This window comes from Natrix helvetica (genome assembly GCF_964273705.1).
Source record: "Natrix helvetica genome assembly, chromosome: 4".
NCBI lineage: Eukaryota > Metazoa > Chordata > Lepidosauria > Squamata > Natricidae > Natrix > Natrix helvetica.
Genome location: NC_138550.1, coordinates 97,739,451 through 97,811,539, shown reverse-complemented (window position 1 = coordinate 97,811,539; position 72,089 = coordinate 97,739,451). Strand labels below are relative to the sequence as shown.

General features: G+C 41.5%; 2 protein-coding genes across 2 annotated transcripts; one reads left to right on the top strand and one right to left on the bottom strand.

Moving 5' to 3' along the window:
• Positions 1 to 18,562: 18,562 nt before the first annotated feature.
• RIOK1 (RIO kinase 1) lies at positions 18,563 to 58,097 on the bottom strand. The gene is made up of 18 exons (XM_081952534.1): positions 57,893 to 58,097; positions 55,590 to 55,737; positions 54,237 to 54,432; positions 52,841 to 52,931; positions 51,895 to 51,964; positions 50,630 to 50,672; positions 44,019 to 44,111; positions 40,435 to 40,547; positions 40,260 to 40,340; positions 31,827 to 31,913; positions 29,876 to 30,013; positions 28,232 to 28,335; positions 27,454 to 27,560; positions 25,332 to 25,397; positions 24,526 to 24,645; positions 21,464 to 21,517; positions 20,149 to 20,301; positions 18,563 to 19,989 (listed from the first exon to the last, which is right to left on the bottom strand). Exons 2-18 carry the CDS (start codon positions 55,658 to 55,660, stop codon positions 19,879 to 19,881), a joined length of 1,698 nt encoding a protein of 565 aa, XP_081808660.1. The 5' UTR covers positions 55,661 to 55,737; positions 57,893 to 58,097; the 3' UTR covers positions 18,563 to 19,878.
• An 8,635-nt stretch (positions 58,098 to 66,732) lies between these two features.
• Positions 66,733 to 67,964, top strand: LOC309392106 (hemoglobin subunit alpha-A). Its single transcript, XM_081953089.1, has 3 exons — positions 66,733 to 66,891; positions 67,039 to 67,243; positions 67,434 to 67,964. Exons 1-3 carry the CDS (start codon positions 66,797 to 66,799, stop codon positions 67,560 to 67,562), a joined length of 429 nt encoding a protein of 142 aa, XP_081809215.1. The 5' UTR covers positions 66,733 to 66,796; the 3' UTR covers positions 67,563 to 67,964.
• The last annotated feature ends 4,125 nt before the right edge of the window (positions 67,965 to 72,089 follow it).

Sequence of the window (72,089 nt, the reverse complement as noted above, 5' to 3'; positions counted from 1 at the left end):
TAACCTCTTCTATAGAAGAGGTTCCACAAATCTACAGTGCCGTTTAGAACCGGTTCCAACTCCCTCCCCCCGTCTGTCCGCACATCATCAGGATGAAGAGCGAGAGGAGGAATTCTGGGAGTTGAAGTCCACAAGCCTTAAAGCTGTCAAGTTTGAACACCCCTGGAGGGTTTTTTTCTAAAGGGTTAAGGGTGCAAGGGTCTTGTAACTTGACAGCTCTAAGACTTGCGTGCTTCAAATGCCGCAGAGTTTCTGAGCCAACATTTTGGTTGCTAAGCAAGAGCATTGTTAAGTGAGTTTCACCACATTTTACAAGTTGGCCATGCCCACCCAGTCACATGACTGCCAAGCCACTCCCACTTGGCCACATGGCTGGCAAGCCACTCCCACAAAGCACGCCACACCTACAGAAGAGGTTCTAAAAAAATTTGAAACCCACCACTTTGTTTTAGGATAATACTAAGTGGCCTTGAAATGGAGTGGCCTTGAAATGGAGATATAGCACCACTCCCAACAGTCAGCAATGGCTAGTGGAATAAAATCCACAGAGACTCTTTTATTTTTTTATATTTATTAAATTTATACGTCACCCATCTTTGTCAAGCAACTCTGGGCAGCTTGCAGCATTAAAACGTTAAATATTAAAATCAACCAAGATTAAATCAATTAAAAACCAAGACCATAGGGTGGAGCATGGAACATGGAAAACATGTTTATGGAAAAATATGAACATTTTTTTATTGAAGCATGGAAAGTCACACTTGAATTAAAAGCCCCATAAGGTGCTCTGCTAGATATGAATGTATGACAGGCCATGTATTCAAGTCAGTAGCATTAAGCTGGCTTCAGACCATGCATTCTGGAAGGATACTCGCAAAACAGGATGTGAAATGGCACATTTATTAAAGAACCTTCTAACTGAGATGAGCTTCTTTTTGTCTTTATTCTGCCCTATAATTTGTAGCAAAAGGAATCCTGCAGTAAAGGATGAAGAGGGTGAATGTACAATTAAATAGTATATATTTAACAGATCTAAAATCAGCAATACAATACAATACAATAGTAGAGTTGGAAGGGACCTTGGAGGTCTTCTAGTCCAACCCCCTGCCTAGGCAGGAAACCCTATACCATTTCAGACAAATAGCTATCTAACATCATCTTAAAGACTTCCAGTGTTGGGGCATTCACAACTTCTGGAGGCACCTATTGTCTTCTTCCCATTACTGAAGGGTGTCTGAATAATCATATTACCTTTGTGGATAAGACGATTAGAACTACTGTACCTTTGAATAATGGTTTAAATTCAAACCTAGCATATTAAAGTGTGTCATTTCATGGATGTCTACAGGTTGCGGTAAAAAAAATAAAGACTGGCTGCAACTTTTGCATCTCATTTGGAAACCAAGGACCCAGAGTATGGAGGAAGAATGGAGAGGCCAATCAAACACAGTAATCCCACAGTCATTGAACCAGGTTTTAGTGCTTTTGGCAAAAGTTGCTCTCATTAGAAAAGAGGACTTTGGACCACTGAGCAACAGGACTTTGGACCACTGTGCTTCATTAAGACCAGGGTCAACGCAGCCCTCTACCAGGAGACTTTGGAGCACTTCATGCTTCCTTCTGCAGACGAGCTTTATGGGGATGCTGACTTCATTTTCCAGCTGCCCACACTGCCAAAAGCATCAAAACCTGGTTCAATGACTGTGGGTTACTGCGCTTGATTGGCCAGCAAACTAGCCTGATCTGAACCCCATAGAGAATCTATGGGGCATTGCCAAGAGAAATGGGGGAAGGATACTGTAAAATCTCCATTTCCACCCCACTTCAGGGGAAGGATACTGTAAAATCCCCATTCCTTCCCCACCCCACTAACTTGCTTTCCAGTTCCGTTCTCCTGTGCAGGGCAACAAAAGAAGACCCAGCCAACCAGCTGGGACTCTGATAAGTTGGGACTTCAGAAGCAGCAAATAGATGGGGGTGGGGCTAGTCAGAGGTGGTATTTGCCAGTTCTCCAAACTACTCAAAATTTCCGCTACCAGTCCACCAGAACCAGAACTGGCTGAATTCCATCTCTGTCTGTAAGGCAGTTGAAAATAATTGCAAACCAATGAAGACTACTTTGTGTACATTGCTTATCTCTAACTATTGGCAACTGTGAAACAGGTTATACATTATGCTAATCCATATATGTATAAATGAGGGATTATGGCTTCATTCTGTTTATTCAGTAAACCATTAAGCAATGGCTGAGCTAGGGTTACCTGATCTGGGCTACCAAAATCCAGGTGGCGTAAGTTGTTTAACCATGGTTTATTAAATAAACAAAACTAAGTCATAATCATGACTTTTAAATATATGAATTACCATGATACAATAGACAAAACCGAAACAAATAATACTTTTCTGTGATATGTGAACTCAGCGTGACTAAAGACAGCATCAGGAAATTTAAGTGTATTGCTATGGGTATTAATTCAATGCAGTAGCCTCCAGATATCTTGGATTGCAGCTCCAATATTTCCCAGTCGGTGGTGTCATATAGTTATTCCATCTGAAGAAGGTATCAGCTTCCAAACTGAATTGCTTCAGTGTACTTGGTTCATTCCATAGGCTTGCAAGGATCATCAGAGAGAGAATAACAGAATAATAATAGACTTATACGCCACTTCACAGTGCTTTATAACTCTAAGCGGTTTACAGAGTCAGCAGTTTATTGCCCCCAACAATCTGGGTCCTCCTTTTACTGACCTCTGGAGGATGGAAGGGTTGAGCTGGTGAGGATTGAACTCCCGAAAGACAATAGAATTAGCCTGCAATACTGAATTCTAACCACTGTGCCACCATGGCTAACAGAGTTGGAAGGAACCTTGGAGGTCTTCTAGTCAAACCCCAAGAAGGAACAGATCTGATAACCAGTTCGTTCCATGCTTGGTGGGGAGCAAATGGTCAGGAGTCAGGATCATTCATAATAAGATCCAAGGAGAGCACAGACTGGTGATCTCAGTGTCTTGCAATCCCTGCCCCTGGCACTGGACTCCTTCCAGGACCACACCCTCATTCCAAAGAAAGAGCAGCTCCCAGCCCTTCTCTTTGCTGTTGTAGCTTTCAGCAGCTTCTTATCTCTGCCGTTCCCACAGCTGAGCTACATACCTAGAGATACAGAGAATGCAGACAACTTCTGGGCTCTTTCTTCCAACACAAAATGTGGACATTTTTTCCCCTCCCAGGTTGCAATTTGTTGTGGTCTGCCTGTTCTCAAGTTCCACATTGTTTGAAGGCAGTTAGTGATAATTATTGAAACAGAGCACACATGCGGTTCAATCTGCACATGGTTATCTAACTCATTGCCGTAACAAAAAAAATCACATTTTTTCACATTAGTTGAGAACTATTATTTTTGAATGGATTTGATTTAAATTATCTCATTGCACCTTATCATATGTCATCACATTCGCCTATTTGGTTGGCTTGTTGTTTGTTTCAGGCAATGTGTAAACCTAGACATGGTGGCTTGTTCAAGCCATTATGAAAACCAACCAGGGCTTAACATAATGCATGGACTGAACCACAAACTACAGAGAATTCTCTTCAATGCTTTCATCTGAACAGAGGTTGAGGATGGATGAATGTCCTCACCGGAAGACTGTATTGGTGAGCAAAACCAGATGGCGTTGCCCATCTGTACATGCTTTCAACAATCATCCAGACTGCCTGGTCCCCACTATCTGCTTTCGCTCCCTTGAGTTGTCTATGCTGGTCAATCAGCATCCAAGCTGCACTTCCGAGTCTTCACATTTCCTGAAATGAAGCAAACCGGAACAAAAACATGCCTTTATTGCTGATCCAACGTGTGGAATCTCTTCTTTTCAATACCAAGCATACCATCTTACCAATATGTCCCAAGAATACTTTTTTCCAAAAGGCAATGGAACTTTCTTGTTTTCCTTGTTTCACTTTTCATTCAAGAAGTTTCTTCTACAATGAGAAGCGAAACGTTTTCAAAGTAAAAAAACAAAGCCCAGTTGCCTTTCGGATGAAAGCATCTTTGGAGACAAACATGAGCTGGATCAGAGGTGGTATTCAGCAGGTTCTGACCAGTTCTGGAGAACCGGTAGCAGAAATTTTGAGTAGTTCGGAGAACCGGTAAATACCACCTCTGACAGGCTCTGCCCCCATCTGTACTGTGCCTCCCGAGTCCCAGCTGATCGGAAGGGAATGGGGATTTTGCAGTAACCTTCCCTTGGAGTGGGGAGGAAATTGAGATTTTACTGTATTCTTTCCCTGCCATGCCCACCAAGCCTCGCCCACCAAGCCATGTCACGCCCACCAAGCCATGCCCACAGATCCGGTAGTAAAATTTCTTGAATCCCACCACAGACTTGGATGATTGAGAATGTCCATAGACCTCTTACTAATGTATTACACGAACTATTTTTAGAGAATGAATCTGCTGATTCTTTATTTCTTGATTATGTGATGTTGGCTTCTAAGAGTTAAATGCTAGATTCGGTAGCATTTAATGTACTTAATTACATTGCTTTGGGTGAGCCAGCCTGTGTTTGTTTTAACTGAAGGGCAGTACAGCTGCATTTTCAAAGTAAAGTGAACTTCTTTAAACCAAGTGAGTAATCTGTCAGATTGCAAAAAAAAAAAACTGTGTAGGAGTATCCTGGGATTCACTCATAAATGAGGCTGCTTTATCTCGTTAGCCCACTCTCTTTGACCTTTACTACATAAACGAAGAAGAGCAGGCATTGCACATAGTAAGTTAAGTGGCCCATTCAAAATACATGAATGCAAATATGCCTGAGCTTCTGAGCTTTACTTTAAAATTAGTCCCAGTTTTAATTAAATACCAGTATGACAAAATGTTAATTTTGATCACAGGTTGCCAGAGAGACAAACAAGAGAAAATGCCAACAGGAAAACTCTTATTTGTTGTCACTTGCAATTTTATCCGGTGCCACCTTACGTTTTAAAAATAGTTTACTGCTGTATGAAAGGAAATGGTTTGCCTTGGTTTGAAAAAAAAAATGAAATCATTCAAATGATTTGTTTCAAATATTGGTATAATTTTGTTTGTACGAATCTAGCTCTTGTGTATTGTAAACAATTGTTTATGTCAGTGTATTGTGTGAATGAAATCAGTGTTATTTCTTTAAGAAATTATGGCTATGTAAGTTATGGTTTAGGTACAATGTGTAAACATAGCCAGAATTTTCTGATTAAAAACAGCTGTTTTCTGATACCTTTTGTGATGAACACAATTGTCACTGGAGAAGTTTGTCTGGATTTGAGTTATTTGCATAGAATTATGGCATACATTCTTTAGCCTTTAACATACTAAATGTAATTTTTACTACCGAAATTGTTTTTTTTTTATTTAAAATTAAATTAAAATTTTATTTTATTTTAAATTTGTTTCTTCTGAAAGGTTTGTATGGTTTTGTGTTCCTGCCTACCTATTGGCTAAGCTTTTTTAATACTTGTTTTTCTCACCTCACTTGTATCTGATGGATATATACATATGGAAGAAGGTAGTTTGTGAGGGAACCTTCGCTCAGAAAAATGTCTTGATGTGTCTACATTTGAAAATAATTTCCTGGACTTGTTGGTGTTGATGGCATGTAGCATCTACTTGTCAATATTTACTGTAATAACAAAGTTTTCTCAATACCAATCAAGGCCTTATTGTGTCAGCCTATACAAACAAGGTACAAAATCTACAGTAGCCAAAGCTGCAGACTCAAGAAACAGTGGCCTTCTACATTAGGTGACGCAGTAGCCTTCTACAGTGTGAAATTATCCACAAATATTTCACATAAAATTTACATTAAGCCATAATGTATTAGATTATTGTTTCTTTTGGAGGAATCAAAAGGCAAATGGAGGCGCTTATTATTGATTTTCCATCTTACAAATCAAGAATCAATATTATTATTCCATTTTTAATACCAAGAAGAAAAAGATTGCCTATGAGAGTTTCCTGCTTCAGGTCCCAAAACACTTTGATCAGACTTAAGTATTAATCTACTTTTAGAGTAGATGAATTTTGCTTCTTCCCTTCAGGCAGTAAAATGCCTTGGGCCAGCCTTGTCTCAGTGAATTATAAGCTTCCTTTCTAGACAAAGCTGTCAGGTAATAATAGGGAAGAGGTAAAGATGTCTCACCAGAACATTTATGACAATAACTCAACATGATTCAGATATAAATATCAACAGCAGACCAGAGGTGGGTTTCACATAATTTTACCACTGGCTCACTATGCACCGAAACTGTGAGAGCGTGTGCGCCTTCCACGCATACGCTTTGCTCGCACACAGGCTTGCATGCATGCACGCAGCTTAAAAAACATAGCTAAACAGGACAACATAGAGCCCAGGCGGCACAGGCCACCACTAACAGTTCGCATGAACCGTTCTGAACCGGCTGAATATCACCACTGCAGCAGACCAGGGGTGGGTTTCTGCCGGTTCTAACCGGTTTGGTAGAAGAGCTTCCACAAATCTACCATACTGGTTAGAAGAGGTTCCACCGGTAGACCCGGAAGTCGCCCGCTCACTCGCCCCACCCATTCCGTCGCAGCTCGCTTGCTCCCCCGCCCGTCCACACTAAACTAGCCCAGCCTGCCGCTCACTGATTGGCTGGAGTCCAGCCAATCAGTGAGCGGGCTGGAGTCAACCTGCCCGCCTCTAACAGCTGCTTAGAAGCGGGGCGCCAACAGTCAACATTCCTCCTAGTTCCCAAGCAGCTGTCGCATCGCGCTTGCTGATCGGGTCCTCCCTTCCCTTTGCTTCGTCTTCCAGCAGCTTGCTGCTTCCCTCAGATAAGCAAGAAAGCGCGAGGGGGGCAGCGCGAGGATAGGGTACGCCAGCCAGCGGCTTTCACGAGGGAAAGGTCTTCAGGCCACAGGCTGGCATATACTGCATGGCCGAAAGGGGCACGATGGCGGCGGTGGGAGGCTAGCGAAAGCCGCAGGCTGCCATATGCCGCATGACCGAAAGGGGTATGGTGGTGGGGGCAGTGGCAGGAAGCTAGCTTAGGCCAGCCCACAGCTTTCACGTGGGAAGGCCTTCAGGTCTTCCCTCGCGAAAGCCGCAGGCTGCATACGCCACATGGCCGAAAAGGGGTGGGCGGCAGTGCGAGTTGGGGGCTGTCAGGCTGGAAGCCAAGCCCCAAAAGCCGCTTGTGGACGTGTGAGGAGCGCGCGGAGAAAAGTGTAAAGTCCAGCGGAGGGAGGAAGGTTCTCGGTACTCTAGGAAGCCTGGGGAGTGCCAAGAATTTTCCTGTCTCTGCTGGACTTTGCGCTCTTCTTCGCACTTCCCGGCAATCAAGCAAGCGAGGGAGGATCAGACTGCCTGATTCTCCATCGCTCGCTTGCTCTTTCGCCCACCCGGACCACCTTGGCGCTGCTCTGGCTACCTCTGTCCGTCTGCGCCTGGCAGCTGCAGCGACAGCATCAAGATGAAGAGGGAGAGGGAGAGGGAAGAGCCCGGCTGGGAGAGGACCCCGCCGCCACTTCGCCGGAACTGAAAGTTTTCTTTGGGGCAGCAAGTGCGAAAACCTCGGGGAGAATGGGAGTGGATGGGAGTTGAAAGTGCCTGGGGGTAGGTGCGGCTTTTCCTTCTGGCTCGCTTGGGCGCAGCCTCCTGGAAGTTAGGTGGAAGTTACGGGCTGCGTGGATGTGTGAATAACGAGGGTCAAGCCGAAAGAGTTGATTTCCTATCTTTAGGACACCCCCTTGGCGTTGCTTGATGGAAGCCCCTTGAGGGCTGAGAAGAAAAGATGAACGGCAACTAAGAAGCCTTTTCTTTTGTTTATAACCCTCCCCACCTTCCCCATTTCTCAGTTCTGGTGGCTGCGCCTTCTCGCTGCCTTCATTAACTCCGCTCCTTCTTGTTTACCTGCGTACGTGGCTTCTTTCTTCAGGCTCCACAATTAGTGTGTTCACTCTTAAGCAACAGGGAAATGACCTTGGCTTTGGCTCTTTCAAAGTAGATGTATACTTTCTCTTGAGAGCAAACAACACCATTTCATTTTTAATAGATGCCAGTCAGTGTGCTCACCATAAAGGCATGACAACAAAGGTTATCTTAACCTGGAGGCTTTTGTAAGAGTAGATTGAGGGGATAGCAGAGGAATTATCTCTCCTAATCCCTCCCATCTCCAAACATTCTCAGTTAAAGTGGCTATCTCTAGAGCAGTGTTTCTCAACCTTGGCAACTTTAAGATGTACAGACTTCAACTCCCAGAATTCCCCAACCAGCCATGCTAGTTGAGGAACTCTGGGAGTTGAAGTCCACAAGTCTTAAAGCTGTCAAGTTTGAACACCACCAACCCTTTATAAAAAAAAAAAACCAGGGGTGTTCAAACTTGACAGCTTTAAGACTTGTGGACTTCAAATGCCAGAGTTTCTGAACCAACATTTTGGTTGCTAAGCAAGAATGCTGTTAAGTGAGTTTCACCACATTTTGCAAATTGGCCACACCCACCCAGTCACATGACTGCAAGTCATTCCCACCCAGTCACATGACTGGCAAGCCACTCCTGCCCGGTTGCATGGCCTGCAAGCCACTCCCACAAAAGAGGCCACACCTAAAGAAAAAGTTCTAAAAAAAATTGAAACCCACCACTGCAGCAGACCCTCCAGGCTGGATGGTAGCCTGCAAGTTTCCAGAGAAGAGCAAGTAGTCAAGATTTTTATGATGTTGTTGGAGGAAGGCCTTCAGGAAGCCCAACAATTGATAGTACCCATGACAAAAGACATTGCCTACATTGTACAAAGTTACATCAAATTGGAACATTTGAATATTAGAGACTTGTCTATTGGGAAACTCGAAATTGTAAAAAGAAAAAGAATTAGAGCCAACATAGAGATCCTTGACATCACTGGGTTACACTGGGCAGGAAGTGGTCAATTCAAATCAGACGAGTTTATGATTTATTTTTCTGGAAATGCTATCAGAGGAAAAGGAGTTGCATTCTGCCTAAACAGCGGTGGCTAAATGTGTTGAGAGTCACAGATATTTCATAATATCTATCCAAATTAGAGGCAAGCCATTCAACATCACCATACTACAAACCTATACTCCCAACTGTAGTTTCAGATGATGAGGAAATTGAACTTTCAAGGAGCCCTCATTTCCACCCTGAGCTACAAATATTCTCCTAAATTGAACTTTTTACAATGAGCTTCAGTGTGCTCTCAAATAAGTACCAAAAAGATATTTTGTATATTATGGGTGATTTCAACGTAGAGGTAGGCCAAGGAGAAGTTACAAGCAAGCAGGCAAGTTTGGACTAGGTGAATGGAATGAAGCTGATGATCACCTAGTGCAATTTTGCCAGGAAACTCATCTCAGTATAGTGAATTCAACACAAGCAATGTTTATACACATGGACAGCACCAAATGGACAATATCAAAATCAGATGGACTTTATTTTATGGTGGGAAGGTTCAGGATTGCCTTAGGCTGCACTGCGATTAACGTAAGATCTGGGAAAGCAGAGATATTGATATATACATACAAAAAGCAGGCAGCTTAGAGCAATAGTCTTCCTTATAATGATGTATGGGTGTGGGAGTTGGATACTAAGAGTGGCTAATTGAAGAATTGATGCCTTCAAACTGTGGTGCTGGCATAAATTATTGCATATACCATGGACAGTCAGAACAACCAGCAAAGAGGTGCTGAATCATATAAAACCAGAAACATCATTAGAAGCCAAAATAACAGGACTACGTCTGATTTATTTTGGCCCTGTCTTGTGTGCAAATTCAGTGGAGAAGCCAATGACGCTAGGAATTGTTAGTGAAACAAGAAGAAGGGGCAAGCTAAGAACTCACTGGCTTGATACCATCAAAGCTGATTCAAAGATGAACATCCCACTGAAAGAAGCTTGAGAGGGTAGCATGGGGAGCACTTGCCTCTAAAACTGTCAAGAGGTGGGCTTGCTTGAATGGGGGAGAATGAAGAAAGAAAGTCTGATGAAAGCCTACTTTTTAAAGCTCTGTTCTTAGTACCCTTCACCTGCTATTTGACCACCTGCAGTTTGATCAGTGGGCATATTGGTTTATTTATTGCAGTAGGGAAACAAAACCAAATTGTGACTCAAGTACCACTAAGTCTGGAACAGACTAGGCTAGTGATGGCAAACCTTTTAGGCACCCAGTGCCAAAAAGGGAGCGTGCACACAAGCGTGTCTGGACTGCAACCCAGAGGAGGAGCTGTCCAGGGCGCATGCGCATGCCTGAAAACGAACTTCGGTTCCCAGCGCATGTATGCACGCCAGCCAGCTAGTCTTCTGGGTTTCTGTTACGCAGGCACACACAACAATCAGCTGGCCAGTGCGCATGCTCATGCAGGAAAATGGAACACCAGATCTTAAGAGTTTCTGGCATTGCCGCATGCACGAAGACCAGCTGATTGTCACACACAAATGCATGCCAGAAACCCAGAAGAGGAATGGGTGACGCTGTGCATGCCGGCCGACATGGCTGTGTGGGCCACTTTGGGTACGTGTGCCATAGGTCCGCCATCACGGGACTAGGCAAAATGGTATGATCCCTCCTACCTTAGGCAAGATACTTAAGTAAGTAACCACAATTCATGGCGATGGCTTGGTTAACCAGTCAAGGTAGCAGTTGCAGTGCTCATGATTCTCCAGAAGTAATAAAAGTAATGAAGAAAGTTTCTTTAAAAATCTGCATAAAATACAGCAGAAAACCTAGGAAATTGTAATGTAACCAATGGTGACAGAATTAGCAACATGCAGCTGGCACAATCCCTTCGCCTTTCCTGGTGAGAACCAATCTTCTAGGCAACCCAGGACTAGCACTCTTTCCTGATTTAAAAAGACATGTCTATTGCTGTTCCAGAAGAGTGCTAAAACTGTGTTGTTGTTTTTACAAAAACAGATAGAGTGTTCTAACCTGGGTTTATAAGAAGCTTGGCTAGAACTAGCAAATGCTTTGGAAAGTGCCAGTCAGGTGTCCTGCAGGCAGATGCCTCTGTGGAAGCCAAGGGTCCAATCCCTCCTGCAGTCCATGCTAAACTGAACATGTGGCCACTCCTTCTCAGCAGGGAAGATTGTGTGAATAGCAACCACAGGATCTTAGCAGATTCTAATCTCTTGTCAGTATATCAGGTTTCTATCCATAGTAAATATTGTGTTGGGAGAAAAGGGCATTGCAATTTCTAAGGTCACTTTTATAAGCTCCTCACAGATAAAACTAGGGATGAGCAAAAAACATTACCAAGTACTGTATGTGAGGGGCCTATTTAGGAAAAGTGAACCTTTAACGGTTTTGTTTCCAAGAAGATTTCTATTACAATATTACCTGGATTTTCAAAGTTATTCCCAGCCAGCTCTGATGCAGTAGAATGCTTTTCATGAATCAGAATCTTCACAGGCCATAGGATAAGCATGATACAGGGCACACCTTGTCCAGAGCTGTTGTACCAGCTCATCTGGTGTTGCCCAAAACTACTTAGGCAGCAATTTTAATTCAAGCAATTAACATAGCTTGGGGCACACCTACACCTGGTGTTCTGATGAAACTGTGAGTGAAACATTGCAGATGGGGAAAGCTATTAGTAAAAGAATTGCATGCAGTCCTCAGCACAGCTGCTTGTGCAAGCAAGGAGATTAAAAGAAAATGAGCAGTGGGGCTATAGAAGGGTTCTCCGATTCTGCACCGCTCCAGAATCACCTCCAGACCTCTAGGTTTTGGTGTCTTCTGTATTCAGCAGCCACCTTGATTTAATCTCTCGGGTGTAATGTATCCCAAACTGCAAGAAAGCTACCTTGCCATTTGCAGCTGTGAAGTTCTGCAAAGCTTGTGAAGTTCGGTTTTCCTATTGGGGTGGTCGCTTCTCACTTCATTTCTTAGGCCCCCAGGTCTTCACAGGGGGAAAGTGGCTTAAACTATTTTGCAGCCAATCGGCACATCACTGATTCTACTTTGGAATGCAATCACAGTGGATCTGAGCTGTTTGGTAGCAAGTACCTACAGTTATGCCTGCAGCCACATTAGTCCTTACGAAGGGACCTGGCAAGAATTCAGACAGCTTTCTCTTTCTCATCACAGGGAACCTGCCCACTAAAGAACTGGGCTGTTGTTGGGAGGATTTGTTTGGGTTTTTGTAAATGACTCCTTTGTGGATTGGGGAGGTGTATTAGTAACTATTTATTTTCCACCTTTTGTACAGAGATATTTTTGCTGCTGCAGGATGTTTCTATCCCCTACCCATGAGTCACCTTCAGTATCTCATTCCTGGCGTGTATCTGGAGGTTTCCAAAGCTCTCTTTTTCTTTATTTTGGCAACCTTAATATCATTGCAAAATGGCCAGTGTGCAATCGTTTCATCATCGGAGCTTGCAATAGGCGATTAAATGCAACCGAGGAATGATGGCATGACAAGCAACCCTTTTCTATCCATTTCCTGTTTTGATTTTTTCCACATTGCCAGACAAATGTACACAGTACATTTTGGAAATAAGTGTGTACGTCTGTAGGAGAGTGCTAGCAGTTTTGTCTTGTTTTTGAATACTTTAAAATTAATAAGTGGCAGATATCAACTTCAAAAATGGAGGTAATGACAGATTTTATTTTCCTGGGCTCCAAGATCACTGCAGATGGAGACTGCAGCCAAGAAATTAAAAGATGCTTGTTCCTGGGGAGGAGAGCTATGGCAAATCTAGACAGCATACTAAAAAGCAGAGACATCACCCTGTCAACAAAAGTGTATATAGGCAAGGCTATGATTTTCCCAGTTGCAATGTATGGCTGTGAAAGTTGGACCAAAAGAAAGGCTGAGAGCCAAAGAATTGTGGCCTTTGAACTATGGTGATGGAGAAGACTCCTGCGAGTCCCTTGGACTGCAAGGCGATCAAACTGGTCAGTCCTAGAGGAGATGAACCCTGACTGCTCTTTAGGTCATCAGATCCTGAAGATGAAACTCAAGTACTTTGGCCACCTAATGAGAAGGAAGGACTCACTGGAGAGCCTGATGCTGGGAAAGATTGAGAACAAAAGAATGGGATGACAGAGAATGAGGTGGCTGGATGGAGTCACTGAAGCAGTTAGCCTGAGCTTAAATGGACTCCAGGGGATGGTAGAAGACAGGAAGGCCCGGAGGAACATTGTCCATTGGGTCGCAATGGGTCAGACATGACTTCGCAACTAACAACAACAAGCAATTTCATTCAGTTGTTCATTCATTCATTTGCAAATTAGCCCTTCGCTTTAAAATTATTTCTGATCTTTAACCATCCACCTATTTATATGACTTGATACTTGAAATTGTCATTATTTATTTTTTATTTATTTATTTATTCTTCGTATTTCTAAACCGCCCCCTCTCCCAAAAAGGGACTCGGGGCGGTGTTAGCCAATAATCATTCTAAACAGCCAGGTTTTCTAATCTGATCATATTTAGGCACCAAAATAAGGTATCTTTGTACTTAATACACTCAGGGCTCTTCCCCATTTCTTTCAAACTATCTTTTATTTTGTTATTTTGCTTTATGATTAATCCTTATTCTGACATGTCCTATGGCTACGCTATCACAGGGGAATAGGAAACACAAACTCTCCAAATGCGAATGACACATTGGCTCTTTCTGTTTGCTCCATTACCAGTAGAGGCTGCCCACATTTTCTTGAGGGCAGGAATGGAGTCTCCACATCCTAGCCAATTACAAATGTAATTATGGCTGCATTTTGAAGCTCCAATTCAAAAGTGGGCTCCTGTGGTTAGGAAGCTGGGGTGGAGGTTAGCAAGCCCGCATGTCAAATCTGATTCAACTCTATAGTTGCACCTGCTGTTGCTCCGCAGTTTGTCAAACAGCAACAGGGGTGAATGAGAGAATTCTTAAGGAGGGAGAGAAGCTCCGGAATGCAGAAGACTTCTGTTGCCAGTGAGACATTCAGATACCAAGGTCAAGTTATGAAATATTTGAGCAGCACTGACACTCTTTGCCTAAAACGAAAGAACTGCACCCAACTTTGTTTTATTTTTAAAAGTCTTTTAAGACAGGATCTTATTTTTTTTTTACCACCACCACCACCCCAAAAAATAAGCACTTGGGCCTTATTTTCAGGGACGTCTTATTATTTTTGAGGTGCAGGAAGCAGCGAGCAGCCTCACGGCTGCTGCTGCATTGCAATATTTTCAGGGTGCGCTTATTTTGGGGGGAGGGCTTATTTTAGTGCATGCGCTCAAAAGCCCGATTTGGCTTATTATCCGGGGAGGTCTTATTTTCAGGGAAACAGGGTACATGTTTTGCATGTTTATGAGGTAAATTTCAACATCAGGCTTGCATTTAAATTTAAGCAAGGACTTTCTCACATGTGATTCCAAATTCATGGCATAATTTGACTTCTATAGAAATATTGGAGTTGAATAGGAATACAGTGTTAAGATTTTTTTCCCTCCTCTGCAATCCAACAATGGGAACAACTATATGTGCTAAAAATATTCTATTTATCCTTTTTTGGAAAGAAGAGCTATGAACAAATGAAAACAATAACTGCTCTTTTCTATCTTCAGCAATGTAAAATGCATTTAACAATTTACTCGGATTCATTATTTTCTATATTTTACCCTTATAAGTGATAGTTTAGCAAACATAATGCTAAAGTAAGATTGGGAAAATTTGTATTCCAGTGTCCATAATTTATATTTCTTAGCTAATCTAGATATAGCTAATCTTCCCTGGATATTGTGAGATAAAATGGAGGAGAACAACATCTCTATGTCCTTGTGTTTTTTAGAGAAAGACAGAAAGCATATGCAATAAATTAATGTCATTATAGATAGTATTAACTATCTATTAATTAGTTTTAAACAGAAAACTGCATTTTGGTGTTTTTTTTTTAATGTAGTTTTCTGTTTAAAAAATACTGAACCCAACTGGTGAACTATGAACTATAAGTGGCCCAGAGAGAAGAAAGGGTTTTTTACCTATGTGGGTTTTCATGTCAAAATCCCAGAACTGGCTCTGCTTCTGCTATATCTAGATCACAGGTGTCAAACTCACCATGTCACATTGCCATCACGTGATGTCTTGTGGCATTTTCCCCATTCGCGGAGCTGGGGTGGGCGTGGCCTTCGTGTGATACATCCATCCGGTGGGCCGCCATTTTGACATCTTTGATCTAGATGGATCTTTCAATAAAGCCACACTCTTGGTACTTAAAAAATTGGTCTAGGGGTTAAGGCACCAGGCTAAGAAAGCAAGGGATTATGAGTTCAAGTCCTGTCTTAGCCATGAAAGCCAGCTGGGTGGGCTGGTCACTCTCTTTCAGCCCAACTCACTTCATACGGTTGTTGTTGTGGGGAGATAGGAGGAAGTTGTGTTGGATATGTTCAGCTTGCCTTTTTTTCTTCCACCAGAGATTGCCTTTCTTCAGAACTAGCTCCATGTAAAACAAATAAGGGAATAATAAATAAGCTATCTCTGAAGGTGATGTTGCTAGTTCAGACAAGATTGTGAAGCAATCTCTGCCTCTTGATTCTAAATCTTCTGATTCTGATCCAATTTCCTTTTTCGCCCAACACAGACATAATATGATGATTCTTTAGTTTCTCACATGGAAGAAAATCATTCGCTGGTTTTCCCAGGGCGTTTTCTGGAAAGTAATATGAGAAAACATTTGTTAAAAAAATATCATCAGCCCAACCTTGTGCGTGGCTTCCAAAAGGTACGTTTCCATGAGTTACCTCCAGTTAAGTGCACATAAGGTTCCTTTGTTCATTGCTTCCACAAAACCCGTCCTTGGCCTGTTGGCTGTGGATGGGAAAAGGGAGGCAGATTGTAGAACCACTAATAGCCTAAGAAAATGTTCTCCAGTTAAAGAAGACATCAGACACTGTTAGTTCGGTCTCAATTCTTTGAGAGTTCAGTCAGTAGCAGCCTAATAAAAACAAGACAAAGGCTCCACCTGCTGTGTTTCTGAAGATCACCAGCTTGCTAATAAGAGTATTAGATCAGGTTAAAAAATATGCGTATGGCTAGGAAATAATACAAGCATATTCATTCAGGTAGCCTTGAAACAGAGGGACAATCTGTGCCTCAGGAAAGATAAAAATCATCGTTGGTGGGTTAATTAATGTTCTCTATACCCCATGGTGGCTCAGTGACTAAGATACTGAGCTTGTTGATCAGAAAAGTCGGCAGCTTGGTGGTTCGAATCCCTAGCGCCGTGTAACAGAGTGAGCTCCCATTACTTGTCCCAGCTTCCGCCAACCTAGCAGTTCGAAAGCATGTAAAAATGCAAGTAGAAAAATAGGAACCATCTTTGTTGGGGAAGGTAACAGTGTTCCATGCGCCTTTGGTGTTTAGTCATGCCAGTCACATGACCACAGAGACATCTTTGGACAGCGCTGGTTCCTCGGCTTTGAAACGGAGATGAGCACTGCCCCCTAGAGTCGGAAATGACTAGGATGTCTATGCAAGGGGATCCTTTATACTCCAAAGTTCACTTTAGCTTAATCCAGTCCTTTTCATAAACGAAACAGGAGAGTATGCAGGGAAAAAAGGTGTTCACCATAAATGCATGGATTCATGGTAAAAATAAGATGGAAATAGGTACAAAGTAACGATATACGTCAGCAGTCCCCAAACTTTCCAGCTTGGCGAACTGGTCCCCCCACCAGGAGACGGGATGGTTCTGAGTGGTAGGCACCCTTGAGTGTGTGCAGCTCCACTTGCACAAGTGACGGCACGCATACCTGCTGCTCATGCAAATAGAGCTTCACGCACAAGCATGTGCGCTTGCGATTCACACAAATGTAGCTGCATGCATGAACTTGCCCACCCCTTGTATGGTCTGGTTCTAAATGGGCGACGGCTCAGTTCTGAATGAGCCGTGGCCCATGGTTTGGGGACCCCTGGTATACGTGGATTGTTCTGAATACGGAACGAAATGTTTTGCTTCACTGATAAGCCTACAATTTAGTGTTCTATATGAATCAGTCCAATTTCATTTTGGCAAACCCTGGTTAAATCTTCCCTCCATATAATACACTACCTGAAGCCAGGCTCAGAATAATTATTCCCAGCTTGTCTTCTAAAGTGAAAGAGGAAAGACAGAACAATTAACAGAGGCGACAAGCAATCTTCTGACAAGGAATGAACGATGACCCTGCTGTATGATCCAATCCCATTCAATGGACAGAATTTAGCAGAATTACTGTCAGCAGAGGCTGAGAAGAGTCAAAAGGGCTGAATTTGCTAAGAGGAGATATTCTAGTTGGCAATTCAATGGCATTTAATACACATGTGAATCATACGTGATTCCTGATTGTCATAAAAACATATGTTCTGCTTTGTGGAGGACATGGCATAAGGGAATGTAGTGTGGAGGTGGCTCCCCAGGAAGGAGAGGGCACATTCCAGAGGAATAAGTGGCAATCGTGAGAGAACGAGGGTGAAGACAGCTGCCCTCTAATACCGGTAGTTCACAGAGTATATTGTAGATGCAATTAGTAAAATCCTCAGTTTGGCAAGATTTTGTCTAGAGTGTGAAACAATAAAGAACTCAATCTGGAAGAAATACCATTCTCAGTTTTGGCTCTGACACATGGCCAGTAAAATGAACTGAATATGAAATGTGGTGAAAACACTGAATTGGAAAGATGGTTCTAGTTGACATCTTTTATTATATGCAGGCTACATCTGGGCTGCAAAATTCCAAAGCATCACTACCCCTAGATGGTAGGAAACTTAAAATTATCTCTATTTCTTTGCTGCCATCTGTTGGTCCTCTGGAATTTTGCAGCCTGGATAAACTACTTATTGTTCTGCCAATTAGATACTTATTCAAAAGCTACAACAGGTACACATGAAATAGAAGATTGGGTGCAGCATTAAGTTCAGAACAGTCACATGAAATATACTACAACCAAGAATCTCTAGATAACCATATTTAATAGGCCTAACAATAATTTATAATAGCAAAAGCACTTAGATTTATATACTGCTTTACAGTGCTTTACAGTCTCTCTAAGCGGTTTACAGACTCCACATATTGCCCCCAACAGTCTGGGTCCTCATTTTACCGACCTCCGAAGGATGGAAGGCTGATTCAACCTTGGGCCTGGTGAGATTCAAACTGCCAAATTGCAGGCAACCGGCAGTCAGCAGAAGTAGCCTGCAGTGCTGAATTCTAACCACCGCGCCTCATAATAAGGCACCATAACTCAATGTTTTGAAGTAACATTCTTTGTCACAAGTTTCACTATTGGTATTTGTTTGGCATCACAATTATATTATGCTAGTTTTAAAAAATGAGTGGGATACCTGATATTGGTGAACTAATTCTCAGCATTCTGTTGAATTGGCTATGCTGGATGCTGAGTTTCCGGTATTCATCCAACATCCAAAATGCCACAGTCCCCCATATTTATTCTCAAACCAGGCGATTCAAACTTTTTAAAAATGAAAAAAATGCTGTATGCTCCATATGAAAATGCTCCATATGAAATTTTTTTGTTATTATTCCTATAAAACTGGGGCTAGAGTAATAAGGGTTTTTTTAATCAACACATAAACATATTGTAGAATATTTGAGTTTTATTTTCAAAGAAAATGACACCAGTTAGCAATGGATTTAGATTACTGACAGCTGTTAAAATATTGCTCCCCCTAAAACATCTGTGCCAAGTATTGTAGTTTGTAGTTTTTAATCAGGATAAAACCAATTTGATAAAGCTCAGCGATTCCATTAACAGTTCAGAACATTAATTAATGATGTTTTGAGGATGGTAGTGCCCCATCATTGAACTTGATTTCAACTTTTAAAAACAATTGAGTAATGAATGTGAATGATTGATCTTTGGTGTCAACTCAGTTTGCAAGTATCCTTACAATGCTTCCATCCACAGTGAAGCAAATTGAACTCAAATCAAGAACCGTTACAGAAGTATTCTCTTGATCACAGAAAGGTCACTCTACTCATAAACTTGCACAATGAAGAAAGAAAGATCACATTTCCCGAAAGAGGAGGAGAAATCTGTTAATCTGTTACCTAGGCAACAGGACCCTACTGAAGCTCCCTACCATGCAGCCAAACAGGTAAAACTGACTGACAAACGGAATCCAAGAAGTAACATGTGGAGCACTGTGCCACAATCCAGATAGAGATGAGTGAGAAAAACCATGTTATTTATAAGTGTGGTTTGGCTCTGAAACACACACACACACACATACACCCCACTTCCCAAATGTAGTGTCAATGCTGCAGATGGACAGGATGAGAAGGAATATATTTGCTAGCCAGACCTCATTAACTCTTCCTCTTTGTACAAGTGATCTTTCATACAGACAATTCACGGAAATTGAATGAACAGTTTTCATCATAAACAGGTTACTGATTGGCCTTCTAGGTCTTGCCGAACTCCAGTTCTCTTCTGCCTTCATCAGCATGGGAAGAGAAATTTTAAGAGGTGGAGGGCCCAATGTCTGTAGGGCCCTCCACTGCACATCCCTGGCTTAAATGAACAATACTATGTAAACTCCTCCCACACATTATTTACCTATGCATCTAAACCAAATAATTGATCATGGAACAAGAAAGGGATTATTTACATGTTGGCGTCACTATGCAAGTATAAAATATACAATTGCATGTTGCATCAATTTCTCTGGATTGCTTTTTTTAAAAAACCACGTTTGTGGAATTGTTTTCATTTCTCCACAGGAATATATTCTTAGTGGGAGCTTCTGATTCTGCAGGAGCACACGAGAACAAGTCAATCAGGTAACAATTTAGCCCGTCACGGTGCTCTGTTGATATGCATCAAAATGGACTCTGCTCCAAAATAGTGACTCACTAAAACAAGGAAAACTTTTAAAAACGATCACCAGCATTTATTTGCCCTTTTTCATTTTTGCCACCTTCTCTTTTCGCTTCTTTACGTGCTTTGGGATCTTGTGTTTTCTCCTCTCCCTTTGAGCTTCTTTGACTATTTTCTTCCTTTCCTGGAAAAATACAGCCAAGCATGAAACATCAATTGAACAACTTTTATAAAGACCAGAAGAATATCAAGGACATTTATATAGCGATGAACACGGCACTCAGAGCAGCCTCCCCTTCACGCAAAACTATTTTCTCCCATTGGAGAAAGCTGTCCCACTAACCTTTTTGTCAACACCTGTTTCAGCTGGTTGGTCTTTAGGAAGCCCCGAGTCTTCCTGTTCCTTACAACACGAGTCTGAATTGTCAGAGCTATCATCCTCATCCTCATCATTAGAATCTGCCTCATCGTTATTATTTTCAAGGAGTGCAGGCACCTACAACAAACCAAAAGATTCATTTTTTTCTTCAGTCATTGACAGTCTTTCCATCAGAAAGACGTGAAGTTCAGCCTTCACAACGTTCTCCGACAGCTGAATATTACTGGAAGCCGATGTCAAAGACATACAAAGAATTCCAAAAGGTTGCTCTAAGTTAGAATTTAACAATGCAAAGACTGTCAAAGGAGAATCTATATGTTTGAACCATTAACAGAGCTAACAAAATTCTTCTATAAACTGCCCAATATTTTATCAGTATTATTGATGTAAAGACGAGATATTTTGGCAACAAAACAGCTTTAAGCTCTTGTTCTAACTGTAGAAACATGGAGCAATAGAATCATAATCAAGAAAGTTGGAAACCAGGAAGATCCAATGTGCAGCTGTCAATTAAAGTTTTTGTTACATCTGTGGGCAGGTGACCAGCAAGGATATTCCAAAATCACAGTTAAAGAATTAAAAATAACTACTCATAAGTCTAGATTTACAAACACTGATTATATTTGTATATCATTTTAAGCCACCCTAAGGTTGGGCTTAGCATGATCCTGAATCTAAACTCTAGTCACGAGAGGTTTAACCGTAATCTGAATAAAGGTAATCCTCAATTTACAAGTTTGTTTACTTAGTGCAGGGGTGTCCAAACTTGGCAACTTTAAGACTTGTGGACTTCAACTCCCAGAATTCCCCAGCCAGCTCTGCTGGCTGGGGAATTCTGGAAGTTGAAGTCCACAAGTCTTAAAGTTGCCAAGTTTGGACACCCCTGACTTAGTGACCGTTCAAAGTTAAACGGCACTGAAAAAGGTGACTTATGACCATTTTTCATATTTACCACCATTGTAGCATCCCTGTGGTCACATGATCAAAATTGAGGTGCCTGGCAACTGACCCATATTTATGGTGGTTGCACTGTCCTGGGGTCATGTAATCTCCTTTTGTGACTTCCTGACACAAGACAGACTCACACAACAATCCTGTTACTAATTTAACCACTGCAGTGAATCACTTAACAACTGTGGCAAGAAAGGTCGTAAACTGGGGCAAAACTTACTTAATAAATGTTTCACTTAGCAACAGAAATCTTGGGCCCAATTGTGATCGTAAATCAAGGACTATCTTTATTACGGAAGAACACAGTCCTGGAATATCACCATCTTACCTTTTGAATACCAGATAAATCCTTCTTTAATCCCGTCACTGTCTGGTAGAGAATCTGTGCAAAATAAAGAACAATAGCAAAACAATTGGAATGTGGATTTTTCAAATCTTTGGTCAATGATCCTAATAAAGATCTGACTTGTATATAGCATTACACTGTACTACATTCTAGTGAGAGAGAAAGCACCAATTACTTCACCAAAAGTTATTTGTTGCTGTTACCATTCAACATGCTTCTGAAGTTATAGGCATTACATTCTGAGTTTCTTTCCCAAAACCTGCCTCAAATTATTACTCCAATATTTTTATAGACCAAATGATTATTAAAAAAGGAGAAATGACAAGAGATTAATTTAAAATTAATTTAAAACTCTTAATAGCAAATTTATTGTTTTCATTGTCAGTATTAAAGTGACTTTAGTGGGGTGTTCAGAGGATCTCCACCCAAGAAGAAAAGATAATTGTTACAACTCTTCCTCATTCCATAGTTTTGTATGTCTCATGAAAATCTGTACAATGGGGGGGGGAGCCAACGTTGCAACGATACGGACGTGCAGTCTCGATGCTCCGAGACCGCAGCCGATACTTTTTGCCGCTGGGTGGTCCAATCGGACCTAAACCATCCCGCAGAGACTGTGAACAGGAAGAATACGTCTTGCTGATCTCAGGGATATTGCAAAGTCCCTGATCGATCCAAGAGAAGTTCTTCAAGCCGGCGACAAAAAATCTAGCCATTCGGCTGATGAAGTCGGGGTGGCTCCAAAACGGAAGGATATGGAAAGAGAAAGTGTTTCCAGCTGGTGAGGATTTTTTACCGTTTTAAAAGAGACTGCCTTTAAAAAACTTAAAATTATTTTAAATTGGAGAACAGAAGAAATAAGTGGTGGAATTAAGTTTGGAATGGTTTTGGACAATGAGTTATCTTACTTTTTAAATGCTATGTTCATGGATGTAATTTATGCAAGCCTTTTAAAATGAATGGATTGTTTTCTTCTTCTATTTTTTTCCTTTTATTATTCTTTGTAACCTATGGATTAAAATTCTCCTCTTTCATTACTGTGGGTGTTCTAACTCATTCAGGAATCGGACTTTTTTTTAACTTGAAATACAAAAAAGATACAAAAAGAAACAAAGAAAATTGCAACAATAACACTACTACTCGGAGGCTGGAGGTTTGTGTATTGGAAATGAAATACTCTTACTTTTCTCACTGATTATCCTGGCTTGGCACTCCAAGGTCTCACTGCTTGTTTATAGAGAGTGATAAGAAGAAAAGCAAACAGATGTCCCTTTGAAGTATATCTTTAACCAAAGAAAAGTGAAAACAAAACCTTATTGTGAATCTATGCTTAATCTTGTTAAAACCTTCCAAGCTAGAGCAGCAGTGCTTGTTAGCTGGAGATAATGGCACAATTTCAACAGCAGAAAGAAAATTTAAGTCTGCAAAAGATATTCTTAGAAATACAGAAATTATCAAACACATTTGAGAGGATAGAGAAGAAGTTGGAAGACTTAGAGCATCTAACAGTAAAATATGATGAAGAAGTTGGAGATGTTAATCAAGTGGAAAAAGTGGTGGTTAGAATCCTAAAAATTGAAGAGGAAAATGAATATAAAGAAATTAAATTTTCTGATATTTATGGTGATTGGTTTGTCCCTGAAAATGGAAAGAGTGGAATACTGAAAGAGGAATTAAATGGAGGGGAACTCAGATGGCAAGACACAGAAGAAGAAAAAACAAAAGAATTCATGGATTTAAAGAGAGAAATTTTATTAGGAACATCATTGATAACACTACCGACAATCAAAGACAAGCTGATTAAGGAAACAGAAGAAGGGCATCGAAATTACATGAGATATTTTATAAGTAAGGAGTTGCTAAGAGGAGTCCAGACAAATTTGATTAAGGAGATGATTAGAGGACTGACACATAAATGGCAGAAGATATGAGACTGTTTTGCTACTGGAAAGATACAGGTTGATAGATGGAAGAGTATAATTTAAAACTAGTTAAACTTAGTGAAATTTAGTGACAATAGATACAGTTAAATAAATAATTGATAATGATAATAATGTATACAATGTGTAGTGTTATGATAAGTAATAATTGGATATGAATATTGAATGGTACCCATGAAAGGAAGATTAGAAATCCTTTTGGATTATATATAAAGGTTAATAAAAAAGAATTAAGTTAGATTCAGTTAAGTCTTGATTATAAGGGGGGAAATGTTATGATACAGAATACAGTCAAATAAAGGAGGGATAATGATAACAACGTATATATATATGTGTGTGTGTGTGTGTGTGTGTGTGTGTATGGGTACAACATAAGGAAACTGGATGTAAATTATAAACAGTGATTTGGAAAGGAGGATTAGAAAATTTTGTTATTAAATGTTATGGATGTTTAGCTAGAATAGTACATAAGGATTCAGTGTTATTGGAGGATTTTAGAAATAGTAAATGAAATGCCAGTATGTGGTTATGTATTAAATTTTGGTATATTTTATGATGAAGGACGTTTAAACAATTATAGTCAAATGAAAATGGAGTATGATGATGGTAATATGTATAAATATCGAAGTTAAAATACTTGAGTTAATATGAATTATGCTTGATGACTGTGGAAGAGATGCACGAAAGCCTTTTGTAACCAACTGATACACTTTCTACAGTATGTAAAGAAGTAAGATTTTATGTGTTGTGTTTGTTTTGAAAATAAAAAATAAAAAAAAACATTATATAAAAGAAAAGAAAATCTGTACAATGCTGGAACCCTTTGGGGCAGCAAGAGAAACAAATACAGGGAATACAGGGAGAAAAGGGACTTTTTAAACACTTCTATTCTGCCAAATCTAGTCTAAACATCTGCCTGTTTTTATGGCCAACCATAATAACGTAATAATTTCTATGCTGCCTGATTCCCAACAACTTTGGGCATAGCCCTTATGTTCAGGCCACTCTGAATCCAACCCAATATGTAATATGATACACTAATCAATTTCACATACATAAATAAGCATATTTCTTTAGATGTCCAGTCAATCCAATATTGCTTACATTATCTTGCTGCACACTGAGGGCTGAATCTTCTTCCTTCAGCTTCATCATTATGTCCACATCTCTCTCATAGTTCTTAACTTCTGTCAGAGTCCTAGGGATATAGGCTTTCCTGAACACCTAGCAAGGTGAATTAAGCATGATTTAAACTATAAATCACTTGTTATATTTTCTGATTAGCTAAGAGAGGAGGAGATAGATCTTTCAATCGTATGCTTGCCAGGATGGACTAAAGTGTAAATCAGATTCATTTTTGAAAAAGCAGAAACACGTTTAAAAGCTGAAGAAGCTTCCTGGATGAGAAGCAAAACATCTTCAAAGAAAAACCAAGTAAATCCAGTTGCCTCTTGAAAAAGCACCTTTGGGACATGTTTAAGTGGCTTTTTTTCTGAAATCATTTTGTAAGTGTAGATGGAACCAGTCCAATATAGAAAGAAACATTGTGTATTAACCATATTACACTCTTTCATTTAATCATTCATTTAATCTATTACAAATTAAAGGTATTTTCTTAGGGCCAAAAAAAAAAAAAAAAAGACCACAAAAATTATGGCGTTCAAGAAGAGACTTAAGTAAAATATAGTTCCATGATGGAGTCTTTATTGCCTTTTATTAATAGTTTAAACATAAAATTTATAATAGAGGAATAAATTACTGCAATTATTTGAAGGCTATAAAAATACAGACTCTGCTGAAACCTTTGATGAATCATTTGAAAATAAACGTATTCCTGAGTATTATCAAAATACAGAGGTTCAGGTTCTTTCAGAAGAGACATAATGTATTTATTTAGTCCACTGGCTTACCTCTTCATCTACATTATTCTGATTGGATATTTCTTCCACTGTTCTCTCACATGCAATTTCCATTACCTATAAAATATTGAGAAATAAATTCCTAACATCGGAAAACTCATTCAAAAGAGCTAGTTAGGTTCTTTGACACTTGCCTTTACCAAGGTGTTTTTTTTCCCTAAACACAATTTCCACCAAGTTCTTTTTAGCAAGATTTATTGAGATGGATGGGTTAGAAGAATTCCCAGCAACTAATGGTGTTTAATTTGGAAGCAGTATATCTTCTCGCACACTGGAATGGCGATACTCTACTTCTTTAACTGTCTTCTGCAAGGAAACCATTTTCTTTGCAATAGTAATAAAATTTGGTTGTTTATCAGTCTGGGAACCAATTCTTAAGAGAATGACGTATATTCTTCCATCCAAGTGTTAATGCCTCTTTTTAAAAAGCTCTGTTGTTGTATAGCTTTACTTTTTTACTTTTTTTTACTTTTATTTAATTTATATACCGCGCCCTCTCCCAGAAGGGACTCGGGGTGGTGTACAGTCATATTAATGATCTACAGTCATATTAATGATCTAGATGATCTAGTAGCTCACTGCTACTAGATCATCATTGGCTCCAAAACTGACCTGGAGAAACAGGACCTTTGAAGGGTATTGGAAGGAAGTTGCTGCTTCATTTATGGGGTTGGCCATACATATCAGAATGCTCAGGATACAAAAGCCAAAACTGGCAAATGGCAATCAATTGCTCGGTCAGAAGCAAATGCACATCAATCTTATGTAAAGGACAGATTGCGGGGGAGCTGGCTTGCAATTACTGGAGAATCTAGTATTTTAGAGTATGGTACATGACTGGGAGCGTACTGTATTAATTAGAGCTGACTTGCCAACTGTGTCTTTTCTGAAGCAGATAGAAAGGACATCAGCCAACCATGCTTATCATTTCTAGACTAAAATATTGCAGTACATTAAAAGTGGTCCGTGAACTTCAACTAGCCTAAAATGTGGAAGTTAGATCTTTTCTGAAAGCTGCAGATAAGGATACATTTAAATTCTATAACAGATTCATTGGGTCTTGCCCAAAGTAGCTTTTGCTTAATAGATAATGCCACTTTTGACCTTTAGAATTGTTAATGTGTCACGTTCGGTACAATGCTCATGGGCACCAATGAACTACTGCACAGCTTCCTTAAGCCCGTCAGACTGCCTGACCCATGGCAGTTAACTTAATTTCACTTAATTTTAAGCAAAATGAGAAGCTGGCAGGCTGTAGCTCATCAGCACGCAAAATCATCTTTATCTCCAAGAATGTCCCTGGATTCCAGATAGCCCCATAAGCTTTTGATAAAGTCAGCAGCTGCAGATAAGAGTAGATAGATTGGTACCACTTGGGTGGGCAACTTAACAGGGACATGAAAGGAGTCCCAACGGGGCGTCACCCAGGCAATGATAGTGTCACCATTCAACCCTTTGAATTGTGAGGCCCTTCAGTGCTCCCGACATGACTGTGGTAGCATTAGTAGCAGCAAACAGATATGTTTCTACACACAACGGCCTTGGTTGCAAGTGAAAAAGGACATTTTCAAAAGATTCACTTCTTTCAGATCTCGTAAACAAGATGGGAAAATCAGTTTTTATAGCACGTTATAGAAAGTTTCAATGGAGCCAGCTCCTCTTATCCACAATAAACGAATACTTTCCCCTCACAAATAGAATTTTAGGGACAATATCAATACAGATAGCCTTATTTATTTATATCCTACCTTTATTATTTTTTACAAATAACGCAAGGTAGAGAACACAATAGTCCTTATTTAGCTACTGTATTTAGTAGACATTCAGTTATAATAGTGATGAAAAAGTAACTTTAGGACCAATGCTTGCAATTATGACTTGCAGGCCTATAAAGCGAAGGAAGTAAGATCATAAGCACAATTTCACTTAATAACCCTTCACTTAAATCAGGGGTGTCCAAACTTGGGAACACAAGTCTTAAAGTTCCCAAGTTTGGACACCCCTGACTTAAATGCTAAGCTGCTGTTCCCAATCATGGTTGCTAAGTCAGGACTGTCTGCATGAACCTTCAACATGTGTATTTTTTCATAGAAAATAAATAATCAAACCCTACCTTTTCAAGATAGGCATCCATATTCTCATTCGTAATAGATGGATCCGTGACAAATTCAAAGAGCTCTCTCACTGTCATCACTGCAACATTGTACTTATAAAAGAAATCTACCAGAAAGGACAAAGATGATGTTAAAGTTATTATTGCCTATAAAATGTCAGGGTTCCAAGTAACACCCCTGACGAAAGAAGACTCCAAGGCTTGAGTTTCCTCCAAGTTCCATTTTATTAGGAGATGTCATATTGGCACATCTGGGAAAATCTGAATCTGAAAGCTTCTAGGTTTCCCCCACCCAAGTGAAAGTTCAAGTCCCTGCCCAGCGCTCACATGTCCATCACATGGTCCAATCAGGCACCGTCCCAACTGGAGATGCCTCCGTCACACCACTCCAGGTGCAGGGCAAGATGTCCTTGACTCTCTGAGGAAGGACTGTTATTTAGACTATATATTTCCCCATGCTCCATATAATCCCCCCTCCCATTTTCCCACACCAGAAATTGTGACAGGCCCCAAACTTTGATGCTCCAATTCAGCTTTCAAACTTTGTGCCCCAAGATTAAGAAGTTCATTTATGCGGCAGGAGCTTTGAATGGCGCTACAAAAAACTTCCCTGGAGAATCCATTTTTAAGCGCCCCCCACTCCAAGCACATCAGAATTACGATCTTAGTTGTAACCACCAGGATCATTTTTAAGATTGAAATATCCAATTATGCAACTTAAATATGATCAACTCTGTTGAATAGCTAAATCACAGAAGGAATATTATCTCCTCCTTACCGTTGATATTGGCACAGTCTTTCCTCAGGAATTCCAAAGCATGGGGATGATCATGCTCCACAGATTGGGACACATCTATAATATATACCTGACCACTGTGATACCTGGAAAAAGGGGAAAACATCAATACAACAATGCATTCATTTCCAAATATATCTATTAGGGCATTTACAGAAAACATCAGAGTCTTTGATGGACATCTGGATGAATGAACACCACAGAGTTTTAATGGCTGTAATGAGGCTGTCGTTTTAATTAAATAATGCCAATTTAGCAAGTCGTTTTCAAAGAAGATGTTAAGACATTGAAATTTAGTAGCTGGAGCAGCAGGGTTGTGCAATGAGCCACAACACAGAGCTGTGGTTGATAGGTTGGAGAGTGCTGGTTCTTGCGTGAGACAATCTGCGTGGGATTGGTTGCTGTGTGTATGAAGGGGGAGTTTCTCTGTTTTGCTGCCTTTTTCTTCTGTATGCCCAATATGCTCTGTGGTTTATCTTATGATGCTCCTGTTTGCCTGACTATCTTGTCTGCTCTAAACACTGATGTAAAATATATTTATTTATATAAAACTACAGATAGTCCTCGACATATGACCACAACTGAGCCCAAAATTTACGTTGCCAAGTGAGAAGTTTGTGAGTTTTGCCCCATTTTACGATCTTTCTGGCCACAGTTGTTAAGTGAATCACTGCAGTTGGTAAATTAGTAACGCAGTTGTTAAGTGAACCTGGTTTCCCCATCGACTTTGCTTGTCAGGAGGTCACAAAAGGTGATCACATGAACTTGGGACACAGCAGTGGTCATAAGTATGAACCAGTTGCCAAGCATCTGGATTTTGATCACAGGATCATGGGGATTCTACAAAGGTCGTAAGCTGAAAAATGGTCATAAGTCACTTTTTCAGTGCCATCGTAACTTCGAACGGTCATTAAATAACTGTTGTAAGTCAAGGACTACTTGTACAAGTTTGTGTCAGCACCTTTGACTTCATTTGGACACGGTTGCCCAATTCCCTGACAGAACGGGTGGATAGACAGAAGGCAAATATGTTTGATAAACATGCATAGTTTCAACTCTTATTTCTCTGTCACTCTGTTCTGCCATTCTGTTCTGTATTCAAAATAAATGCTAGAAGGTAGATAATGAAGGAACAATATCCACTGTATGATTTTGAAACCCAAGGCTCACTTTAATTTTCCTGAATATTAAAACATTTCAATTGGGATCTTTGTAAAGTGAGATGGTGTGCAATTCTGACTAACTTGATTATGGGCTTGGGCTGAATAACTACAAGCTTCTTCATTTATGCAATAGTTTAGTTATCAACCATTCTTCACCCTGCAACACAAGAACTAATTCTGTGCAGTTCTGTCTGGGCAGAGGAGAATATGCCATCTCTCAGGCCCGAATGCATTCAGAGAATTCACAACTCACTAGCAGATGGCTTTAATTACATTGGGAATCCAACAAGTGTCCCAAAGAGTAGCCATAACAGGCCCCCAGAGAGATACTGACTGGAGGATATGCTTTCTGCTAAACAATACCTATCTTATCTTGAGGGAAGGATTGTAACCCCCACATAGTCATTATGCAAATAAGTCTCAAGTCCCAAAGTTAAAGTTGAAAAACAAAAATAAGACATACAGCATATTAAATTCACTGAGATCTGCATGAACAAGCTTGGCGTCCTGGTACATTCTTCTCATATACTGTATGACTTGCAGGTATAACTCTCGGGCTTTTGACTCTGATAACTGGGCATTTTTCAACAAAGGAGCAGGCCTTGGAGCAAAGGAGAAAAGAAACAAAGAATACAATGTTTATATATCTCTCCAACTGTCCCTTTCCTTAAATACTGCAATCACTGTCTTTCTGTAAAGAGAACTACATAAGGCCAAAATAAACTCCCACATAAGCAGAAATATGAATCGCAAGGGAAAAACAAAACATTTAGGAGGAAAAGTGAAAAGCTCTCTTATTTTTCCTCAATGTTCGCATCCCTACATCTAAGCCTGGTGCATCAGTCTATCTGATTTGCAAATTGTACAAGACATCTTGCCTTCTGATCAAACCTCACAAATATCACAATTAGAGCCTTAAAAGTACCTCCTTAAGCTTATGCACAGTGAAGTCTCAATTAAACAGTTACCCTCTTAGTGAACTTCAGATGCAGCAGATAAAATGGACACCCAGACATTAATCTTACACCCAGTAATCCAGACATGCACTTTAAAAAATCTGTTTATATGCCGTAATTTAATTCATGCGTGTGACGATCTCATTACACAATGCACAACAAAATGAAGAAAGCAATTTATTAAATGGACATCAAGGATGAACTCCCCCCTCCTCCAAGGACCTGTTAAACTGATATTTCAACTAGCATTTTAATTTAAAAGTAAGCATTAGCACTATTTAAACGAGTGTTAGGTAGATTAAAAGACAAATTAAAGATGCTCAGCTGCCAAAGTCAATCTAGTTTACAGGACAAAAATGCACTTCAGCAACTGAGTATCCTTGATTTTTTTTTTTTCTGCTTCAGGAATGGAACAATTAACCTATTATGGAAAGGGTTGCAATCTTCCTGCAGAGAATAATACTTAGTTTGGGGTGCTCAAATTAAATCCAGCTTCGTCACTGGAGGCTCAAGTATATTCTGTTGCCCAAATAACAATAATCAGCTTCAAGCTTTCCATGACATGGATAGCATCACAACAATAACCCTCCAGTTGAGTGCAAAATGTTTCAAACTCAAAACATCTACATCATTATTTCAAGCAAAAAAGCAGCTCTTTCCCATTAGAAATTTTAATAATTTCAGAAGTGCTTCAGGCTGACTGAATCAACCTATTCCGCTTTTGAAAATAACATTCTTAAATTGGAAGCAAAATGTTTTCAATTTGAGACAATTCAGAGTCAAAACATTCTGCACATCGCTACTGCTTTCACACCGATAACTTCAAAATGGGATTACTTTTAATATAGTTTGATGGGATCTCCCACTCCCCCCAATTTCAGAGCAGTTTGGAAACTGCAGCTAGCCCTGAATGCTGCAGTTAGGTTACTCATTTCAGTCTGCACAATTTCTGCACAATTTATTACATATGCTATGGGAGGTTTTGTACGATCCACCAGTTAACCATACAGACTGCACTGTTATTGATCAGCCATCTAACTAGTTTTGCTAGAATTGAGAAATGCACGAAGCTTTGATTCTACAAACTTGTGCCAGTGTTTCCAAATTGCAGCAATTTTAAGGTATGTGGACTTCAACTCCCCAAATTCCTCTAGCCAGCATGCTGGGAGTTGAAATGCACACATTTTAAAGTTGTTGAGATTGACAAAACATTGACCAATGCAATGGAAGACACTAATAAATTAGTACTTGACTTCCTATATAGTCCTTTCCCGTGCTATACTTCTTAAATAACGGCTATAGAAGTATGCAAGAAGTGTTTAAGTGTGTGAATCTATAAATCATAAATGTTTAAGCTTACTATTCTGTGTGACTCTGGCCACTATGGTTTGTATGGTATATCATAATTAAAATAAATCCTGGCTTGAACCCAGCCGCATAGCACTTGAATATACTTACATATCATTTTTGCCAATAAAGCCCATCACAAGAACATGACTTCTTAGCATAATGGGTTCCGGACATGGGATTTGTGCTGTATGTAATCTACAAAGCAAGTAACAAAAAAGACAAAACTGCTCTTATTTGGTATATCTGATACCACCTATTTAAAAAAGTCCTACGTGCAGAAAAGACCTTCAGAAATTCAGATCATTTAATCCAATAATATTGATCTTACCTTCACAATTATTTAGTCAGGAAATACTGCATATAAAGCAAGAAAATATATAAAAACAGCCTCACAAGCCTCTCCCAATCTTGCTGACACCTTTCATTTTCATTCTCATGTCCTGAGGCCAAATGTTAAGTATTGTATGTAAATTGTTAAGAAATAATTATTTTCTCCCCAAAGTCTTTGATAGAGGTGCCTTTTCTTTTCTTTTCAGTGTAAAGGCATTTTCAGATGGGAATATGTGCTTCAATTTAAAAACAGAAACAATCCTTTTCTTTCAAGGGTGAACATGAATTGACCCTTGAAAGAAATATTCTGTGAAAGAAACTGGCCAATTTAAATTTGGAACCCAGATACTTACTCCAAATTAAGGCCCTCTACTCAGATGTTCACTTGAGAACAAAACTGAAAAATACCCACCGTTAAGTTTTACTCAATTCCTAAGAAGGGCCTATTGTATAACTATATTTGAGTTTTTGGATTCCATGGCCAAATATCCATCACTTGTCAAATAGTGAGAAAGCGCATCTTTGTGGCTCCCCAGTGAGTGAAGATTTTGTTCATGTTTTGTGTATCAACTACCGTATTTTTCAGACTATAAGACGCACCGGACTATAAGACGCACCAAGGTTTTGAAGAGGCAAATTAAAAAAAAAAGTGGATAGGTAGATGGAGGGATAGAGAGGGAGAGAAAGAGAGAGGAATACAGTAGATAGGTAGGGAGGGAGAGAGAGTAGTTAGGTAGGTAGGTAGGTAGGTAAAGGGAGAGGGGGGGAGAGAGAGAGAGGGGGAGAGAGAGAGAGAGAGAGAGAGAGAGAGAGAGAGAGAGAGAGAGAAAGAAATACAGTAGGTAGGTAGGGAGTGTGTGTGTGTGTGTAGGTAGGTAGGTAGATGTTTCCAAGTGTATTTATCCATGTGCTGGAGAAGGAAATTGTTGATAATCTGCAGCACCTAAGACTTTGTTTCTTGTGGCACAGCACTTGATCAATGTAATTCTCATCAATCAATTAAAGAGCTTTCCAAAAGGGGGGGGAAAAAGTTTGTGCACTCTACAAACCTCCCCAAAACGACTGTTTTTCGCGAAAACGGGCCCATTTTTTGTTTAAAACATTGCATACATAGCCTTATGGAGGCTTATAGAGTGCTGCTGGAGGCTGGGGGGGGGGGGGGCAACAAACGGCCCGTTCTTTGCTCATTTCTGCCCTTCCTGCTCTCTGAAAGCCTCCATAAGGATATACACGGCCATTTTAGTGAAGGGGCAGGGCTTCGGGAGGCCAAAAACTCTGTATTCGATGTATAAGACGCACCCAGATTTTCAGCCTCTTTTTTGAGGAAAAAAGGTGTGTTTTATACTCAGAAAAATACGGTATATGCCCTTTTTAGGTTTAGATGTTTAAAAAAAAGGAGGGAATATTCTTCTTCCCTTTCTTTACTCTTTGAGACTGCTTGGCTGTTAAAGATCAAAAGCTCTCCTTACTCTGTTAAAGAGAGATGACTGAAAAATGCATTTGCCTGGAGTGGTTTGTTAGATATCAGTTTTTGAAGATGAGTAATACAGAAATAATGGCATGCGGTGGCTCAGTGACTAAGACGCAAAGCTTGTCGATCAGAAAGGTCGGCAGTTTGGATCCCTAGTGCTGCATAATGGAGTGAGCTCCCGCTACTTGTCCCAGCTTCTGCCAGTTTGAAAGCACGTAAAAATACAAGTAGAAAACTGGGGACCACTTTGGTGGGAAGGTAACAGCGTTCCGTGCGCTGACCATGGAGACGCCTTCGGACAGTGCTGGCTTTTGTAATGGAGATGAGCACTACCCCCTAGAGTCGGGAACAACTAGCACATATGTGCAAGGGGAACTTTTACCTTTACCTAACATACGAATGTGATCATTCAATATGTATATTTTCCTGTTTTCATTGCCATATTTCTGATTCTAAATGTGGATCATTTGTACATGTTTGAAAAGAAAAACAAAATTCATGGCTTTCTCTTTTTTTTAACCTGGAAACACAAGTATTTAAATTATTTTGCTTTTAAAAGAACAAATTTGTTCTGGAGTTCAGCAGGAATCCTTGAACAAGATACTCTGAAGTTGGTCCTAAATGAGTAGTTGAAAGAATTGCATCTCCTGAACATTTTGCTTCTTAAAAACTTGCAATGCTATTATTTTAACTTCCTAAGTATTAAAATCATTCCCCGAAGTCAAGCTGAAAATGACCATTGTCTTACCTGAAGGGTCCTTTTCAGGGCGCTGCAACGGAGAGTCCAAAGAAGGGGTTAAACACAGCCAATCTGCCCAGAACTGAATTGAAAACTTTAAGCCACGCCTCTGGTGCCGACTCTCCTCAGATTTATTCAATAAAGACGTGGAACAGTTGCGCGCTGAAACTTCAACTGGAAGTCTAATATGGAACAAGTCAAAAATAGTCCAACAACAATAACAGAAACAACAAACAACACTGTGACTTCACAAACACCAGCGGAGAATAGACCCCAGGGCGGGGTGGACTCTCCGTTGCAGCGCCCTGAAAAGGACCCTTCAGGTAAGACAATGGTCATTTCCCAGGGCGCTGCTCTGGAGAGTCCAAAGAAGGGACATGCCCAAGCTAACTGTCACTAGGGCGGGAAGGCTCAGCCATCAGGGTCGCTCCGCTGGTATGGATGCCCTGAAGAACACGCCTCCCAAAGGCCCCTTCCGCCAATGCAAAACTGTCCAGTTTGTAATTTCGGACAAATGGAGACAGAGAAGTCCAGGTGGCCGCCTTGCAGATCTCTTCAATCGGTGCCTGTGTAGACCAGGCAGCTGTGGTGGCGGCGCTTCTAGTCGAATGTGCTGTGATATTGCGAGGCACAGGAACGGACTGTAAAACGTGGGCAAGCGCAATGCAGGCTCGCAGCCATCCGCCGATGGTAGATGAAGAGACCTTCTTGCCTTGAGAAGCTGGTTGAAAGGAGACGAATAGAGATTCGGATTTCCGAAAACTGGCCATGCGCTTGAAGTATCTGCGAATAGTCCTGCGCACATCCAGCATGTGCCAGCGCTTTTCCCTCGGGTGCCGAGGATGCGGACAAAAATCCGGAAGGACCACCTCCTGCGTCCGATGAAACCAGGAATTGACCTTCGGAATGAAGGAAGGGTCCAGCCTCAGGATTACTCTGTCGTTACGAATGAGACACAAGTCCTCTCTGACTGACAAGGCAGCCAGTTCCGATATGCGACGAGCAGACGTGATAGCGACCAGAAAAACCGTCTTGAATGTGAGGTGTCTGAGACTGGCCGTCTTAATGGGCTCAAACGGGGGCCCGATGAGGGACCGCAACACTACATTGAGATCCCAAGATGGGTATCTGTGGACCACTGGGGGTCTCAGGTTGGTCGCTCCCCTGAGGAAACTGCGGATGGTCGGATTCCGGCCAAGAGATGCGTAGCCCTCAACTGAGAGAATGGTTGACAGGGCTGCCGCCTGGCGCCTCAGGGTGTTAGGTGCCAGGCCCTTGTCCAAACCTTCCTGCAGGAAGTCCAGGATGACAGGAACCGAAGCAAGGGGCGCAGACGTACCATGAGCCGTGCACCAGCTGGCGAAGGATTTCCAAGTGGCGTCGTAGATGCGCGTCATGGACTGCCGTCGTGACGCTTGGATGGTGCCAATCACTTTGTCTGACAACTTGCCTCTGCTTAGGAGATCCCTCTCAAGTGCCAGACGGCCAGCTGCAGCCACTGGGGCTCTGGATGTTGAAGGGCCCCCTGGCTGAGAGAGATGTCCTGTGGAGGAATCCGCCACGGTGGTGTGATCGAAAGACTCACCAAGTCTGCAAACCAGGTTCTCCTGGGCCAGTACGGTGCTACCAGCAGCACCTCCGCCTCCTCTGCTAGGATCTTCCTGATGACTCTGGGAAGAAGAGGTAGCGGGGGAAAAGCGTAAAGCAGACCTTTCGGCCACGGGCCGTGCAGCGCGTTGACTCCTTCCGCCCTCGGGTCGTGGAACCTTGTGAAGAACCGCGGAAGATGCGCGTTGGCCGCGGTGGCGAACAGGTCCACCAGCGGGAGGCCGAACCTCTGGGACAGTTGCTGGAACAGCAGCGGATGTAGACGCCACTCCGAGTGGTCGACTGTGGATCTGCTCAGCCAGTCCGCCTGGGTGTTGCTCGTGCCCGAGATGTGCTCCGCCTGAAGAGAAAGGAGATACCTCTCCGCTCATCGACCCAAGAGCTCCGCCTCCTTCATCAGGGATCTGGAGCGCGTTCCCCCGTCGATTGATGTGCGCCTTGGTGGCGACATTGTCTGTCATGATGCGCATGTGGTGGCCCTGAACGGTGCTCTGGAAGCGCTTCAGCGCAAGCCTGACTGCCCTCAGCTCCAGCCAGTTGATGCTGTGAGCGGCTTCGGAAGGGGACCACCTGCCCTGTGCGAGCTGGTTGTGGCAGTGGGCCCCCCAACCGAACAGGCTGGCATCCGTTGTGATGGTGAGCCTGACTGGCTCCTTGAATGGCGACCCCTTTAACAGGGCCGGAGACAACCACCACTTTAGAGAGCGACGTACCTCTGCTGGAACTGGAATCAGTCTTGTTGAGCTGCTTTCGTTTGTTCTTTGATATGGGAGCAGGAGCCACTGAAGGGGACGGGAGTGAAGTCTCGCCCAAGGCACGATTGACAGGCACGAGATCATCTTCCCGAGGAGCTGTGAGAGCTGAACCACCTTGACTAGACGTGACTGCTGCACCTGAACGACCATCTCCCGAAGGCTGGCCACCCTTTCCGGAGACAGGGATACCGTGCACGAGGTGGTGTTGATGACAGCCCCTAGATGCTTCAGTCTGGTCGTGGGGACGAGATGACTTTTTTCCAGGTTGATGGTGAACCCGTGGTCCCGGAGCGCCTGCATGGTGTGTTCTAGGTCGCTGACAGCTTGTTGATGCGATGATGACAGAATGAGAACATCGTCTAGGTAACAGTGGAGTCTGACCGGACGTGACCGTAGAAAAGCTGCCACGGCTGCGAGAACCTTTGTGAATGTCCTGGGCGCCGATGACAGGCCGAATGGCATTGCCCGGTACTGGTAATGGAGGCCTGCGTAAGAGAACCTCAGGAACTTGCGGTGGGCTTTGCGGATAGGGATGTGGAGGTAGGCCTCTTTGAGGTCTATGGACGTTAGTATATCGCCTGGCCTGATGCACCCCAAGATGGACTGGAGGGACTGCATCTTGAACCTGCGATATGTCACGTGGTGATTGAACCTCTTTAGATCTAATATCCCCCTCCACCCTCCTGAGTTTTTGGGGACCAGAAACAGGATGGAGTAAAACCCTCTTCCTTCCTGGCCTGCTGGGACAGGTTCTATGGCCCTGATCTCCTTGAGGTGCCTTATCTCCTGTTCCATGAGGGATCTTTTGACTAACCCTGAGGGAACTGGACACCGGATGAAGTGGCGGGGAGGGGGGGACCAGAATTCTAAAGTGAGACCCATGCGGACCGTTTGAAGAACCCACTGGTCCGACGTGGTCTGCTCCCATTTGGCGTGGAACAACTGCAACCGCCCTCCTATGGGAGCTGACCTGTGATGGTCATTTATACCTCCTAAAGGGTCGGGAGCCGGAGCCCCCCCGAAATGGCCGCTTGGAGAAGGGCTGCTGGCGACCTCTGTCTCGAAAGGACTGACGGTCCTGAGACCGCTCACCCTGCTGGGGATACGCCCGATGATAGGGGGCGGAGCTGGTGGAGGGCTCATTGTTCCGAAAGGCCTGCCTCCTGTAAGAGCCAGGACCTTTACGATCAGGCTTTTTGGTGACTGATGGCATCACTTTCTTTTTGTCCTTGTTTTCCACAAGGACTGGATCAAGGACCTCACCAAACAACTTGTCCCCTTTAAAGGGGGCAGTAACAAGCTTCCATTTGGAGCGCATATCCACATTCCAGTGCCTAAGCCACAGGAGGTGTCTGGAAGTAACATTAGACGCTAGGGCACGCGAGGCAAACTTAGCAGCATTCAGAGTGGCATCAGCAGTGTACTCTGTGGCTGCCATGATTTTATTGATATCCTGCCTGACTTTAACGTCCTTGGCAGGTATCTTCCTCAACAACTGCCTCAGCCACAGGAGAGCCGCCCTGGAGAAAAAGGAGGCTGAAGCGGAGGACTTAATGGCCCATGCAGCTGCCTGATGAGTCTTGTGACAAGCAGTTTCGGTTCTCTTGTCCTCAGCCTTGAGCCCCTCCAACAGGTCAGGAGAGAGCACAGAAGAGGAGGTAAGAGCCGCTACAGGGGGATCGATAGGAGGGAGCTTGAGCAGCTCCTCCAGGCTGGCATCCACCGTATATAGCTTCTTGTCATGGCTGCTGGGGGTAGCCATGGTAGCTGGCTGCGCCCACTGTCTTTGAACTAAATTGAGGAACATCTTGGGTACAGGAACTATTTCCTGGACCGAAATGGGTTCCTCAAAGAGATCCCCAGATAGATCATCAGGGTCTACAACCACCTGAGCTGGGGGGGTGGACCCCATGTGAGTTGAGATCTTAGCCTTATCTAAAATGGTTTTGAAATTATCCAAATTAAATAAGCCTGAAAAGGCCGGCTTTTTGGCGGGGCTTGCCTCATCCCCAGAAAATTCAGCTTCCTGCCTAGGAAGAAATTCCTCTTCTTCCTCCCAGTCTGACTCATCGGAGGCCACTGAAGAATGCAGGGACGGAGGTGGAAGGCTAGGAGTCATCTCTCTGGAATCCTCCTGGGGTTGCAAATGGTGGGTCTTGCGAGTGCGCTTGCCACCTTTTCGCATGCCTGCCTCAATGCCCTGGGAAATGGCCCTGTTAATTATTTCCTGCATTTCAGTGGATAGGTTAGGCCCTTGGTCCTCAATGGGGCGAACCCTTTGAGTGGGCCCGGGGATCGGCTGTTGAGGGGCTAAGGGCCCCATTGGAGCTGGTCCCTCCTCCATATCAGAGGGACAGGCAAAGAGATCAGCCTGATCTGCCATGGAATGGCCTGGAGAAGTTGCCATGGCCAAGGAATCCCCTTCCTCTTCACTATCAGAAATGGGGCCTCCCTGGGCTGGAGGAATTTCCCTGGAGGGCTCCCCAAGAGACACCGAAAGGGAAGATTGGGCCTGCTGTTGGGCTTTGGAAGACTGTTTTTCTAAGGCCTTCTGTCGCCTTAATGCATCTTTGTCTAGGCCTGAGCCCTGCTTGGGGCCATGCCTGGAGTAAGGCTTATTCCCTCTAATGGCCTCCCTGGCAGCTTTCCCGGCCTGTCTTACAGGGGCTCTGGAAGAGACACCCTCAGAAGTCTCAGGGGCCTGATCTGCCATGGTAACAATCACTGGTTGGGGCAGTAGGGGGATGGGAAAACCACCACTCACCACCTCCAGAAAGCCCACCGCAGCACGATGCTCCTGAGGAGACAGAGAAACTGCAAAGCCTGAAGTAGCTTGGAATCTTTTAGGCGCGAGCAGAATTCGCTCCCAGCGCCTGCAGGAGAGTAAGGGAGGCGACCCAGCAGGCCACGATCCCACGCCGCTATCAGTTGCTTGGATTGGGGCCCAGGTCGCCGGTCACACCGGGCAAGTCTGACTCCACGCGGCTCCTGCAAAGAGCCAGGCACCAGGCAGCTGCGGCAAAAAACTTTTAAAATTAAAGCCGGAAGATTGCGCAATCCAAAATGGCGGCCGGAACTCACTGGAGCTCTGCGCGCCAAATTTAAAGAGGGAAGAAGCCAAAATGGCTGCCCTGGAAGCCCACGCTGCAATTTGACTTGCTAGAAGCACAAATTGCAACGGAGGGCTTCCAGTGGGAATCGGCCCCCAGTAGGGGTGCCCCAACAGCGCTGGCGTCGGCACTCCGACCCACGCGCTTCCCCCAACAGCTGCCTGTGGCTTCTAGGAGCCAGAGCAAAGCCCCGGACTCCAGGAGAGCCGAAAGGGTGAGAAAAACCCAATTAAAAAGGGAAAAAAATAAACTTAAATTTAAACTCACCAGCCTGCTCTAAAAATCCTTAAATATGCTGTTTTAAAAAATTATTCTTCCTCTGGAGAGTCCAAGGAATCAATCTTAGAACTGGAGAAATCTTAAAGCGCGTCTACTGGGCTAGCTGAATTGAAAAAATCTGAGGAGAGTCGGCACCAGAGGCGTGGCTTAAAGTTTTCAATTCAGTTCTGGGCAGATTGGCTGTGTTTAACCCCTTCTTTGGACTCTCCAGAGCAGCGCCCTGGAAAATGGAAGAATATCAATTCTCACCTGGTTAAATTCCTCATTTCTTTTTCTGCCCATGTCCTGACCATCTTTCTTGGGTTTCCTTTACAGTAGCCATGACGAAACCTTGGAATGACAAGAGGGAGATTGAATGTTTATTTTTGTAAAAAACAACAACTGAAAAGTGAAATCCAGAAGCTAGTATGCAATGCAGACTCACCTGAATTCTCCACTCACATATTTATCCCGATCTTTAAACATCAAAATAGAAGTTTTAAAAATCTTTATTGCTCTATTCTCGCCTTTTGCAGTGCTGGCGTGGTACACATTAGCCTGGAAAAAGAAATATAATAAACACGTGTCAATATATAGATTGATATACAGTATACTTTTTGAGTAGTCAACCAATATTTTTAAATTTAAGTTTGTTTTAATTAACTATTACATGGCACAGAATTTAATACACATAATACAGAGTTTTATTTTGGATCACTGGCTCACACTGAGATGTATCTGAGTTTAATCAACCTAGCCACTACAGTGTATTAAACATGACTTATTATTAGGTTTAGTAAATCTAATAGATCACAGGGATACAAACCACACTCGATTAATATTTTAAATTGCCTTTGCTCCTTTCCAAATAGGTGAACCATGAACAGAATTGGGGGTGGGGGGAGTTGCCCACACTTGAATCATTTTGCATAGAGATATGCCACTCCTATAATAATAACGCACAGCATTAATGATCTGAAATAAATACTTCTTTATCGTGGTCTACCCGTGGAGGAAAAATGGCTCTCTGTATTTGTAAGCCTATTTCCACACCGTACAAAAAAATGGTTTGGATTGTGTCCTTGATTTGGCGCAGAACTGCTTGAATAAAAAGAGGCACTTAATGACAGCTGCAAATTGTAATTCTGCAAATTATATCACTGCATTCAATATCGGTCTTCCAAGGCATTATTTCAATAGCTATTATTTTAAGAAGGGATAGCCTGCCTGGATGGCTCTCAAGTCTAATCTGACATCAAATGCAGTATTTTTGATTTTAAAAACACCTAGAATACATAGTCAGATTACACTAAGTTCGGGCTTATGAGGACTCAACCCAGGACTCAGCTCGTGAAACTATAGTTAAGAGTTAAGAAAAAGAATTATAGCAAAACCTGATTGCTGCCTGCTCTTCCGCAGTCACTACTAGAAGTGGTTTAGAAGGTGTTTAATTAATCACAGGAAAAATATGGGGGTAGGAAATTTGCCCTCCTCATGTCAGTCTTGTAAAGTAAACCAGGCAGGAAACATGGTCAGATGAGCTAATTCTACTTTATTATATTTCTTTATTATAACTTTGTACATTATAATATTAACAGATTCTTTCAAGTGTGAAAGTATCTTCCCAAAACAAAGAATAGCTTTCTTCAGAGCCAGATTTAACATTCTTCCTTCAGCACTCCTCCAGGGCAGGTATAAGAGAAGACCAATAGCAGAACGGGTTTGTATACAGTGGGGCGAAAAAGTACTTAGTCAGCCACCAATTGTGCAAGTTCTCCCACTTAAAAAGATGAGAGAGGCCTGTAATTGGCATCATAGGTAGACCTCAACTATGAGAGACAAAATGAGAAAACAAATCCAGACAATCGCATTGGCTGATTTGGAACAAATTTATTTGCAAATGGTGGAAAATAAGTATTTGGTCACCTACAAACAAGCAAGATTTCTGGCTCTCACAGACCTGTACCACCTTCTTTAAGAGGCTCCTCTGTCCTGCATTCATTACCTGTATCAATGGTACCTGTTTGAACTTGTTATCAGTATAAAAGACACCTGTCCACAACCTCAAACAGTCACACTCCAAACTCTACTATGATGAAGACCAAAGAGCTGTCGAAGGACACCAGAAACAAAATTGTAGACCTGCACCAGGCTGGGAAGACTGAATATGCAATAGGCAAGCAGCTTGGTGTGAACAAATCAACTGTGGGAGCAATAATTAGAAAATGGAAGACATACAAGACCACTGATAATCTCCCTCGATCTGGGGCTCCACGCAAGATCTCACCCCATGGGGTCAAAATGATCACAAGAACGGTGAGCAAAAATCCCAGGACCACACAGGGGGACTTAGTGAATGACCCGCAGAAAGCTGGGACCAACGTAACAAAGGCTACCATCAGTAACACACTATGCCGCCAGGGACTCAGATCCTGCAGTGCCAGACGTGTCCCCCTGCTTTAGCCAGTACATGTCCGGGCCCATCTGACGTTTGCTAGAGAGCATTTGGATGATCCAGAAGAGGATTGGGAGAATGTCATATGGTCAGATGAAACCAAAATAGAACTGTTTGGTAGAAACACAACTCGTCGTGTTTGGAGGAGAGAGAATGCTGAGTTGCATCCAAAGAATACCATGCCTACTGTGAAGCATGGGGGTGGCAACATCATGCTTTGGGGCTGTTTCTCTGCAAAGGGACCAGGACAACTGATCCGTGTACAGGACAGAATGAATGGGGCCATGTATCGTGAGATTTTGAGTGCAAACCTCCTTCCATCAGCAAGGGCATTGAAGATGAAACGTGGCTGGGTCTTTCAACATGACAATGATCCCAAACATACCGCCCGAGCAACGAAGGAGTGGCTTCGTAAGAAGCATTTCAAGGTCCTGGAGTGACCTAGCCAGTCTCAGATCTCAACCCCATAGAAAGCCTTTGGAGGGAGTTCAAAGTCCGTGTTGCCCAGCGACAGCCCCAAAACATCACTGCTCTAGAGGAGAGCTGCATGGAGGAATGGGCCAACATATCAGCAACAGTGTGTGCCAACCTTGTGAAGACTTACAGGAAATGTTTGACCTCTGTCATTGCCAACAAAGGATATGTAACAAAGTATTGAGATGAACTTTTGATATTGACCAAATACTTATTTCCCACCATAATTTGCAAATAAATTCTTTCCAAATCAGCCAATGTGATTGCCTGGATTTGTTTTCTCATTATGTCTCTCATAGTTGAGGTCTACCTATGATGCCAATTACACGCTTCTCTCATCTTTTTTAAGTGGGAGAACTTGCATAATTGGTGGCTGACTAAATACTTTTTTGCCCCACTGTATGTGGTAAAGGAGAAGTGGAATATATCTCACATGTTCTATTACACTGTGAACTATACAGAGTTTGTAGGTCTGCACATATTCTCCCCTTATTAGAGAGATTGCCAGGGAGGGCAGACAATTTTTATCTAGGCTTTCTCCTCCAGGACACAAACCCAGCTACCACGTATGCAGTGGCCAAGTTCTGTGTTGCTGCAATGTCCACAAGGAAAAAAAATGGTTATAGAAGTATAGTTGTCATCTTGTACCAATTATTTGGACATATCTCTAACAATTTCTGGACCATTGTATTTACTTCCATACTTATCGGCTTTGCACCCAGGTAAACCAGGGAGTGACCCGAACAATTTGAGAACATATATGTTATTATCCACTTTTAACGTCAATATTTTTTAATTATATTTTAATGTTAGTACTTTTTAACATATTGTAAAAAGTAATATGTATTGCTGGTCTTTGGCCGTAATAAAGATTTATACTATTACACTATACAGTGTGTTCAAGTCCAAGCTTTACTGCATCTTTTCAATGATAAACCTTAGGTATCTATAAATCCTTGCCAGTCCTGATGCAGAAGAATGGAGCCTCTTTGTTCCACAATGACTTTTCAGAAAAATTATAGAAAGCATGTAATACAAATCACAAGACTTTTAAAAATGCATTGCAAGATTACTTTTAGCAAACGATAGGTTCAGCCAACCTCTTTTCCAGTGCTGACACAACCATTGATCTCGGATATCACACCTCTGCTAAGCATCTTGAATAGAATCATTCGTGTTCTTGGATCCAGGACCTTAGAAAGACAAAACACCATCAAATCCATTACTTACAAAGATGTGGATTAAATCACTTCCAACTTTAAAATCTAAGAAAGCCCTATTTGTTCAAAGCCAAGATTTTCCTCCTACAAAGTTTATTCTTTTTTTCAACTTGTTTTCTTCTGCAAATTTTTAGTCTGCAAATGCTTTAAAGTTTAAATAACATTTCACTAAAATGTAGGAGCAAAACATGACTACATCATAACCTTTTTTAGAGGCCAACACTGGATTCGTGAAGCATGCTGAGAAATATCAACTTTATGAATTAATAAGTGTTTTATATCCATTATTGTATGATTAAGAGGTTACAGATCAATGCAGGCAATCATCACTTATTGACAACTCATTCAGTGGCCATTCAAGCTTACAATGACTCTGAAAAGGTAGTACCTTTGTTCTCACAGTTGTGGCTGTTGCAGTGACCCTGTAATAACTTGATCACAATCTGCAACAATCTGCAACCTTCACTGCCAGCTACAAGAAGCAAAGTCAATGGGAAGCTGACCATAGGCTACAAATTACAATGTTATGATGGCTTTGCTTAACAACCTGTGGTCAGGGGTGGGCTTCAAAAATTTCAGCAACAGGTTCTCTACCCAGTTGCTGGGTGGGCATGACCATGGTAGAGCCAGCTTCCTGCACCGGGGGAGGGGCACTTTCACCCTCCCCAGCCTCTGCCTCCCCTGGACTCTGGAGGCCCTCTGGACGCTGGAAATAGGCCTGTTTCTAGCCTTCTGGAACTTCCGGGAGGCCGTTTTTCTCTCTCCTCAAGCCTTCATGTGGGCCCTGCACTTATCTCACATCCAAACGGGCCATGTGGAGACTCCTGAGAGGGTAGGGGTGAGAGGGAAGGGAGAGGCCAGTCAGGGGTGGGATTTGGAGGTTCTCCGAACCGGCCTTAATGTTAGCTATAGGTTCTCCCGAACCTGCGCGAACCCGTAGCAGCCCACCCCGACCTGTGGTGGTTTGCTTATGACATCATATGACAACAAGAAGTGCCACAACTGCCATCAGTAAAGCAACGGTGATGTGATATTGTGCTTTAAGATCACACTGCTTAGTGACTACAATTCCAGTCTCAAGTGAATGAGGGCCACTTGTACAAATACACATATAAATGTGTTGGTCTTAAGGACTACCTTATTTCAACTGAAGCAATTATTTAAAGAAACCAATTAATCATGGTTTATATTATTGGAAGTCTACAATTCTCTGATCTTTCATAGAGCATCTGAAATCTTACTGGGTTTTTTTCCTCTGAAGGCAGAGAGATACAATCATTAAAATGAAGAATAAAACTTCCTTTCTGAGAAAGCTTTTATTATTATTATTATTATTATTATTATTATTATTATTATTATTATTATTATTATTATTATTATTATTATTATTATTATTATTATTATTATTATTATTATGTTAATCTTTGGTGAGATTCACAGCCTTTGGGGCTGGTTGGTAGCTCAACAACTCGAGTCCTAACCAAGGACCTAGGAACTGTTAAGGTAACATCGGAGGATATAAGTTGTACCAAGTAGGTTTTTTGTAGAGTCAGAATGTTCAAGTCGGGTAAATTTAGAATTTTCAAATAACGAAGTAGCCCTTTAGGTATTGCTCCAAGGACTCCAATTATAACTGGGACAACATATGATTTCTTTTTCCACAGTCATTCAACCTCAATTTGCAAGTCCCGTATTTTGTGATTTTTTTCTTGCTGTTTATCTTTAATTCATGCATCGCCAGGTATTGCAATGTCAATGAACCATACTTTTTTCTTTTCAATTATTGTTATGTCAGGTGTGTTATAGGCCAAGTGCTTGTCAGTCTGGATTCTGAAGTCCCACAATATCTTGACTTTTTCATTTTCTAAAACTTTCTCAACCTGATGGTCCCAGTGGTTTTTGCTGTACTCAAATCCAAACTTTTGGCACAATTTCCAGTGAATAATCTTAGCAACGCAGTCATGGCATTGTTGGTAGTCAGTTTGTGAAATTTTGCTGCAACCACTGATCAAGTGGTCGACTGTCTCATCTTTCTCATTACAGAGGCGACATTTGCTGTTGATGGTAACGTTGAATTTTTGCCTTCATGCAGTTTGTGGCTAAGGCTTGTTCTTGAGCTGCCAAAATAAAGCCTTCTGTTTCTTTTTTCAGTACTCCTGATCTTAACTAGTTCCAAGTTAGTTTTTGGTCAGCTTTGCCTTCAATGCTTTTCAAGTATTGGCCATACATAGCTTTGCTTTTTCAATTTTCAGCTTGCTTCCCAATTACTTCTTTCTTACATTCAGCTTTTAACTTAGTTGTCTTCAAAAGGCCTCCTTTATTTACTCCCTTAATCATTGGTTCTTCACTTTTCTGGATGTAATCATTCAAGCTGTGTCTTTCTTCTTCCACAGTCTGCTTTACTTGTAGGAGTCCTCGACCACCCTCTACTCTTGGTAGATACAATTGGTCAACATCACTTTTAGGGAGCAAAGCATATTCATTGTCATAAGCTTCCTTGTTTTTCCAAATTGTCCAACTCCATCTGGATCCAGTCAATTATTCCTGCAGAGTATCGGATTACAGCTATAGCCCAGGTATTTATGGCTTTTATGATGTTTCCTTCACTCAGTTTGGACTTTAATAACTTGCAAATTCGTCGAATGTACTTGGCTGAGGTTAATTCCTTAACTTTATTATGCATTAATAAGGTGACCAACTTTTTTACAATGAAAAGGAGGACAAAACACGTTCTATTGTCCAAAATGCTAAGGTGACCAACTTTTTTACAATGAAAAGGAGGACAAATAAATTGGAAAAAATATATCGTAAATAAAAGAAATTTTTATTCATTGCAACAATAATACACTAAAATATGATATATGCATAATAAAAAAACATTTGCAACATTTTATATTGTAATTATGCTTATATGCCTGTTAATTATTATTTAAATGAGTACTTTTCCATTGAATTAATATTTTTTGTCAATGTATCATCTTCTAACAATATATTGGAAATATCTGAACAAGAAATATCCTTCATATTGAATTTTACGGCAAGTGCTACAGCTAGAGTATCAACATTCAAACTTGATTTCTCACTTGTCGAAAAATCATTGGCAATTGAAAAAACTCTTTGCTGCATTAGTTCCAGGGCAGCACAACGTAAATTGAACAAGTATAAATAAATGTTCACATGGAATATGTTCATTTTTGAAATGGCTGAAAATATCCACCCATCTTTTATCAATTTCAACATGTTGATTTTCCCATTGTATTAATTTTTCAGAATTTAAATATACATTCAGTCTTCTAATTTCTTCAAAGAGACAATTGTCGTCTATTTTAATGTCTAGCATTTCTTTAGATAAAAATTCAACACAAGATTCAATATCTGTTCAATATACTTGCGATGAATTAAAAAAAACCACCATTAAAAACTGTTCAATAAAACGTGAATTGTACTTACCTCTGTATAACTGAATATTCACTGAGAAAGAAATAATTACCGTGAGTCATTCAATTGCCGACGTGCCGTGAGTCTACTGCGTGCGTATGTGCCGTGTTGTGTTTCGGTAAGAAGTAAACAAAGCCACTTGCATGCGGCGCTCTCTCTCAAGGTCTCCCGTGCAGAGCGCATGCGTCTCATAATCACGTCTTATACCGCACTATACTGAGTCTTGACGAATTGTCATGTCAAATACAAATACGTCACATAACGCGCAACAGATTAGTCTTCAAATATCGAAAAGGAGGACATGTAGGAGGACACTTTTTGAGGGAGGACAGAACTTACAAAAGAAGGACTGTCCTCCCTAAAGGAGGACGGTTGGTCACCTTAGCATTAAGTCAGAGGTCTATAAAATCCCCAAGTACTTGTAGCCTTCTTCTGGTTTTACTGTCTTTATCATTTCTTCATTCTCAAGTTGTATCCCATCATCTTCTAGGACTTTACCTGCCTGGGTTGCCATTGTTGCACATTTGTCAATTCCAAACTGCATACCAATGTCTTGGCTAAATTCTTTTGTGCTTTCAATTAATAAATTCAGTTCAGCTTTTGTTTTACCAAACAGCTTCAAATCATCCATGTACACCAAGTGTGAAATTTTCAGTCCTTTCTTTGCAAGTTCGTATCCGCAGTTCACCTTCTTCAAAATGGTTGTAAGTGGTAGCATTGAGAGTATAAAAAGTAGGGGTGAAAGGAATCACCCTGGAAAATGCCTCGTTTAATTTCAACTTCACCCAGTTCTTCTCCATTAGCCATAAGCTTCGTTTTCCAGAGGTTCGTTGAAGTTTCCATGAATATTTGTATGTTCTGCTGATGCCAAAGATTTTCGGGCATTTCTTGATCCAGCTGTGGGGAACGGAATCGAACGCTTTTTATAGTCTATCCAAGCCATGGACAGCTTGATTTGTCTTTTCTTTGAATTCTTTAGGATTAGCTTGTCAATCAGCAGTTGATCCTTTGTTCCTCTTGAATTTTTGCAGCATCCTTTCTGTTCTACAGGAAGCAAGTCATTTCTTTCCAAGTATCCATAAATTTGGTTTGCAATGATACCAGTAAGGAGCTTGTATGTTGTTGGCAAACAGATAATTGGCCTATAGTTTCCAGGGTCCTTTCCTTTTTCTTTATCTTTTTGGATCAAAAATGTCCTTCCAGTTGTCATCCATTCATCATTTTCAGGCGTTTTTAAAATCTGGTTCATTTAGGCTGCCAATCTTTTGTGCATACTTGTAAGTGCCTTTAGCCAGAAACCATGTAGCTCATCTGGTCCAGGTGCACTCCAATTCTTCACTTTTCTTGACTGCCTTTGCACCATTTCTTTTGTTATTTTCACATCTTCCATTTTATGCACTTTAACAGAATCCTCAACCTGCTTGATCCATTTTGCATTTCTGTTGTGCTTCTTGTTGTTTTCTCACAAATTCTCTGAATTGTAAGTTTTCCTTGAACAGAGTTACTCGATTTTCATATCGTTTAATCTTTTCAGCAATGGCAATAACCCTTTGCTTCAGCTCTTCAATTACTACTGCAATCTCCTTATTCTCCAAATCATACCTTGCTTCCAGGCTGTTGTTGTTGTTGTTGTTGTTGTTATATACTTTATTCATTAAACATGAAACTCAGCCAATTGAACATTCAAAAATGCATTACAAATAGTGCTTGTTCTTGAGCAGCCAGTATTAAACCTTCTGTTTCTTTCTTGATAGTTCCCATCTTAAGCCATGTCCATGTCAAGCTGTCATTATTATATACTTTATTCATTAAACATGAAACAGCCAACTGAACATTCAAAAATGCATTACAAATACCAGTGACTGGTACTAATGGTTGATACGGTTTGCTGCCAGTGTCCTAGGTATCAACCAAGTACCTTCTTAAAATATAAGATGTTCCAAGTAGCGCAGTTTTTTGCAGTTCCGCTGCTGTTATTGCAGGAAGCTGCAATTTGTTGATGTATCTTGTAAAATTCTTGGACATGGTGCCAAGTGCCCACATGACAATGGGTATCACTGTTACATGCTTCATCCATAGCCATGTAGTTTTGATGGCCAGGTCACGATATTTCATTATTTTTCTAGTTCTTTTTCTTCGATTCTGGCATCTCCAGAATCGAAGAAATATCAGCGATATCAATAAACTGTACACTTCGGCCCTCTACAACCGTGATATCTGGCGTGTTGTGCTTCAAATGACGATCCATTTGTATTCGAAAGTCCCACAAGATCTTCACCTTCTCATTTTTGATAACTTTTTCCACTTTATGTTCCCGTGACTTTCTGGATACTGGTAAATCATATTTTTTACATATAATGACCAGTGGATTAATTTAGCAACTCGGTCATGTCTAGCTTTGTAATCAGTTTGTGCGATTTTGCTGCATTCACAAATTAAATGTGAAACAGTTTCGACTTTTGTTATTGCAAAGTCGGCAGTTTGGGTTGTCAGTGGATTTTTCTATCTTCGCTTTCATGGCATTAGTTTGTAGTGCTTGTTCTTGAGCAGCCAGTATTAAACCTTCCATTTCTTTCTTGATAGTTCCCATCTTAAGCCATGTCCATGTCAAGTTGTTATTGTTGTTGTTTGTTGTTTGTTGTTGTTGTTGTTGTTGTTGTTGTTATTATTATTATTATTATTATTATTATTATTATTATTATTATTATTATTATTATTATTCCTAAAAAATAATTAACGTGGACAGAATATAGTCCAAAAGCATCCATCAATGTGATCTGGAAGCAAACACCTCTCCACCTATATTTTGCCCTCCCAACATCAGACCAGTAGTGCAGTAAGCATTCTCAGATAAGATTTGGGAAGCACCTGATGAAATGGAGAAAACCCATCTAGATTAAGCATAACTGTATAGTGTAAAAGGGGGATTTCACATTGACATTACAATGCTATGCACTGCTATTAAAGAATATAGCTGGCTGAAAAGTTTTCTTTTACTTTGAATTCTCACAATATATATATTTTTTAAAAAACTGACGATTTATATCACTTACTTGTTCTACCGTCGCCCTGTCTGATTTATCTTTCACCCGGTACCTAGCAGAAACAAAACATTGTATGATCCATTGTACCAGAATAAAATACAAATATCTCAACACTTAAGCTACATGCCAGCAATATGAAAATATTCTGGCCCAAGAAACAGGACAAAAAGCCTAAAATATTCTCCAGAAATTAAAAACAGTAATCTTCATAATGCAACTCATGCAGACTTCGGTCAAATAACATTAGGGTGGTTTTCAGGAAAATAAAATAGTATCACTATTAGATAAGAACATGCCAAAACAAAATTGGAAATAACTTAATTTACCAAACCAATCTTAACCTCACTTTTTAGGAATCCATGCCTGGTCCTAAATAATTAGGCAAAAGATTCTAAGGAGGCATCTGCAGGACTGTGATGTTAATTTTGCAAGGTTATCTTAGAATGTTATATCAAAACATAACATTAATATATTGATTACAAATCCATGCCAATCAAGTAACAGTTATATATTCTCTATGACAGTGATGGCGAACCTATGGCACGCAGAGTCATTTGTCAGAGCATGCGAGGCGCTGCCTGGTCAACTGGCCAGCGTGCATGCGCACACTGGTCAGCTGAGTTCACCTTTTTAAAAGCCATTTTTTTGCCCTCCCCAGGCTCCAGAGGCTTTATAGGAGCCTGGGGAGGGCGAAAAGAGCCTCCCCCGCCCTCCCCCCCAAGGCCCTCTGGAGGCTTCAGGGACTGTCCAGTGGCTTCCCTGACGCCTTCGGAACGCTTAAAACCACCCTCCGAGCAAACCGGAAGTGACTTCCGGTTTGCTCGGAGGGTGGTTTTAAGCGTTCCGAAGGCTTTAGGGACCGTCCGTAGGCTTCCCTGACGCCATCGGAATGCTTAAAATGACCCTCCAAACAAACCAGAAGTCACTTCCGGTTTGCTCGGAGGGTCGTTTTAAGCGTTCCGAAGGCTTCAGGAAGCCTCTGGACGGTCCCTGAAGCCTCCGGAGGCCCTCTGGGAGGGCGGGGGAGGCTCTTTTCGCCCTCCCCAGGCTCCTATAAAGCCTTTGGAGCCTGGGGAGAGCAAAAAAAGCATGTAAAAATGGGGGGGTTCGCGCGTTGTGCGCGCATACGCACTGGAGGGGTCGCACACTGCATTATGGGTGCGGCATGCCCACACACGACCCTCCCGTGCTCCCCCCACTTGTGGCACACGAGCCAAAAAAGGTTCACCATCGCTGCTCTATGACATTAATTTCTGCACATCCATTTTACTTACATATCTGCTTCTCTTTGCCTAGACTTCTCTGTAACTTTATTTATAACAGAATCAGCAAAACGCAGCTTGTCTGGAAAAAACCAAATACACACATCCTACTCTTTAAAAATGACCTCAACGCTGCATAACGTGCATAATTTCATTGTGAACATAGTTCTAGAAAACAAGCAAGACATTTACAACAAGCACAGTTTTCAATTCATACATATGTCTGTCAACTGTTTTTCCCCCTTATATTTCTGAAGCCACTCAACTTCTCAATTTCTCTGGGAAATGTGCAAAACTAAAAACCTCAAAATATAAAATTGTGTGTGTGTGTGTGTGTGTGTGTGAGAGAGAGAGAGAGAGAGAGAGAGAGAGAGAGAGAGAGAGAGAGAGAGAGAGAGAGAGAAAGAGCTTTGCTGGCTGAGGAACTCTGGGAGTTGAAGTCCACAAGACTTAAAGTTGCCAAGGTTGGAGACCCCTGGATTAGATGACAGTGAGGACAGCTTGGTAATTGTGGTAGAAGCCAGGAAATCCAGGTGTGATTTGTTTTTCAGCTACAACCTGCAAACCGTAGTGTTTTCCTATCCCTTCTTCCTCTTTAGGGAAAGATATGGCTAATAGAAAAAAGAGAAGCTGAGACACATGTAGACACATTGCCCTACCTTGAAAGGCACCAGTGTAGGATGACCTTCACCATTTCATAATGTTATAATCCTGCTATAGTTGTTAGTAAAATATGATTTGAAATGTGGAACAGGGGACTATAAGTCTATTTTTGATGAGCCAAAACTTTATTTCATCACAGAAATAAATAAAATCAGAGGTTTTTTTACATCTCCCAGAGGCATTTTAATAGTTTTCCAGGACAGATTAACACATCAATCCATTGAATTTCATCTTTTAAAAACTATCACCTGATTCAGCTCCTCTGGAATCCTGAAATTCTAAATGGTCCACTTACCTAGATTGATTTTATTCTCAAACTTTCTTAATGCTTTATCTGTAGGTGTAGACATTTTGGCTGCATTGCTGCTGGGATTCTGTTTGTTTGCCTGAAAATATATTGTATAAGTAAAATTCCATTTAAAAACTATTCTAAAGGCACAGTTTCACAGATTCTTAATCTGAGAAATGATTTTTAAAAAGCTATTGCATGATTATGTCCCCAGTGCTATCCCTATTATGTGCAAATTCCCCAGGCCTGCAAACACTAGTTAACAGGTATAGCCAAGTGCTGTTATAACCTTATCTATGAATAGCTTTGAAGGGTCAGTCTCACTAGAGAAAGAGGGAATGCAGAATCCTGTGGCCCATTCCAAATTCATCAGCCATGATTAAGGCCACAGGAACAAAAGCATATATACCAGCTAGCCTAAGAAACACATTTCATCAAATGCAGGAAGTATAGTAAGACATGTAACTTGACTTTTGGAAGGCTAAAGACAGTGGGAGTTTTGCACTGAGTTCAGCATAATGGAATGCACCCAGTGAAAAAGTACCCAAAGATTTTAACAGATGACCTCCTTTCCTTTTTTTTAAATCCTTGTGTGACCAGAAAAAAACATAGATCACAATTCCATTTTAATTAGTTGGTGGCTTAGCAATGCATGCACATCAAAGAACTGGCATTTAAAGTAAAACATAGGCACATACACTAAACCAGCAAAATTCCTAGATTCTTTAGGTGCCTAGAGTTTATTTTAAACTACAACTTGGTTTGCGCATGACAAGCTGAATTAGTTAAAATGACACAGAATTTTGGTTTACTCTTCCTCTGGGTTGTGTGAATGGGAAAGAAAAGGAAATGCTCAAGCCTCATACTTCGCATGCCTGTCATTTATGCAAGCAGCACTAAGCTATGACTCACCATCACACATTAAGACAGTAATTAGGTAGTATTGGGTGCAAAAACTCCTAAAACTATCAGCTAGTCTCTGCAAGATGCTGGGACATTTTTTGTTATTCAAAACAAAATGGAATACTTAAGCCTTCAGACTATTAACTTTCCCAATGCACTGTGACTACTTTCCTATAAAATAATTTTAAAGGTTCAAATTAAAATGCCCACAAGTGTAGCTTACAGCCGAACACATTGTCACATAGACTAAATCCACACACAGTGGCCTGGTTTTATAGTCATGTTATACTACAATTTGCTATACCCACAGTCATATAATTCGATGGGGTGTAATTAGCATTGGCATAGCAGTGTCAGGACTTTTTCCCCCTTCGCTAAACTGGGCATAGGCGTGGCCAGCGTGTGACACATCCAGACCGCAAGTTTGATAGCCCTGTTATATAGGAACCAGGGCAAACACATCTGAAAGTAACAGATAAAAAATCCACTTATTACACACCTGTAGATGTCTTCCTCCAGCCACTGGATTCCATTTTTTCAGCTTTCCCATATCGTCATCCCAATCCCACTCATCTTCCTCATCCTCAGAGCTCTCATCAGATTCATCCACATCAGCTTCCTCATTCAAATAGGATTGTTGCATTTTAACCACCACCTTCTCCTCCTGAGATAGCTGAACAACCTGCGTGGGTTCGCTATTTTTAAAAAGAAAAATATTTAGTAAACTCTTAATAGGCTGATTCCATAGTGGTTTCAAAACAATGGAGACAGCATACATTGGACACGCTGCTATAAGTGAGCATGGCTAGTCACAAAACATCCATTTACCAGAAGATGTTAACTCTCCCGGGATACTTTCTACAATCCCAGTAGGAACTTTATTAAACTCGTAAGTATTGATGCAAATACATAAGAGTGATATTGGTTTTTACAGTATACTAGTCTCCTTTTTACTTTGTTTTAGCTACAAACATATTTAAAAGGGCAGATAAGTCATAGTGCCTAGAGGACACCAAGGGATGGGTCTGAAGGTGTGTGGATGTATCAACAGGCCAACAGTGTAACAGAATTCTCCAGGCTTGCTGGAGACTAGATCCCGCTCCCCAACCTTTAACTTGGCTAAGGCTGATGGGAGTTGGGATGTGATGAACTCTGCAATTCTATGGTACATAATAATATGAATAGCATTTTTTTCATTTAATTTACTGTACTATAGCCACCCATGTTTAGTGGCAACTTTTATAAATATCTAAGACTTTCAGGAATTATGCGCCAACCTAGACTTTAAGTTGTACACAATTGATCTATAATAAACTGCTGGAGGTAGTCATTTCAAGATTTGGATATTATTTGTATGTTATAGTATCCATCTATCAAGGTGTGGATTTCAACTCCTGAAAATTGCAGGCTGGGAATTTGGGACTTGATGTCAACATCTGTTAACAGGGGCTAAGTTTGAGAAACATTGATTTAGGGGATTTTATTTGTGTATGCATTATCTCTGATTGGTTATGAAAAACAGAACATCTTTAACAAAGAGTAGAGCAATAATTAACTTTCTCACATAAAGGATGAGATTGGCAAATGGCATGAACGCCGAGATGACAAGTGCAACCATTTTTGATTATTAGATCATTAATATTTCAACCATAGTATTCTTTTCTTAATCTAAAATCACTGTAATAACACTTTGCAAACATGGCAAATCAAGTAATTATTTTCTTAAATGTGCACAAAAAAACTGGGACCAGTTTCTGATAATAAAGGACCAGAATAACAAATAGAAAGTGAGCAAGGTTTATCTAAAAAAGCTCAGTTGCCTCGTATAACCTGAAAAGCATTTCTGAATTACCTGTCTGAAGCGTCAGCATCATCAAATTGTCCTGGGACTATCAAACTCATAATTTCTTCTCTGTAATTCATTACTGTTGTTACAGGATCTCTGATACCCGCCTGTGTTGTACTCTCAATCTTCTATAAAGTATTTTTATATATGGATGCTGTAAAGAGAAGCACATTGTACATTATAATGTATATGGTATACTTGATTACACCACATTGCAAGTGATGCCTTACGTAGCAGATCCTAATTCTGCATGTTCTGAGTTATGTGTAACTACAACACAATATCTGTGGATAACCAGTAGAATGTAACTCACTATATAAGCTGTCTTATTATGCACAAAGTTTAATATAAAACATTTAATACATTTAATTTGTACTAAAGTGGATTTTATAGAGGTGAAATGTAGGCATTTTTTTCAGGCAATAAAATCACTCATCCGGACTATGTTTAAACTTTGTCTTCAAGGGGGAAAAAATCCCAACATGAAATTCCCCCCTCCCTTGCTACCAGCCTTTAGGGTCAGGAACCTCTGATTCTGGAAGCCATTCCCAAAGAAAACATAGCAGAGATTGGTGGGCAGGATATGATAATGAAGGAGCTCAAGGACTTGATTAAGGACTTCCAGTTTTTCAGTGTCCATTGCATTTGGGTGAGATAATAGCAGTAATAATCATCTGTTGCCAAGGAAGAGGCATAGAGATGATCACGTTTCCCCTTTACAGTCCACCAACTTTATTCCAGCATTGGAAATACTAATTCTTCCTTCATCTTTTCTTCAGGAAGAATAAGTGTTTCTGTCTTGATGCTGGCGTATACTGAAATCATACTAAAGCAAGCGTAAGAATTATTTTTAAGTAAACCTGCAGGAAAAGCAACATAAACTGCCATTGTTTCTTTTTCTCTGGCCTACGATAGTCCACTTCCTTTTCAAACCTCTTCATACTTCATTCATCATTCAAGCTGATCAGCTTGCACTGATTTCAACCAAGTTCAGTTTCTGTCTCTGCTCCCAATACTCAGCGCGGGCCTTCAGAGAATTGGCATTATGTCCCAAAGGCAGTCTTGTCATTCCTTTTAATATAAACCAATGCTTAATATCCCCAGCAGTGTACAGTGGAGACCTATATCATAAAACTACATGCCATTAGTATTGTTTGCACCTGGATTCCAATAAAATGCATTTCACAGCATACGTGTGGAACAGTGTTAACCCACATACAGTATTTGGAAGTTGAGGTTCTCTGTTCTAGTGATTTATAGGCCATTGCTGTTGTGACATGTTTTGCCTAAAAAAACTATCCCTCAGGCATAGGTAGACTATCAAACCTGGACTACAAAAATCTGGATGATAGTAGTTAGCAGTAAGAATAGATCAATGTTTCTTAAACTGAACCAATGACCCCTTTTCCCCAAGCCCAAATAATGTTATTATCTATCATCTCTCTCTCTCTCACACACACACACACAAACACACACACACACACACAGAGGCACACAATATCAGAGACTTATTTTACAGAAATGGCTTAGCAGTAGCATCCCACCTGGATCCTAGACTTAGAAACAAGCACAATTACAAATTATATCATTACTGTCAGGAGAGGTCCAAATTACTCCCAGTTTAAATCACTAGACTAGATGATAGCAAAAGTTTCAGTATCTCCGTGTTCACCATTTAATGGGCATTTAGTTTTTTGCAATCCAGAACTAGATGGAACCATTTAAGTAAAGACACTGGTGGGGAATTAATTTACAGTCCAAGATCTATCTTAGGTCACTTGCTATACTGACATCAGCTGACCATAAAAGATGTCAGAAATGTGCAATGTAAAATGTTCATTACTGTACTGGAGTGGGTTTTTTTAAAATATAACTGTTGCAAGAAAATACAATTTAGCCTGCCTTTCTGTAAGATCCGCGGACTGAGACTAAATTGGGAAGCGGGGGGGGGGGGGACAATTCTAGAAATCACTTCCGCCAATAAGACTTGTCACCAAGAGACGAGTTTGATCAACACAATATTATGTTTATTTCGCTTTTCAGGACAGGGGAGGGGAAAAAAGGTTTCCAAGGGAGTTCAGATAAGAAATTAAACTACAGAGTATCATTCATTCATTGAATGGAAAACCCTAATAGCGACCTAAAATAACTTTACAGTGCAACAGATCACAGCCATTGACAAAGTGTAAAAAGCCAGTGCGACCATTCTCTAAAATCAGGCTCGCTGCTGGACTTCCTGAGCTCTTCACACTGCCAAGGAGGCAACTTGCCAAATATTTTAATCCAGCGCTAAAGCCCATTCTACTCACCGGCCTCGGGACCGGTCCGCCCGGAAAGATTCCGACCCACGAGGTCGGAACCAACACGCCTTTCGGGCTCCAAGCGTCACAACCTGCGAGCTACGGTTCCTCCAGAGGCTCATGCGCAGTCGTTTGCGAACGCGTTTCCCGAACCGCGGCTGGGCCGTAGCGGATGCTTTCGTTGGGTTTGCGGATGACAAATTCATCGTTTTTGGCGAGATCTTGGAAAGGCGCTTCATTCTGGATTACTTAAAATTAGGGAGCTTCCCCCAAATGTGGATTGCAAATATCGGAAGGAGCGCGAAATGCACTAAAGAGTTATTTCTTGCCATCTCGTGGTCATCGGAGGCTTTGCAGTCCGACGTAATTCGGTTGAAGAATGTAGATGCCTGTTCTTCGATTATTATTATAATGACACTTCAATAAAATAAAAAAGAAAACGGAAAAATATTTTAACGAAACTTTGAGTGCTTTAATTTTTGAATACTCAACGGAATTTAGAATTACATTGTTTTGGATATAAGTGCAATGTGAAATAAATATATTTTATGGGTGATAAAATATAAATTATACATACATACATACTATGTGTGTACACACACACACACACACACACTCTCACGAAAATATTTCTTGTTGACAATATTTTGGCCATCATGGCATATATCATCTGTGATGTTAATATCCTTACTAAGCCTTAATTTACTCAACCCTATTTGGGGGTTTGCATGACACTCAGAATCATAATTGATAACAATGATGGACCGATTCACTTACACTATAATGGTTACATTATAGTTCAGGGATTCAAAGCTGAACACATGCTGACACTTCTATTTTTGGCATAGGAAGCAGTCAATTGTTGTTTAGTCGGATAATTGGCCATACTATCTCTTGGATCATTACTGCAGAAGTATCTGGACATTTGCAATTTGGAAAGTTTTCTCAACATGGTTTAAGAATTTCACGCATCCCTCGTTTTAGAAACCCTTCAATCCCTCCCCCCTGAGTAATTAGCAAGTCCCAGTATAGAGTACAGTTGAATATATAGCATAAAACAGTATGGAAAAATGCCAAGCATCAAAACTAATTTTAAAAAATGTTTTAAAAACCTATTTGGCAAGGAAGCCAAACTGGAGCAGCAAATATGGGTAAATAGGAATAGAGAATTGTGACCATGCTACTCTGAAATGTTATTTTCTTTTTAAGGCTGATTTTTTTTCTCATAGTTACTTTTCCCATTTTGATTCCATAGAAACCCCTTCTTAACTTAAGACAGTCCAGCTAACTACAGGAGCTAAGGGAAAGATTTCACAGCTGTAACCTAAACATAAGTTAGAGTGGTGAAATTCTGTGCTGCAAAAAATTGGGAATACTAGATGGTAGAAAAATGATAGATTATAGAAGTCTAAACTTTTATCTAGGGGTGATACAAATTTGATAGTCTTATAAAAGGACCTCAAAAGTTAAGCAACAAACACATTCACTATCTGCTACCATGCTATAGCTATAGCTAGCTATCACTTTGGCTGGCATCAAAAATTCCTTCTGAAGGCCATCTGCTGTAAGACTTAGTAGGCTTCCCTATGCAAATGGTTGCCTACTGTGAGACAGACTTCTGAACTAGATAGGCACCTCTCCAGTGGGGCACTGCTTATCTTCTTTTCTTACAAATTGTATAGCTTCCAAGCAGCCACTGCTTCAGCCGAGGCTCTGACTTTAATTTCAGAGTTAGCTTGGTCAATATCAGGAATCATCCTTATAATGTTTACATAATCCAAGCACTACAATGACCTTCAAGGTCTAATAGCCCATTTCTTGATTGCGTCCCGTTGATCTTGGCTGATTTTGGCTGATTTTTAAAGTCAGACCTCAGGGCTATGCAAATAGAAGACCAACAAGAAAATCCAAACGTATAGCCAAGACTGGGAAATCAGAATATATATATATATATATATCCAGAAGCAGTAAGAGGAAACATTTCTGCTAAGAATTTTACAAGGTCCAATGTCTTTGAAGTCATAGATTTGACTGGAAAGAAACCTTAGTGTTTATTTATTTGGAGGGAAAATAGCCTGGCAACTTCACAGTATTTTGCAAATGTTTGGCTTGGATGAAAGACAGGATATATTCAGGATGGTCAGCTGGCTAGCCAGCTGGGTGATTTTGAGCTAGTCACTCTCTCTCAGCCCAACCCACCTCACAGGGTTGTTGTTGTGGGGAAAATAGAATGAGAAAGGTATATTGGATACATTTGCCATCTTGAGTTGTATGTCTAAATAATAAAGACAGAATACAAATAAATAAAATTAAAATGAGCAGGTGATTTGGGTAGCCAAAGATATCGTTTGATCAGAAAGCCTCTGTTTTTACTTCAATGCATTCTGAGCAAAATTAACAAAGTTTTCCATACTGGAATGTGTCAAGAGTATAATTTACGCTGAGGTGCAGCCCACCCACATTCAGGAGAGTCTAGGGAGCTTGTGGGTGCATGATTTGGGGTGGCCCTGAAATTAATTGTGCAAAGCAATACCTTGCGTGACAAAGGTTAATTGATCTATGGATTGGCTGAAATGTGATTTTCCTGTGCAGAGAACAATCATTTTTATTTTCTTTCATTATTGTTTCTTTTTGGTGGGCAAAATCGGAGAAATGGTTATATTCTATGCTTAATTTTAAATGTTGTATTATATTAATTTTAAATTGAAGCAACTTAGAATATGAACCGTCTTCAGCATTTTCTGCTTCAGGATGGGATCTACCCTCCTCTGTCTTCCCTCCCTTCTCTAAGATGGAGTAGGCAGTTCTGGGCTTGTGTCTAGACTGAACACAAAGCCTAAGCCTTAATAATTTTGAATCTCATTCTGAGGTCCTCTCAAAGTACAAGTGGTGGGTTTATTAGGGGCTCTGCTCCATGGCAAAGGTGCCCCACTGATGCTACTGCCCAAAAAATGGGGGAGAGGCTCCTTCTCTTATCTGCTCACAGCAGCAGCCTGGAACCCAGCTACTCCTGGGCAGTGGCTCTGGGTGGGGCAACTGAGCCATTGATAAGCAGGTGGGGCCTGGAAGTATCTTTCTTACTGCCTGGAGGCCTAAGAAGGAATGGCTGTCATCAGCCAAGTTTAGACCTATTTGCTTAACTAAATAAAAGCCACAATTGACTGGTTTCACTCAGCACGATAAACCTATCCCATAGTTTATAAGTCAAATAAGATGTTACGCCATGGAAGCATGTCAAATACATCATAACTAACTATGGTTTAATTGACTAAATCGCAACTGGCTGAATTGACCAACTCCTGCCTGTGGGACAAAGGTGGACAAATCACTTTAATCCTGTTCCTGACGAGCAATGTTGCTTTCTCTTTATCTGTTTGGTAGACATAATCTCTATCTAAAAAGTAACAAAGTTGGAAGGGAACTTGGAAGTCACCTAGTAGAGCAACTGCAAAGCTAGAAAAGCACAGGAGAAACCTATATTTTGCTAGACAGCTTTGACACAGTTGGTGCCTAATAGAAAGCAAACTGAGAAATATCCGATAGGCTGATTGGAGAAAAAACGACGCTTTAGAAGCCAATAGGATTCTTTTTATTTTATTTTATTTTTGGATATGATCAGCAAATGAAACAGAAATCCTAGGTATCCCCAGAGAGTAATCCAGTAAAGAGTACTTTTGTCCATTCGTTTCCATGGGACTGAAGCAGGGTGCTTCAACCCGTGCTAAAAATGTTAAACTTTTCAGAAAGAAAATTTAATCCAGGATTCCAACTTCCAACCCCAATGTAGGTTCCCCCCCCTCCTCATAGTTCCTCTCCCTGACACACACACCCCATCCCAAACTGTGTTCACTCAATATACTGAGATGTACCGCAAGGTTTAATCTAATACAGGGGTGTCCAATCTTGGCAATTTTAAGACTCAGACATGCTAGCTGGGGAATTCTGGGAGTTGAAGTTCACAGATCCTAAATTTGCCAAGGTTGAACACTCCTAATCTTATATAAAGTATAGTTCAGGATTACTGGGTAGAATGAACCAGCTGGCTGTAGTTTATTTCATCTAATGATGGTTTAGTATGATGCATGAAATCAGTCAGTGGCAGCCATTCCCTTTCACGCCTGGGAAATAGGCTTCTACTTGCTTATCAGGGATCTAGCCACCCAACCCAGAGTTACTGCCCAGGCACTGAGACAAGCCTCGCCTTGCTACAAATTCTTAGGGGAACTCTGCTTCTATTCAGCCTTGTTAGCGTAGTCCTGATACTCATCCTCATCATGTATGCTTTATAGCTGGTGCCCTGCAGACCATCCACAGAAATAGTGATGGGGGAGCCATTTATGTTCTCTGTGGTTCTCTGAGGGAAGCTTATACAATGTTATTATGATCATGAACTGGGAATAAGGCAGTGCAAAACGTAATACTAACATTTTGCCATGAAGTTGCAGGGATTCTGTTGAAGACTGAAGACAGGCATTAAGGATATGTAGGCAGGTGAAGAAGCCCCCCCCCCCCGGAAATATCTCCTATATTGTCTTTATCTGTTGTATTTATTTATATTTCAGGTTTCTAAACCATCCATCTCCCTCAAGGAGGGACTCTGAGCAATGATGCTTGTGAAAAGCCTAAAGCCTTTACTTCTTCTTCCTCCTTATAGCCAAGAGTTTCCAAGTGAGATTCTCTTTCTTCCACCACATACTATGCCCTCCCAATATCCTAGATCAGTGTTGGCAAACCTTTTCGTCACTGAGTGCCAAAACCAGAAGGCATGTGTGCCGTAACCCGGAAGAGCAGCTGCCCGGTGTGCATGCGTGCACCGGCCAGCTGCTCTTCTGGGTTCTGGCACGTGCATGCGACCGGCCAGTATGCGCGCACTGGAACCCAAAGAGCAGCTGGCAATGGTGCACATGCCCAGAGAGAGGGCTCTAGGTTTGCCAAACCTCATGCCATAGGTTTGCCATCACGGTCCTAGATAATAGAATTGGGATTAGTGCACAAAAGAGAGGAAAAATAGGGTTGTGGTAGTGATACTCTATCCCTTCTCCCTGCTAGTCAAGGGACCCAAGATGAGGAGACCTTTATTCCCAACAGTCCTTTATTCCTCAGTAATGGATAAAAGCTTCCAAAGGGGATTCTTCTGGGAGACGAATCAGAAGTGCAAGAGGAGCTAACTCTTCCAGTCTGAATCACATTTGTACCCCCATGGACTGACTTTCACTTCTGGAGCCTCTTGCATTACTGCTCTTCGGACCCTTGTGACAGTCCTTAAGGGGATAATCACGTGATTTCACCCAATTTTACAAACTTTTTTGTAGTAGGCATCAACCAAATACCATGTTCATTAAATCAATGATCTCCAACCCTTCCGGCTCAGAGGACCAGTGTAGGTGGAGGCAGTGGGGGGAGTTGGGAGGGGAGGGGAGAGAGAGGATGGTTCCATATGCAAGAACTGCTTTCGTAAATGCCTTCTGCCTGATATTAAAGAAGGCTTGCTGAGGTTTGCCAGAAACAGGCACTGTAAAAACAAACTCTTCCTGATCAGGGGAGCTGAGGGGGGATAGAGAAAACGACAGGCACAGTGAAGACAAACTTTTCCTGATCAGGGGGGCAGAGAGGGATAGAGAAAAAAAGATCCTTTACTTCATGATCTTGTGAAATCAAATTAGGTGAACAGACAGAAAACATATCTTCTATATCCCCCTCTTTTGCTAATTGTTCCTCTAACCGTGGAGAAGCAGAAGAATTAACCTCTCCACGAGGAGCGGAAAGTCCAATTAAAGATGACTTGGGGAGAATAATTTTGATCTGATCATAATCGGGCAAAGGTTTTGTGGTCAATTGTTGTCCTGCCAAAACTTTAGAGCCAAATTTTTCCACTGCATGATGGCACTGAAACCATAGATGTAATATCTATACTGGAGCCTTGGGTTCAAGATGTAAAGTTTGCCTATTTTTTCCCAGTCACGTAAACGAAGCATCCCTCGTTTGGGATACCAAAGACAATGTTTCCCTATCTCACCAACCAGCTTCCTTATCACTGTCTCAGGTGTTGCAACACCTGACTTCTGTAACAAGAAGCTAAGTTCTTGTACATGTAATTGCTGCTGGTGAGATAGACTGCAATCCATATTTACCTCCCAGGAGTATACAGTTTTAACAAGCAAAGCAAGAGCATAGGTAGCAACAGCATCTTATTGGCTTATTCTCCTTGTCAATCTCTAAGACCATCCCAGCCAGGGTAAAGGCTTCACATAACACCATAGTTCCTGGTACTGACTGGTTCTACTAGGTGAGGTCATAGATGTTGAGGTAACTGGTTACTGAGATCATGGCAGTTTGCTGTGCATGTCTGTACATAACCTTTGTATAACCTCTACAAACTAACTTCAAATCCACTCTCTATATTTTCCTTTTTTTAAAAAGCTTATCAAGAAAGAGCAGTTCTGGCTCCAATTGCAAGTTTGTCACCTATTATTCTTCCTCTTGAAATGGACATAACAATGCAGGTTTTGCTTTAAACTTCAGCTTCCAGAAAGATAATACCTTTACGCTAATATTATTAGTGTAGCTGGAAATCTGGGCATTATGAATGATCCATTATATGATGAACAGATCTTGTAGATAGTTTGCAAACAGTGACTAGTCAGAGCCTTTCCCTCCAGATCAGGTAAGGCAATGAAATACATTTGGTAAAAAGAGGAGGATGTTGACATTCAGAGATGACAAAAATAACAGAATTGGAAGGGACTTTAGAGACCTTCTAGTGCAATCCCCTGCTCAAGCAGAAAACCCTATACCATTTTGAACAAATGACTGCCAATCTTTTCTTTAAAACTTCCAGTGTTACAGCACATAATACTTCTGGAGATAAGTTGATTAATTGTTCTAACTGTCAAGACATTTCTCCCTTAGCTCTAGGTTGGTTTTCTCCTTGATTAATTTCCATCCATTGTTCTTGTCCTGCCTTCAGGTACTTTTGAGAACAGGTTGACTCCCTCTTCTTCGTGGCAGCCCTTCATATATTGGAACACTGCTATCACGTCATCCCTAGTCTTTCTTTTCATTAACCTAGACTTACCCAATTCCTGCAACAATTCTTTGTATGCTTTATCCTCCAGTCCCCTAATCATTTTGTTATTCTTCTCTGCACTCTTTCCAGAGTCTCAACATCTTTATATCGTGGGGACCAAAATTGGATGCAAAAAATGCCTAGGTTCTAAAGGACTTAACCCAAAGAGGATAAGATGTGTGGGCCATTTGAAGTTATACAAGCAAGAATGCCAAAAAGAAACAGATGCACACTTCATTTCTTAACCTTCTACAGAGTAGGAGATAAAGAGAAGCAATTCTCCTTTAGTCCTTCTAAGCTGGGCTCTGGGAGCTCTGTAGTGTAAAGTTTCCAAACCATGTTAATCATGCAAGCCCACTACAAATTCAAGGCAAATTATTGTATTTGGAAGTAATGGGGCATGTCCGCTTTGGCAAAAGTAGGGCCACCATACCTGGGCTGCAAAAATCCAAATGGCGCTTAGATGGCACTGATGAAATAGGGTTTCTTTGCTGTCATTTGGTAGTTGTCAGCATCTCAGCAATCCAGATCTGGTAGTTCAAGTTTCTGTTTCCACCACAAATGAGCATTTGTTTTCCTCCTAGGTTCACCCCATTAGATAAGGTAGCCCCTTCCAAAGAAAGGACGTGACTTTTCCATCAAGGGACATCGCTTACCTAATGATAAAGAAACTTCTTTAAATGTGCCCCCCCACGCACACACACAGACACAAACACTCATCATGGCTTCATTCATGCAAAATGCTGAACCATAATGTTACTGTTTGGGTTTTGTGCTCAATGTTATGTTGCTTGTAACTTACTGAATAGGGGCATTATATTCAGTGAAATGTATGTCTATTTGTGGTGACTTATTCAGTATACGAGGCAACCGATGCTGGTCTCCATGCTGTAGGCAAATCCAGCCAGTGGCCTCCATTCATTCTGGGCTTGGGATTTAGAAAGAGGCTTCAAGGCTGCTGGGCTGCTTATCAGGCTCAGCTGCCCCACCCAGAGCCACTGCCTAGGGGCAGCTATGTCCCTGCAGCTGCTTTGTGAAGATAAGAGGAGGAGCCTCTCCCCATCTCTTGGCTGCTGCTCGAATTGGGCATCTTCATCACCCACAAGGAGCAAACCTCCCCCCCCCCAGTTGAGGGAGGGGGTGAGTAGGGAATTCCCTACTTTGAAGAAAAAAAAGCTCCAGGAGGGGATTTCCCCCCTCCATCAATAGTAGAAGGACCTGTACACAATGGACAATGTGTCAATAATTCCATCTTTGCAATGGCTGGTTGTAGAATACTTGGAGATGGAGGTGGTGGTGGTGGGGTGAAATAGGATGATTTGCTTCCAAAGTAGACTTTCGTCCATACACCCCCCCCCCCCACACACACACAAACTGGATTTGCCTTCATGATCTGAACTGACTTCAACTGTCCCTCTCTTGGAGAGAGACTAAGGCTCTGTCAAACCTGCTCTCCTCCTTCCTCCCCCACCCCTAATTTCCCCAAACCCCGTCCTCCAGCAACTCCCCATGAGGGTCTCCTGGGGGCTTCCTGATCTCTTCTGACCCTGGGAGTGGGACCCTGGGACCCTCCCTTCAGGGGGCTTCCCCGTTGGGGAAACACCGCACCATTTCCAGACAGCGGGCCCGACGGCCGGGATGATGGCTGAGGAGAAGGCAGGGGAAGAAGTCCAAGCGCGAGGCTGTGATATCCCCTCTGGAGGAAACTCGCCAGCGCCTTTACTCCCCCACCCCACCCCGTGAGGAGGGGTGTGGCGTCTTGGGCGGGAGGGGGAAGGCGTGCTCTGCTCGGCCTCCCCGGCCTGATAAAAGGGCAGCCCGGCTGTCGAGGGCACCAACCTGCCAAAATGGTGCTCACCGAGGAAGACAAGGCCAGGGTGCGAGCCTGCTGGGGCCCTGTGAGCAAGAATGCCGAACTCTACGGAGCTGAGACCCTTACTAGGTAAGCCACCCACCCCATCACCATCCCCCTCCTTTCCACTTGCGGCTTGCGCGAAGCTCGCCTGGGCGATGCTGCTGCTGCCGCCCCCGCCCCCCCTCCCTCCCCGGGGCTTCCCTTCACTCTCCCTTTTCCCCCTCTCCCCCGCAGGATGTTCGCCGCTCACCCAACCACCAAGACCTACTTCCACCACTTCGACCTGAGCGCCGGCTCCAGCGACCTCAAGACTCACGGCAAGAAAGTGATCGACGCGATCACCGAAGCCGTCAACAACCTGGACGATGTGGCGGGAGCCCTTTCCAAGCTCAGCGACTTGCACGCCCAGAAACTTCGCGTGGATCCCGTCAACTTTAAGGTGAGCGAGTCGCCTTCTCCCGACGGAATCGGGGCGAAGGAGGGCGCACGCCTCCCTCCCGCCGGCTTCGCCTTTTCCTTTGCTGGCCGCGGGGTGGAGGGGTGGGGATTCCTTGTAGCCATCTTTCAGCCGACGGCTCGGGGCGGGTTATGCTCTGCCTCTCTTAACGGCCCTCCTCTCCTGTCTGCAGCTGCTGGCCCACTGCCTCGAGGTAACCATCGCCGCTCACCACGGTGGGCCCCTCAAACCCGACGTTCTTTTGTCCCTTGACAAGTTCCTGTGCAAAGTCGCCAAGGTCCTGGTGTCCAGGTACCGCTAGAAGCAGAGCGCACGTCCTGCCTGTGCTCGGAAATAATGGCCCTCTTCCACTCCGGTCTCTCCCCTACTTCCTGGATAACCTCCTCAATATCTCTTGCCTGCGTGTCTTCTGCTCTGTGGGGTTCACTTGTGGAACCCTAATTTGGGCATCTCCTCGGAGCCTGAATTGCTAGTTGCCCTGTGGCAGAATTGGCCAAGCCAAGGTCTGAGCTCTCTGCAGTGGGACTGAGCAACTGAAGATCTAAAAGTGCGGATGATTTTTCAACCACCCTAATGTCATCCACCACCATTAATTTCTGAGCTGGTTCTACTTCCACTGTTGTGCAAACTATTGTTTCTATTGCTTTCTCTCCCTTGTTGAATCTTCATTATTACAACAAATCAATAAAAGCACAGGAAAAGAGGTGCAATAGCCTTTTTCAGTGTCTGTCTCATGTTCCAAGTTGTTCTACTGCATTGTTAGTACTGCATGTGCTTCTGAATCGGAGAGAACACATTTGTCATCTTGGTGTGGGTGGGCAGATTGTAGGAGAAGGGCTCCTTGCTGTTTTTTTAGGGGCAGCTATTGCAGGAAAAATGTGTCAAGTATGAATGAAATGGCTCAAATGTGTTTGGGAATGTGCGTGGCAACTTCTTAAAGAATTTGGGGAAAGCTTAAGCAAATTAAGCCAAAAGCAATACTTGGGTTTGCATAACATTGTAAAACTTAAACTCAAGTTAATCAAAATAAATAGTTGGAGTCAAATATCAGCAATACTCAAAGAAAATGTATCATGGCTAAAGATAATAGTCTGGTTCACACAACATGGTAAGATGATGACTGAGTTCCTATAAGTTCCCATCAACTTATTACTGATAATAGCAAATTATCAGCATATAGATTTTGATCAGCCTAACCAACAACAGTATGTTTATCTCAAACACATTACTTATTACAGCATTTTCTGAAATATCCAGGCAAACCTATTTAAGCAAAGGACTGTAGGAACTTTTAACCGTCACTTTTTGCAGTTCGACTTTAAATAACAGGCATCCCTCTAAGCAGGGCTTATGCTAGAAGACCTTCTCCCAGGAGACAGAATGATCCTACATTGGTGAATTCTAATTATCTGGAAGATGGAGTTCATGTTCCAAAGTAGATATGCAAAAAAGAAATTTTGAATAAGAAAAGATGTGGCAGTTAGAGGTGTTTGTGTTCATTTTATAAAACAGTACACCTAGAGTGAAGGTGTTATAGTACAAGGACTTTTGTGAATCAGCTGGGAGAGCCTAATATTAGACTTGTTGCATTCTAGAATGGGATAGATTACAAGGTGCAAAGAGAAGGTGGAGTGCTAGCAATATCTAGACATTCCTGAAGATAAATCTTTAAAAGTCTGTTAAAATTATATCTCACCTTTCCTCCAGGAGTTGTTTACATGGGGATCTCCTTTCATTTTATCCCACCATAATGATGCTGTGAAATAACCTGGGCTGAAAGGGAGTGACTGCACCAAAGTTACACAGAGTTTCTGTGACTATGCGGAGACTTGAAATTGGATCTCGCTGATCTCCCTCCAGCAATTTAACTACTGTGCCATTTTAAGGAATTGATGTGGTGCAGTGATTAGCATGCAAGTATTGCAGACTAACTCTGCCCATTGCCAGGAGTTCGATCCTGACTGGCTCAAAGTTAACAGCCTTCCATCCTTCTGAGGTTGGTAAAATGAAGAGCCAGATTGTTGGGGGCAATATGCTGACTAAACATATTAGAGAGTGCACTACAAAGCAATACTATTGCTATGTTTCACAAGAGAAATTGGAGGAGGAGAAAGGGGCTGAGGTGGTATTCAGCAGGTTCTGACCAGTTCTGCTGGACCAGTAGTGGAAATTTTGAGTAGTTCTGAGAACCGGTAAATACCATCTCTGGCCCCACTCCCACCTATTCTCTGCCTCCTGAGTCCCAGCTAATCGGAGGAAATGGGGATTTTACAGTATCCGTCCCCTGGAATGAGGAGAGAATGGAGATTTTACAGTATCCTTCCCCTGCCATGCCACCAAGCCACACCATGCCCACCAAGCCATGCCCACAGAACCGGTAGTAAAAAAAAATGAATCCCACTACTGGAAAAGGGGGAAGTGTTAGTTCAAACAGAGAAGCAGGATACAATGGGGATGAAAAACCTACAGGCTTCTGTATTTTCAGCTGGCCATTTGGAGAGATATTTTGAAGACTTCATAATTTGTAACCCCGATCAGTTTGGTATTAATGAGAATTGTCAGAAATAAATTTCATAGAGATGAGGGGGAAGCATAGGAGAGTATCAGGAGGAAATGGCAGAAATGGCTTTTGAAGGGGAAATCTTGTCTGACCCTTTTCTAGAAATGCAGGTGAGTTGCAGGTGAGTTGGCTACAATATACCATCTTCACTTCTATGCAAAAATGCTTCATGGGGAGCAAGAAAATATCTGTACTTCCAACAAAGTCCTGTGATCCCACATCTCATTATTCTCAAAATCTTTCCGTCAAAACTTATAATTAGAGGGGGAAGATAATATCTAATACATATATATTTGGTTGCAATACTCCCAGAAAAGGGGAGTCAGTTTTCAATGGATGTTTTTTAGATAGAGCGGGAATTTTATATCACAAAGAAGTGAAAGGCAGTTTATTGACATAGAAACCAATTAAAGAATTAAGCAATTTCTAAAACTTGTTTACTGAAACAATTAAAGACAGCCTATTGATATAGGCACCTTTGACACTAAACTAATATCTTTGATATGCATGCATCCATCCATCCATCCGATAAAGCTAATTTGCGATCGACAATTTGCACAACATCGGGAGCTGTCTTATGGAGATTCTCAGTCATCCAAGACATGGAAGGTGCTTTTTCAAGAGGGTTGAAGAAGCTTCTTGGATGAGAAGCGAAACGTCTTCAAACAAAAACCAAAGAAGTCCAGTTGCCTCTTGAAAAAGCACCTTTGGGACAACATCGGGGGGCTTAAGCAAGCCAAAAAAGAAAAAGCAGCTGCCATTACTGTAATATGACGGCGATGACCCATCCGCTGCACAGTCAATTTATCTCTACTGTACAATTTAGGCTATGGAAAGGGTGCAAAGTAGGATTTCGGGGATCCGGCAGCCCACAGGATAAATGGATCGGAAGCAAATGTCTCCTTTTGCGCAGATGCAGAATTTCCCTCCGGCGCGGTCTTTCCCTGCTTACAGATACACCTCGTTCCTCACCTCAGCAGCGAGAGAGTGGAAGGTAGCCAAAGACTGTCTTTGAATATTAGTAGCTCGGGTAGCTATGTCGTTGGTTTGAGCGCCGAGCGTGACGATTTGGTTGCAAACGTTTCGTTCCAATTCCCATTTAAGTTATCCACCATACCATGGACAGAATTAATGGTGCAAAATTTTAATTTTGGAAGGAGCTATTTACGGTAGATCACTGAGTGTGTAGTGCAGAAATCCACATTTTAGTAACTCTGACAAAAGATTTCCTAGTTTCCACTTGAACGTATCAGCAAGAGAGATCCCACCCCATCAGATAATTACCTTTGCTGATGAACTGCATATTGTTAGGAAGTTTTGCCTACCATTCAAGTGGAATCCACCTTCTTGCAACAAACAGATTTAGCATTCTGGAACACTGAAATATCTTTTTTATGATGCTCTTTTTGTGATACTTGATATTATCGTAGCCCAATTCAGTTTTATTATCTTAAACACTAAATATTATCAGTTTCTTTACACTATCTTTGTGGGACTTGGTTTTCAGACCTTGGTCATTGTCATTTTTCTTTTCTGAATCTAATTCAGGTTCTATTACTGGAAAGACTAGAAACAAACCTCTAATGCAGAATGAAGTAAAAATAAATTGTGTGTGTGTGTGTGTGTGTGTGTGTGTGTGTGTGTGTATCTTCTAGTTAAAGGCCTGATAATGTCTTGTGTATTTTGCAGAAATATCCAGTAGATGATAAAACACAGTAAGAAAGGCCAGATTACTGAACAATGACTTGGCTGCTTCTGATATAATGAAGACATCTTCAAGTTCCTTTGATGAATTGCTTCTGCATTCTATCTAGAGCAGTAGCATCTTTTGTCTTGAGCCCTAGTTAAATTAGGTGACTTTATAAACAAATCAATGTGTGTCCTAAATAAAGCCACATATATGTAGCAAAGAATGAGATTAAAGATCTGAATATTTCACAGAACATTGTGTAGACTTTATGAGAGGTTTTGATCAGGATAAATTAAATATTTTATTTATTTATTTATTATTCATATTTATAGACCGCCCCCTCTCCCGAAAGGGACTCGGGGCGGTGTACAGTCACTAAAATACGTAATAAAATACATACAAAACAGTTAAATAATTAAATACGTAAAAAACAAATGTAGTGGACATCATGGAAAGCATATAGAAGCACTTTTGAAAAAGTATAATGCATTGTAATTTAAAAGGAATTTTATTCAAAAGGAGGTAGGAGTGCAGTTTAGCAATGTTCTCAAAACCCACTTAGCATAGCATAGCATTTC

Excerpts from the sequence above, each read along its gene's own strand:
- LOC309392106 (XM_081953089.1), top strand. The coding sequence starts at position 66,797 with ATGGTGCTCACCGAGGAAGACAAGGCCAGGGTGCGAGCCTGCTGGGGC. Across the intron at positions 66,892-67,038 it reads GGAGCTGAGACCCTTACTAG|GATGTTCGCCGCTCACCCAA; the intron begins GTAAGCCACCCA and ends TCTCCCCCGCAG. Across the intron at positions 67,244-67,433 it reads TGGATCCCGTCAACTTTAAG|CTGCTGGCCCACTGCCTCGA; the intron begins GTGAGCGAGTCG and ends TCCTGTCTGCAG.
- RIOK1 (XM_081952534.1), bottom strand. The coding sequence starts at position 55,660 with ATGAATTACAGAGAAGAAATTATGAGTTTGATAGTCCCAGGACAATTT. Across the intron at positions 44,112-50,629 it reads ACAGGGCGACGGTAGAACAA|GTCCTGGATCCAAGAACACG; the intron begins GTAAGTGATATA and ends TGTCTTTCTAAG. Across the intron at positions 40,548-44,018 it reads GTGTCAGCACTGGAAAAGAG|GCTAATGTGTACCACGCCAG; the intron begins GTTGGCTGAACC and ends TTCTTTTTCCAG.